Here is a 72089-nt window from a genome sequence, read left to right on the forward strand (position 1 = left end):
AATATGAGGAATTTTTATGGCCCACCAGAGTGCAGCCACCATACCAACCTCCTGGCTCTGATAATGACTCCAGACGCCCCTGGTGCCTCAGAGTGAAGTTATAATGCTGGGCAAAATACTTGACCCTTATTGCATAGTCATCCTTTGTATACATTGGTGGGGTTTGAACTGGAGGTGACTAACCACCAGGAAAGTGATCTCGGGGAAGTGGTTGGCAGCTCAATGGAAGCATCATATCAATCTGATCATTATGATGTTTCATATCGCTAGGCTGAGAGGAGACCCAGTACTACGACAGACCCTCCAACTGTCCCTATTTTCCAGGGACAGTCCCTCCCAGATTTAGGGAAGGTGTCCCGGTTTCTGAATTGATCCTGGGATGTCCTACTTTTCCTTAGGGCACCCCTATTTTCAAGAGAGAAACATTGGAGGCTATGGTAAGAAGTGCCTATTTTCACTGGAGAAATGTTGGAAGGTGTGGAGTTATGCGACCCCTGAGCCAAGGAGATAAGTAACTATACAACCTTTAGAAGACGTCTGAAGGCAGCCCTGTATAGGGAAGTTCTTTTAATGTTTAATGTTTTTATTATATTTTTATTTATGTTGAAAGCTGCCCAGAGTGGCTGGGGCAACTCAGTTAGATGGGTGGGGAATAATAATAATAATAATAATAATAATAATAATAATAATAATAGGCATTCCTGTGTTCATTGGAGAAATGTTGGAGGGTATGCCTTTAGTGGCATCAAGTTGAGGAGGTAAATAGGGTTTGCAGAGTCGCCCAAGATGGCTTCAAGGCTGCAGATTTTCCTCCCACCCTCAGTTTAAGCTTCAGAATTTATTGGCCTGGCCCCATTTGTCCTTTAAGAAAACACTGCATCAATAACGGACATGTGATTCCCAAGCAGACATATGACACTAGCCTTTTGTCACCAGATATCAATGAAGCAAGGCCGGATTTTCCCTTTTGTTGAATTTGTCCCAGCCACTCTTAGTTAACTGCAGGAGCCCCCGAGAAGCAAATACAGTGGAACCTCGGTTTATGAACACCTCGGTTTATGAATTTTCAGTTTATGAACACCGCGGACCCATCTGGAACGGATTAATCCACTTTCCATTACTTTCAATGGGAAAATTTGCTTCAGTTTATGAACGCTTCAGTTTAAGTACTCCGCGGACCGTCTGGAACAGATTAATCCACTTTCCATTACTTTCAATGGGAAAGTTCGCTTCAGTTTATGAACGCTTCAGTTTATGAACAGACTTCCGGAACCAATTGTGTTCATAAACCGAGGTACCACTGTATAGTTAAGATGAATGGCTCTTGACTGAACATGTTTCAGTCACACAAACTGGAGCCGACCCTATTATGGCATAAGGAGAAGCAAACAACTCAGGTGGCAGATGTACGGCATCATGAATGGAAACATAGTGGGAAGCAGATCTCAATGGTGGGACTGCACCAGCTCCATTGCAATGAATGGGAGCTACACAAGGGCAACACCAGTTCATTTCAATGAGGTTTGTGAAGGAGAACTTCACCACGGACCGTAATCCATATGAATTGGCAGGAGAGGGGCGTCCTTTAGATTCTCTACACTCAGACACCAAAACATATTGAACACGACATGCTCAAAGCAAAATATTTTAATTTGGCAAATCCAGGCCATACATTTATACCACTTTAACAATCATGGCTCCCCCACCAAAAAAAATAAAAATCAAATCATGGGAACTTTAGTTTGTTAAGGGTGCCAGGAATTGTAGCTCTGTGGGGAGTAACAGAGACACATACGGTAGGTGTGTGTATGAGGGAAAGAGATGTAAACACTCTGAAAGGACAGCACACTGCAGCAAATTGCACAATCTCTATTCCAGAATTAATTTTAGAAATCCAATTTCATAAATCAGAGCTAAGGGGGAGGAAAATGTAACAAGATTTTGGAATAATGCAAGTACAGGCTGGGGGCAGACCCACTTGCCCAAGACGGCTCGTAATATCCATGCAACTGAGCAGAGATCGCAACTCTCACCAACTTGTTGCCTGATTGCGGACTAGCCTGTACTAAATTATTATTATTACTGGACCTTGTCTGCTCCTTTTCTATGTGATTTGCTTGAACTAGGGTGGAAATGCGAAGACCTCTCCGCTACCTCACAACCGACATTATTATTTTCATTTCCAGTTGGAAGAGATTGCAGTTGTTTCTAAGCTGTTGCTTTAAAAGTACAGGATGTCATGAGAGAGAGAGAGAGAGAGAGAGAGAGAGAGAGAGAGAGAGAGAGAGAGAGAGAGAGAGAGAGAGAGAGAGAGAGAGAGAGAGAGAGAGTACACACAAATAAAATAAAATCCTTCATCTTGCCAATTGGTCCCCCTTGGCAGCACTGATGGAATGAGGACCAGCCAGGTTAACATGCTTACTTTTGCCAACAGCCCGAGGCTCATGTGGGTGATCGGAACAGTGCTCCATTTCCGAATGCAGAGATACAGTGGCACAGCCTGACGGGAAGTCTTCTCCCTCAGCTTCCCACCCCACAACCAACCCCAGGAACTGTGCTTTTTGCACGTTCTCAGGAGCTTTCTCTTCTTCCTGACAGTTACATTGAAAACAGATTCTAGCTAGGGGGTTAGGTCCTAGCTCAGAACCAGACCTCCTTTTGAACCTGGCACAACACCGCATGAGCCACATTCCTCTGTGGCTTTTCCTATCTGCTCTGTACATCCAAGATGCCTTCTTCTGAGAGGCAGGTGGGCAGTCTGACGTACAGAGATCTTGTGCGGTGTAGTGGTTATAATCTGGGAGCCCTGGCTATAAATCCCTACTTGGCTATGGAGAGTTCCCTGTAAAGAGGGACTGACTGTTAAACCACTCTGCAAATTGTAGCCCTGGGAGGGGAATCATAACAACTTTGGGCACCCTTAATAATAAACTACACGTCCCCGAATTTATTGGTGGAAGTCATGACTGCTTCAAGTGGTATCATAGTGCTTATTCTGTGAATGTGGCCTAAGTCCTACTCACTGGAGAATGTAGACTCGTTGAAATTAATGGATCTAAGCTACTCAGAGCAAACTTCTTCAAAACAATGGTCTTAAACTACTTGTGACTGTTAATTTCAGTGGGTTTACACTGAGTAGTATTTAGTTGAATGCAACCTGTTGGCTCACGTCAGACAGCTACCTATAGCACAGGCAGTCCTGATGAAGTAGGGGGAACAATGGTAAAACAATTTAAGACCCTCCAAGTGTCCCTATTGACCAGGGACAGTCCCTGATTTACATAAGCCATCCCAGTTTCTGATTTGATCCTGGAATGTTCTGCTTTTCCTTAAGATGTCCTTATTTTCATCGGAGAAATGTTGGAGGGTATGCTATTATGTGAACTCCAAGCCAAGGCGATAAGGAACTATACAATATACAACCTTTAGAAGACATCTGAAGGCAGCCCTGTATAGAGAAGTTTTAATGTTTATTATGATTTTATATATGTTGAAGCTGCTCAGAGTGGCTGGGACAACCCAGTCAGATGGATGGGGTTTAAATATTATTATTATTATTATTATTATTATTATTATTATTATTATTATTATCATCATCATCATCTTTGAATAGGATGTCCCTATTTTCACTGGAGAAATGTTGGAGGGTATGCAGTTTCTGTGGGTAGTGGAACTACTAAGTGGAACTGCCCTCTGCTGAACTTAACACTCAAGATGGTCTGCAGAGAAGGAGGTGTCTCTGAGATATTTGGGGACTCATCATTTAGGGTTTTAAATACTAGCATGAGTATCTTGAATCACAACTGGAAACAAGCTGGAAGCCAATGCAGCTGTTTTAGAGCAGGGTCAAAGTAGCTAATGAAGTCAAAAGAGAGAATAATCAAATACAATAGTTCCTAAACCAAACAAAATTAAAATAATGAAAAATAACACTAAGAACACAAAGACCAGGTGCTTTTTGCTTGTGGGGGAATGCCTTTCCACTACTACCCGGTACATGTGATATCTAGAAAACACCCAAAAGATCACCACCAGCTTGTAAATCCCATCATGTAATTTCGAAATGTCATATTTGAAACTGGTAGAACAACAACACAATTGTTCTAGCTTTAGTCTGAAGCTCCTGTTCTGGGATTCTCTTTCATTTCAAGTTCACTAGTACATAAGCTTGAACATCTTCTAGAATCAATGAAACATTTCCTCTATGGGAAAATGTCTCATTAACAGATTAAACATTTAATTTGATAGTGTGTTGCTAAGTGTCTGTTTTTCATAGGTACCTTTATCTTTTAAATCTATTGCCTTTTAGTAATCGATATTGTATTTGGTAGTAGTAGTATGTGTCAATGAAAGTTACTACCTGTGTTGTGTGCATTATGCAGTAAAAAAGAACAAAGGTCTGCACCAAGATAATTTAAATTCTATAAAAAAACCAGAGGTGGATTCTGCAACCTGCATACATCACAATCATTTATGATAAATTTTTTTTTGGGGGGGACTGTGGAAATTAGTGAAGCCTCATGCTCTAATCACTACTCTTTCCCCCAGGTGCTGAGATCCCTGATATTACCTCCCCCCCCCCTTCAAGATGGTCTTAATATTCTCGGGATGCGAACTTGTAACAACAATATCCATTTCTGGGCTTGATCTTGATCTTGCAAAAACGAAAACACACAACCTTGGTTACTATCCCCAGCTCCGATCCCCTGCAGATGCCTTTGCAAGAGGGACACAAGGTGACCTAGAGCAACGCTCTGAAAAAATGTGCAGAACAGCAGCGAGAGAGTTAATGGGACCCCGCATCTGTGTTAAAAGTCACTAGGTCAGATCGGAACAAGATTGCCAAACTGGCTCTACTGCTGTGTGCGTGTGCGTGTGCGTGTGTGACTGCAAGCCCCACCCCATGCTGCCTGTCAACACATAGCACACAGTGTTCTTAGCTCGAGCGACACAGTTCCCTCGCACACAGGAAAAGCCCAGCTGTGCTGCAGAGCACACAGCCTGGTTCCAGCCTTTGCAGGGGATTTCCCCTTGCCATAACACACCTCTCGGCTTCTTGTAAGCAGCCACACATGACTCTGACTCTTTGAGCCACTTACTGTTACTGCAATTAAGCCTGGTGGTAACTGAGACTGCATCACATAATTAAAGCTGCACCCGTAACTCCTCCTGTAAGCCGATCCCTAGCACCCGGCCTTCTCGGTGCTTGACATTTGCTCGGCACAGCCAAGGAGAGCTATATTTTTAAGTTGCACCTGTGCCACATCTGGAGCAGGGAACTCACACGAGGAGAACAAAGCGAGCCAGTGTGGGTTGCGTTAAAACAGAAGAGCCCAGCCAATACCTGGACGGTTGGTGGGAACTGTGTTCCATGATGCAAGAAAGGAAGGATGCAGGTGCAAGAAAATAAATCCAGACCAGCGTACTGTTTCCAACAGTGGTCAGCCAGATGCTGTTGGGAAGAGCACAAGGGGAGGCCTGAAGGCAACTGCCTTCACCTGGTGTTTTGTCTTAAGAATGCAAGATGAGCATGTTGGGTCAGGCCAATGAGCCATCCAGTCCGTTTTCCTTTCTCTCACAGACACCTGCCAGAAACCAGCAAGCAGGATTTGAGCAAAGAGAACTCTCCCTTCCTGTGGTTACCAGCAACTGGCATTCAGAATCACTGCGGTCCTTTCCTATTAAGCACCAGGTGGATAGGGAGGAATACTTCATCGGAACTGGGACGCGGGTGGCGCTGTGGGTTAAACCACTGAGCCTAGGGCTTGCTGGTCTGAAGGTCGGCGGTTTGAGTCCCTGCGACGGGGTGAGGTCCCGTTGCTTGGTCCCTGCTCCTGCCAACCTAGCAGTTCGAAAGCACGTCAAAGTGCAAGTAGATAAATAGGTACTGCTCCGGGGGGAAGGTAAACGGCGTTTCTGTGTGCTGATCTGGTTCGCCAGAAGCGGCTTAGTCATGCTGGCCACATGACCCAGAAGCTGTCTGCGGACAAACACAGCAATGAAAATTTTCCCTAATTTGGGGGTGTCAAAATTTGAAATTTTAACCCATTGTGGTTTAGGCGCTACTCTCTGGAGCAACAGAGAACACATTAGCTCCATACTATCTATGTGACTGTTCATCGCATTTTTGGAGATGGCTATCACATCGCTCATTTATAGCTTCTCTTGGCTGAGCATGCCCAACTCCTTACTTGGTCTCCAGGTCAAACATAGATTCCATGTGACTACCGTGCCTATAAAGCATCGCTAATCCTGCCCATCTTGGAGTTCTTCCCAAGCCTTCATGTGGCTGTGAATTGCATAAGATCATTAGGAAGCAGTTCTTTTTGTCTGGGCTTGATCTTGACTTTGGTTGCCTCCAGACTGCCGTGATTTTGCGGGCAAGATGCAATAGCATCCCTGGAACATTTACGTTTGCACAATTAAAGCGAATTAAAACACCCTGGCATGGCAAAGCCACTTAAAGAAAACAAACATGATGGCTCGGCTCTGCTTCCATGGTTGGAGGCAGTAATGCTTCTGAATACCAGCTGCTGGAAACCACAAGAGGAGAGAGGGCTTTTGTGCTCAGGTTCTGCCTGAGGGTTTCCCACAGGTGTTTGGGTGGCCACTGTGGGCCACTCGCCTGATCCATCAGAACTCTTCAAATGTTCTTATGGGCAAGAAATACACTAAAAAAAGTGTTATAAATGACTAACAGGACAGTGTATAACCACCATGCAAGGAAATCAGGATGAATCCTCTTTGTCACATATATGGTCATATAAACAATGGTAAAGGTAAAGTCCAGTCGCAGACGACTCTGGGGTTGCGGCGCTCATCTCGCTTTACAGGCCGAGGGAGCCCCGCAGACAGTTTTTCTGGGTCATGTGGCCAGCATGACTAAGCCGCTACTGGCGCAAAAGAACACCGAAACCAGAGCAGCGCACAGAAACACTGTTTACCTTCCCGTCAGAGCGGTACCTATTTATCTACTTGCACTTTTGGCATGCTTTCGAAATGCTAGGTTGGCAGGAGCTGGGACCAAGCAACGGGAGCTCACCCAGCCGCGGGGATTTGAACCGCCGACCTTCTGATTGGCAAGCCCAAGAGGCTCAGTGGTTTAGACCACAGCGCCACCCGCGAGGTCATATAAACTCCCCACAAATAAAACAGAACAATTGCACAATAAAGACAGGATATAGTCTAACCTCCGCATAAGCTTTGCAGGTGAATGTTGAAGAAACAGGCTATTTGGAGGAGCCCAGGGAGATGTGGGTTTGAGTCTCAACTCATCCAGGAAGCTTGCTAAATGACCTAGGGTCAGTCACAATGGGGGAGGGGGGTGCGTTTCACAAGATATACATATGGAGCCACTGCATGTAGGAGTCAGCAAATCCAGACATGTTCTTCCACCTCCAGTGCCCAGGCCTATGCCCAGATGCCACACATTCAGTGGAATGCTGGGGGTAGGGTGTTGGGGTGTGCGTCTCAGAGAATGTGCAAACATGCCCCACTGCCCTTTTCTGTGTATTTGATATACACATGGAGGGGGATCTTATTTGTGAACAGCCAGAATCGGGGAGCCTAACCTATTTCATGGTGTTGCCGTGAGGATAAACTTGGAGAACGCCCTCTCCTAAATCTCATCTGTATGTCACTACAAACTCCTTGGAGGAAAAGGGTGCATTCTCTTTTTGACTATCAAAAGTGAGAATTGAGAGCCTGAAAAAGGAAGATGCATTTCCAAGCTCAAAATCGAGGACAGCCATGCAGACCATAGCTGCCAAGTCTCCCGTATTCCCTGGGAAACCCCCGTTTTTCCAGCCATTTCCGCTGGCAGCCCAGATTTTAAAAAAAACCTGTAAATCCCCCGGATTCTTCCCGGCCCGGGGAGGCTCCTTCTGCGCATGTCTGGAGTCTCTGGACATGCGCAGAAGTGATTTCTGGCGCTGCGGCCAGTTTGGAAATGGGCAGAGCATGCGTAGAAGCGACTTCCGGTGCTGCTCTGCCCAGTTCCAAAATGGCCGCAGCTTGACTTCTGGTGCTGATCCCGGATTTTTCAATCTGGGAGTTGGCACCTATGATGCAGACAAATGCAGACAAAGCATTGATGAAACCCATCACGTTTGTGGATATTATTGATGTATTGAGTTCTTATCTCACCTTTATATATCCAAGGAGCTCGAGGTGGCACACAGGGTTCTCCCCACAGCAGCCCTGTGAGGTAGGCGAGCCTGAGAGGCAGGGACTGGCCCAAGGTCACCTCACACTTCATGGCCAAGTGGGGATTTGAATTCCAGTCTCCCATGTCCTAGTCTGGCACTCTAACCACTACACCACCCTGACTCTACATGAGATACAGTGGTACTAGCACAAAGCACGCTGCAAAAGTGTACAGTCCAGAGGACTGGATGTGTTCAAACAGCACATGCGATTTCACAACTTAGAAGCCACAGGGTATGAGACATCCCATATGTTCTTTAACTGGAGCTGTTATGTGATCAAAATGTTCAGTTCAATAAGCCAGTCCCATGGCTGCCCTGCACTGGTGGTGTCCGGAAACAAATATTGCTGGAAGGGGAAGTGAGCTGTTGTTTATTTGAAAAATTGCAATAGTTTATTGTACTCTATTGCTAGTACAGGGTCTAAGCAGAAAAGAAGATCTGGTTCAAAACAGACTTTATCCATCAATCTATCATTGCTGTTGCTATCGTCATGTGGTCAAGCTATCGGAGTCCCTTATTCGGCCTTTATCTAGGCAGCAAATCCAGATGAAATTAGGTTCCTGTCACACATATGCACAACCAAAATAGCCTTTTTCCTTCAGTGTGTGGATTTAAAAAAAACACATGGTTAGGATGAACCAATCCATTGAGGAGGAGGGCTCTGACTGGGTAAAAATACACATGAAACACCCCTTTCCAGCAGTGTGGGGTTGGCCCACAGAAATGTAGTTCCCATGCTGCATTCAGAAAGACAACTTACTTCTGAATACTGAATGAATCTGTCATTTGTGGTTCTCTTAAGTTTCTCATTTTTCTAGTCTTTAATTCAGCCCTCCACATTTCTGCAGCGATTTGCGGGCCTTAAAAAAAAAACAACGCATGAAAATTCAGCACCAGTTTAGTGCTAATTTCTCTCAATAAATACAGTTCCCCTAACAGAATGCTTATTTTCTGCATTTCTCCTTAAAATATGCATTTCTGTACATTTTGTTTGAATGGAGAACTGCAGCGCAAAATTCAGGTAAGTGCCAATTCTGAAGGATAGATGCATACAGTTTCGGAAAGTGAGCATTAGGTCAATTCTCATTCTTGTGAGAACAAAATCAAATTTCTCATTTGTCCCTTCTTTTGAGTAAATATGCTTAGGATTGTGCTACAATTTTCTGAAATACGCTTTGGAGTTCTGTGGATCTTGATAGGATCTCTACAGAGAGCTGAGGGTGTTGCTGCTAGAGTACTCGGCTGATGCAGCATAAGACCGCTCCGTACGCCGTGACATTTCTCAGGCCACCCAAAAGCTGGCATTGGCAGACCTAATGAACTCTAATAGCCACTGCTACACAGTCCATCTGCATGGTGCCTGGGGATATTCAAAGCCCGATCGCAAGCAAGATTTCTCCTTTTTGGTGAAATCTTAACCCTTCCATCTGTTTCGCTGTTGAGAACTGGAACTGAAACATGAGGTAAACGCTTTCACTATTGCTTGTGTTCATTTGCAAATTGGCTCCTGACACCAGGAGCCTGTCCCAGCCAATGCTGAGTCTTCCAAACCTCCCAAACCCCGAACAATGATAGTCCTAAGCCAGAGCACTCGTGCTTTGAGCTGCCTAAGCGCACTTTCGGCTGTGCTGCTGTTTCCCACTACCAACTCGTGACGTGCAAGAACCATTATTCGACTCCGCTTTGGGTAGAGTCTTCTCCAAGCCTCTTGCACAGCATCCTCTGAGCCAGCCAGCTCTGCTGTGCTCCTCAGAACTGCGGAACTGGAAAGTTCACAAGTGTCACAGAATATTTGTTGCACAGTTGTGAGGAATTGCTCTTTTAGTGTGGCAGCGCCTGTACTTAGTTCTGTGCTGCTAATGCAGAAGTTTGAATTCACTGTTGGAGACGCACTCTACTGTCTCTTGAGATAGATGGATACCTACAGCAAAAAATAAAAAGTTACTAACACTTGTATGATGCCTGAATCCAGTGGTCAAAGTTTCCACAGACAGAACGCCAGTCCTCTTTGCGATGGCATAATAGGCATCGATTGAATTGGAAGCAAACAGTGCTTTAAGCAATTCCCAGCATTCCCAGCACATAAATTCGGTGGCGTGAAATAACGAGTGATTGCCACCATGCAATGTTCAAAGTGTTGGCTTTCTGTGGCAAAGATTCCTTTTGACTGTGCCCTCACATGGTGAAAGCTGGTCATTGCCAGAGGAAATCCAAGGTCTTCAACATGTTACTCTGCAAATGTAAAGCAGAAAACATGACCAAGTAGGGGGAAGGGCTACAGCTCAGTAGCAGGGCATCTGCTTTGCACACAGGAAATCCCAGTCACAGTCCCTGGGATCTCCAGGGCTGGGAATGTTTCCTGCCTGCAATATCTCCAGCTCTCCCAGTCAGTGTAGACAATACCGAGTGGCATGGACCAATGGTCTGACTCAGTACACGGCAGCTTCCTTATGTTCTCTTTGCGCTAACATATACAAATGTAGCATGAGGATTGGCCCATGGCTTTCCTTGTTAGCTAATTGCTTGAGGTGAGAATGGGCAACAAATCAAATGTGACTCATTGTGTATCTTCTGAAATTTCACACCTTTAGCCTATCAAGCTATGACTGTAACTCTGCAGTGAATAATACGAGGTGTGAACTCCTGCTTAGTAAGAGCCATTTGGAAAATCACCACCCCTTCAACCTGACCTTCCTACTGTAAAGCGATGGCCTCCGAACGGGTGGTATTTTGGCTGCACCTGTTCAAGTCCAGCACCTTTCATCTGCAGATCAAAATGGGCTTTGAAAGCATTTATGATGCTTCGTAAGAAGCAAGAACAGTGTTATTATCCTCATTTTATAGTTGATGAAACTGAAGCTGGAGTTATGATTCCCGGCTCTGTGCTATAACCACTAGAGAGCACTTCCTCCTTGCATGTTGACACCTGCCAAGCAACTGCTTTCAAAGAGCTGGGCTTTCCAACTGGTTTCGTAATGGGAGGATGACACATTTGGCATACCGGTGTAGATCAAAGCACATACCTTCCCAGTTCAATATCTTGTCTATTGTAGTAAACCAGGGCCACTCCTTCCATAATGCAGCCCCAGAATTGTGCAACTCTTCACAAGGGGGGGGGGACACACAATCTCTAAGCTTAGCGCACAACTTCTTCTTACCCTAACAGATGAAATCACCAACATCTCATATTTTTCTGCCTGCTAGCATGGATGAAGCCCATGTACAGCTGGAAGGAAGTTTCCACTTCTATTCGTGAGAGACTTACTTCTGTTCTTACTCCTAGTAAATGTAGATAGGATTGCACACTCCGTGTACCAAAATTAAAGCCCAAAATTACATCTATATATCTGACTCAATGTCATGGGGGCCCTGCAGATACCCTTTTTTGTTGTTGTGAATTCATGATGCCTTTTCAGGGATGTTCTATACCATCCCGCTTTCAAAACTGTTTCCAATCAGTGCATGGCTAGCAACTTCCTACTGAAATCCTGCAACTTTTTTTTTATACCGCAAATGTTCTGACTTATTTTTGTCCTGCCCTTGTTGTGCAATATTGTGTGAGAACATTGGGGAGGCTTCACAGGACAGTTCATAAAGCAGGATGCTGTGTGGACAGTTAAGTATAAACCCACTACTAATGAACTATTAACGCATCAATAATGTGTTGCAGAATAGACCCACACACCCTGCAAAAGCACACCCATTCTGGAGGGGCTCATGGATCCCTCCCGGCAATTTATTTATTATAAGCCAAATTAGATGTGCCTTTTTATAACGCTGTTTGGCACTGAATAGCTATGTTTTCTTAACCTACAGTGGAGTGGGGGGCTAGGAATAGGACCTGAGCTTGATTGGGCTGAAATCGGGAGGGGGGGGACTTTAACCCTTCACTACCTGCTGTGGGAGCAAATGGGAGCTTTTACCACCCCCACCCCAATGCAAATAGCAAGTACTGGATCCTTGATCCAGACCAGGACCACAGCAGGGGACAATGGCTTAACCCTGCCTTTCCCTGCCCAACCTCCGCACCATGCATAGCTGCCAAGTCTCCCGTTTTTCACGGGAAACCCCCATATTTAAAGCCGTTTCCCACTGCTATCCCGAATAGAGAAAAATCCCATAAATCCCCCGGATTTCCTACCTGCCAGGGAGGCTCCTTCTGCTCATGTCTGGACATGCGCAGAACCGATTTCGGGTGTCAGCGCCGGCACCGGAAGTAGCTTCTATGCATGTCTGGACATGCGTAGAAGCGACTTCTGGTGCCGCGCCACTGCTGATCCCGGATTTTTCTTACCGGGAGTTGGAGGGTATGGCACCATGCTCTGACCTGGATCCTATCCTCCTGCCCGCTACTGGTTAAAGGAAAAATAGTCATGCAATGCCAATCTGTGCGATAAAAGCCACATCTGGTTTGGCCCACAGCTGCAGCAATAGGCAGCTGCTCTCTGTTCTCAGCATTGAGAACAGATCAGACCCCACACCGAAGTTGCAAAGGTCAACTCATACCTACCAAGTTCCTGTGGGAGAAATAAGGGACTGGACCGGAAGTAGCAGACCGGAAGTAGCGCTGCCGCCATTTTGGAACTGGGCGGAGCATGCTCAGAAGCGACTTTTGATGCTGCTTTGCCCAGTTCCAAAATGGCCACCGTGCCAGAAGTCGCACTGCAAACATTTTGGAACTGGGCAGAGCTGCATCAAAAGTCGCTTCTGAGCATGCTCCGCCCAGTTCCAAAATGGCCGCTGCGCCAGAATAAACCGGGGGGAAACAAAAAAATCTGTTTTTTCAGCTGAGAACAGCTAGAAAAACGGGGGTTTCCCGGGGAATACGGAAGACTTGGCAGCTATGGGTCAAGTCATCATGCCAATAATAAGACCACCGCTCAAGAGTTCACATTATGGAGAATCCCTCTGGCAGGCCCAGCCCACCCATGAGGTGAGGAGAGATGACCACCTCAGGCGGCAGGATTCACAGGGGCAGCGGATCCAGCCTCGAAGCTATGTTGCTTCTGCCACGGTAGCAGAAATGGCTCCTTGGAGGCTGACTCCGTCACCTGCTTGGCAGCTCCTCCTGCTACTTTTCCACCAGCCTCTCTACAAATGACAGAGGCTGCCCTCTGGGGTCTCCTGGGGTCTGCACAGGGCCAGCTCTAGGTAGACCCCCGGTGGCGCGGAAACCATGCTGTGTCCTGCGAGGGCGAGGGCGCCGGAGCGATCTCCGCCCCTCAGCACCAGGGCGGCTGACCTGCTCGAGACTGCCCTGGGTCTGCACAGACCTGGTGTGATTCAGAGTGGGCCTCTTTCCATCCTGTGATCACCCTTGATTCCCCCCACCCTGTTCCTGCTGTAGACCTTCACTGCACTCCCCTCTTCCAAAGATGGCAGACGGAGTGGAGGTTTGGCGACAGTGATATCAACCTCCCTCTCAGCCTCAACTACTCCTAATGTGGATCTTCACACACCCCTTGTTCCTTGGTGGGAGGGCTCCATTTTGTGGTTTGCCTCAGGTAACAAAATGTACTGGACTGCCTCGGCCTCTGGGTGACTCCAAGAACCCTTGCACAGAATGTTACTCAAGGACAGAGAACGTCCAAGATACCAGAGCTTGCACCTGTCATCTTGAAAAATCTGCCGTGTCACTCCAAAACCCACCACCGAAAGGCGAGAAAGTTCCTGTTAAAAACCCCTGTGATGGTGCCTATTGTTGGGCTAAGGATTATAGCTGCTTAGTTGCACAAATTCATGTGCAAAAAATAATGGTAATAATAAACTGCACACTCATCACGCACATCAGATAATTGCATGCCCTCCCATATGTATTTATACAGTCAGACTGAAGCAATTAGCAGAAATTAGTGTCAAAAGAAGCATCACATTTTGCATGCTCAGGGTTAGTAAAGCTTTGCAAGACTCTGCTCAGATTCTGGTAGTTGGGAACTGGCTGTGAATGTATTAAATATTTTGAGAACTTTTACTACCACCGCCCTTTCTTTTGCATAGCACTGCACCAGCCATGTAGCTAATCTGGTTGAAGCAGCTTCAGTTTTTGTCCTGCTAAGGCATTTTGTATTATCAGGAAGAAGGGAGCAAAACACTGTCCACCTGCTTTCCAGCTGCTTTGAATCTCTTCTGTAACCATAGCACTGTCGCCTCACCTGTATCCTCGAACATCCCCGAGTCCCAAAACTGGGACTCTGTGTGAGTCATGTGACCCATGCAAGATCACAGAGCCCAAAAGACACACTGGGGGGGGGGACGTGCTCTCGTGCAAGAAAACAGGATATCCCATGGGGGGGGGGGTGGACACACATTTGCAGGTTACGCTCATTTAAACCCCCATGTAGAGGTGGGGAATAATTTCATTTGGTCTGTGCAGCTTTAAGCAAGTTGAATTAATTCATACCTCCCAAACTAAATGCACAGATGGAGTTGTAATTATCCTTCAGATTTTGCACTTCTCCAGATTTCGTGCTATACTTTTCGGCTTTAAAAGTGTGCCAGTCTGCATTTTAAAAGTATGTACTTTAGGTTTTAAATGTGTTTAGAAATGCATGCATGGGGGTAAATTATATATTTAAATACCTAATATGGAACTAGATTTCTATTCCACACCATCACCTGCTGCTGCCAGGGAGACATGTAACCTTGGAAGTTCTGGGTTCACACAATACATGTTTAGGTGTACACTTAAACCATTGGTGTACATCTAAAAACATAACAGTGTGGAGCAGCACTTTTAATTTAAATTAGCGATGGAGAAACCTTTGCAGCCCAGGGGCCACATTCCACCGTGGAAAACTTTATGGGAGCCACATGCCAATAGTGGGTGGGATCTGAAGCAAAAGAGGCAGAGCCACAGGTGTGATGCTTACCTTTCTAAAAATAGGCTGCATTCCAGCTAAAGTTCACTGGGTTTTTTTGCACACAGGGGCACTGAAAAAAGGGTATGGCCAGTGAGGGATGCTCCCTGGAGTTGTATGATTACGTGAGAGTCCCAAAGGACAGACAAAGGGGCCCACAGGACTGCATTTTATTCCGTAGCCTGAAATTCCCCACCCCTGGTTTAGATGGCAGGACAAAGGCTACTTGTCTCTATCTCCAGGTAATGCTCTAAGGTCATGGCTCCCAACGCGGGGCACACACTCCACAGGGGGGCAATTTGAATTTTAAGGGGAGTTATTTGAGAATGAGTTATTAACAGTGAATGGCCTTTAGGCTTCCTCCACGTGAATAGGAGTTCACTTTTTGAATAATAATAATATGTCATTGGGTGGGGGACATCAGGATTTTAGAGATGCTTAGATGGGGCATGGCCAAAAAAAAGGTTGGGAGCCACTGACCTAAGCCATACCTTCCAACTCCCGGTTAGAAAAATCCGGGATCAGCAGCGCCGGCACCGGAAGTCGCTTCTACGCATGTCTGGAAGTGACTTCCGGTGCCGGCACTGCCCGATTTCTGGTGCCTGGACATGGGCAGAGCGGCACCAGAAGTCGCTTCTACGCATGTCCAGACATGCTCAGAAGCGACTTCCGGTGCAGCTCTGCCCGATTTCTGGTGCCCAAACATGGGCAGAGCACCCGAAATCGGTTCCGCACATGTCCAGGCATGCACAGAAGGAGCCTCCCTGGCAGGTACTGAAATCCGGGGGATTTACGGGATTTTTTTCAATTCCGGGCTGCCAGCGGGAAACGGTTTAAAATACGGGGGTTTCCCGCGAAAAAATGGGAGATTTAGCAGCTATGAATTCTATGCAAAAGAAGATGACGCTCCACCAAGGACGAAAAAATGGTTTTTCCAAAATGTCCCTAGGCATGTGTCACTGCCATTAGCCCATGGTGAAAAAGGCACTTGATCACTTTCACAGAGATGGGACCCATGCAACGCAATTAGGGGAAGGAGGTGGGCTGGGATGGTCGGGACACAGTCACCTCCTGTTTCCTGGAACCAAGGGGGCTCCACTTCTCCTTTCTATCTCCCATCACTGAGCTAACAGGAAGTCCGTTTCCACCCCAAGCCCGGACGCTGAACTCTTGACATAGGCACGCACCCAAGGCCTTGCACAAGATTTCAAGGGGTTCTCTCTACATACTCACCCTTCTGCCTTAATCCAGATCCCCTATCTGTTCTCAGGGTCTGGTCTTTTGCTTCCTCTTTGTCACCCTGCTGTTGCACAAGACGAAACCAAAATCTAACTGTACAAGTGGTGGCCGGGGGACTCCAAAGAGGGAAGGGATCTCATACGTCCTGCATCGCTGAGGGGGGTGGAAGTCATTTACGGGAGTTACAGTCAGGCAGTTTCTAAATGCAGCATCCTACAAACTCCATTCATATCCGCTTCCCCAAATAGCGTTGGGTAAGAACTTTCCTGGACGATGCAGGAGCTGGACTCAAACTGCTCATTCCCTCCTCGAAGCTAAAACTGAAAGTTCTAATTTACCAATATTAGAAGAGGAAGAACAGGCTTGTTATCAGAGGGTATTGTAGAGAATAGGTATGGAGGAGGGATTCGATTCGATTTGCATTTGCACTTTCCAAAAAATACGAGAATTGAAGCAAAGCCATTCTTCAAAATTCACACTTCTCTAAATTCTGCATGGGAATATTCCAGCCAAGTCTTGTGTACCAATATGCATATGCTAGAGTAAAGTGTGCAGAAAAATGCATATAATAGTGAACAATGCATACAAAAATGCATTATATTACAGGGAAATTGCTTTCCAAAAATGTGTATGTTTGGGGAAACTGCATTACAATGTGGTATGTTAGGAGATACACAAAAATGCTGGTGGTGTTTTTTTTAAAAAAATATACTGTATCACAAACTGAGGTGGAAATGTAGAGAACTGAAGACTGGAAAGTGAGAAACTGCAAATGACAGATTTGATCATTTTTCTTTTTTCCCCCTTAACTATTTTTTGAAAGCACATGAGTCCCAGGAATTATAGAATTGAAAGGAGTAAACTGCAGTTCATGGGATTCTTTGAGGGAAGATATGACTGGTACTGGTGTTTGTGTTTGTGAGTGTGTAATTTTCAAGAAAAAAGAATAAAAGCATAAACATAAACATTATCAAAACAATTAGTCCCCACCCCTTCCTTTCCCAGAACAGAAGTTTTATGTGTCAAATTTTCTGCCATCTTAAAGCAGAGGGACAAAACAAATTCAGAGCTGGAATTCACACACACACACCTGAGAAACAATACTATCAGATCAGCCTATTTGGAAAAAATCTGGTTGGCTGCAGGGCCCAAGAGTTATGTGAGCTGACCATGGTTGCCAGCTAGATAATCTTTTTCATCATAATAAAATGTTTCCTCTTGGCCCATTGGAGAACTAAAGCACCACGAAAAATTTCTTTCTTTCTTTTTTTGCTATGTCATAAGCGGTGCTCACATGCACACTGCCCATAGCCTCCCTGCAAAATAATCAAGACCAATGTCTTTTAGAAAACATCTGAAGACAGCCCTGTTTAGGGAAGCTTTTAATGTTAAACAGACCATTGTATTTCAATATTTTGTTGGAAGCCACCCAGAGTGGCTGGGGAAACCCAGCCAGATAGGCGGGGTATAATAATTATATATATATATATATATATATATATATATATATATATATATATATATATATATTGCATGTCCTTTGTACATGGAAACTGTTGCACCACATATGAAAGCCAACTGGTTATGCGACAGTCGTCGGTTGATTGGCATGTGACTAGGGTTATGCAACAGCTGGTCTTGGCACTACCACTGGACAAAATAAATGTTTTTAACATGTGTGGCATCTTCAACTTGATCATCTCACCACAAGCCCTGGTTGGCACTAGGAAGTTTCAAAACTTTAAATGTGTCAGCCAGGTAGAACAGGTATAATGTAGATTTAGTTGAGTTTGATTTAGATGAGTTTTTTTCCCCCCTTTTTAAGGGAGTGTGACTAATCTGTCAAAGCATCAGGCAGACAAGGAAGCATATCAGCAATGCAGCCCTACATCAAAAGCCCCTTCCTACCATTCATAACAAGTCTGCATTGGGTAAGACTCCACCTTTCAGGTGCCATAAAGCAATAGAGTGACTTTTCCCCTAGTAATGGCTTTGTTGTTGCCATTTTCAATTTTTTAGTGCGAAAAAACTTTGGAAAAATACATCAAACGTAGCTCTTAGTTTGATTATTATTATTAGGGTTATTTTTAAAGGAAGCTAGTAACCTATAAAACTGAATGGTGGGAGCACTGCAAATTCTAAAGAAAACGAAAACGAAAGAAAAACTCCCTGTTGTGGTGGTTTGACCAACGTTGTGAATTTCAAAGAAGTCATCTTACTTGGAAAACTGTCTGATGTTATTTCTCTTGCTTCACAAAAACAGCTTCCCCCAAACTGGTGCCTTCTCGATGTTGTGGGCTGTATCCAACTATGTCCTAGTTTGACCCAATGAAATTATGGACCCACAGTTGCAGACACTCCAAGAGTCCTGGCAACTTCCATATGATGAAAGGTTGAAGAGTTTGGACTCTTTAGGGAAGAGGTGAGTAAGAGGTAACACGTTGGAAGTTCATAAAATTATGCATGATTTGATGGAAGGAGGCATAGGAAAGCTACACAACTCACCCGCAGGAGACAAGTGATGGCCACTGTTATGTACTGAGCTAAATCCTAGAACAATAGGATTCAGAATCAGCGGGAGCTACCCAATCCAACTCCAGGTGGAAGTGAATCCGCAACCTGATTGGCCTGCTGGAGCAGCCAATCAGGCGGCTGGCAGAAGTGAATCTGCTACCTGATTGGCCTGTAGGAGCAGCCAATCAGGCTGCAGGCAGAAGTCAATCCACAATATAATTGGCCCACAGGTGTAGCCCTGAAGTAGCCAATCACGCAAGGCCCATTGTGTAAATAATGTATATAAGCAGATGGTTTTGGGAAAAGAGCCATTCTTCTTCTCCTCTTCTCCTTGATGACTATGAGCTGAATAAAGAGCATGAAATTCACTCTCGACTCAGAGTACATTTCACTGGCGACGAAGGTGGGATCCTGCTGAGCTGACCGCCACCACGCACTGCACCGCGGCACCGCCACCTGCTGCACCGCTGCATCGCACCGTGCATCCAGGCTTCAGCTCCAGGACCCAAGGAACCCAGAATGGCAACCGACAGCAGCTTCTCGCCATTCAAACCAGCATCAGGAGACTGGGAAGGGTACGCCGCCCGTTTCAACTTCCTCCTGCAAGCGAAAGAAGTCACCAACGATGCCATGAAGAGGGCGACATTCTTCAGCGTCTGTGGAGAGGACACGTTTGAAATCGCCCGGGCTCTCCTTGCACCTAGAGATGTCGCTACCATCTCTTACAAAACAATAATGGAACGGCTGAAGGAGCACTTCTCACCACAGCCCTCAGTGGTAGCTTGCCGAAATGCCTTCTACGCAAAGCGGCAAGCCCCGGGGGAAACCATAACTGGGTTTGTGACCTCCCTCCGCCAAGCCGCCCGGTTATGCAACTTCTCAGAGTTGGAGAACATGCTTCGTGACCGCCTCGTCGGTGGCCTGAGGGACGAGATGTTGCAACGACGCCTCTACGCCAAAAAAGACCTCACGTTCCAGATTGCTCTGGAGGAAGCCCTGGCAACCGAAGCCGCCGAGAGGTCAACGCAAGAGGCACGACCGGCCCCGCCATCCCAACCGAGGGTCTACCACGAAGACCTCACCGACGAATCCGAATCTGACAGGGAGGAAGTACACCGAGTACAGCGGCGCACTCAAGCAGCACACACACCACAGCAGCCTCGACGAGAAGGAGGGAACTGTGCAAGCTGCGGGGAGAACCACGAGAGGAGGACCTGTCGTTTCCGCAACGCAGAGTGTAGGCAGTGCAGAAAATTGGGACACATCGCCCGGGTGTGTCGGGCTCGACTCACCCGTCGACAAGCATCAGATGACCGACCCAGGAGCCCCAGGTCACACGGCACCATGCACCAAGGCAACTCGACGGAGATCACGGACTACCAGGTATTCCAGTTGCCCCATCCCAGCACAGAGAAAATTTATATAGAGGTACAGATAGAGGGAGCCCCATGCCGCATGGAGCTGGACACGGGTTCAACTCTATCCATAATCTCGGCCCGAACATTAAGGGAACTGTGCCCTAATGGGGGTCCCAAACTAAGGCCGGCCCCATTCACCCTCCGGGACTTCCAGAAACGTAAGGTCCCTACAATTGGGGTGGGGACCTTCAGGGTGCAATATCGAGGGCGAAAGCAACAATTGGACTTGCTGGTAGTTAAGGGCCCCTACGTTAGCTTACTGGGACTGGCATGGTTTGGACCTCTGGGGCTAGCCGTTACCGGGGTGAACCGCACTAGCTTACAAGTGGACGTGGACGCCATATGCAAAGAGTTTCCAGGGGTTTTCGATGGGGCATTGGGACGATATACAGGACCCCCCATTGCCCTACAGCTAGACCCCGCTGTACGACCCATCAGGCACAAGGCCCGCCGGGTCCCGTTCGCCCTGAAACCCCGCATAGACGAGGAATTGGACCGGCTCGTGGAGCAAGGAGTGCTGGAGCCGGTGCCCAACGCCCCCTGGGAAACTCCAATTGTCACACCCGTCAAGCCTAACGGTTCGGTCCGCATCTGTGCAGACTACAAATGCACCATAAACAAGGCTCTCACGGCCCATGCATACCCAGTGCCAGTGGTCAGCCATGTCCTCGCCACCCTGGCTGGGTCAAAAATCTTTGGCAAACTGGACTTGGCCCAAGCGTATCAACAGTTGCCTGTGGACGAAGCCACAGCAGAGGCTCAGACGATCGTGACGCACAGAGGGGCATTCAGAGTAAAGCGGCTGCAATTTGGCGTTAGCGTGGCACCAGGCATATTCCAGAATCTAATGGACTCTCTCCTTAAAGGGATTCCTGGCGTCACCCCCTTCTTCGATGATGTACTGATCGCCGGGCCCACACCAGAGGAATTTGAGGACCGCCTCCGCTCCGTCCTGCACCGTTTCCAGACGGCGGGCCTCAAGGTGAAGCGGGAAAAGTGTTTACTGGGAGTGCCGCAGGTGGACTTTCTGGGATTTAAGGTGGACGCAGAAGGGGTCCATCCAACCGGTGACAAGGTACGGGCCATTTGTGAGGCCCCAGCGCCCAAGAGCAAGCCCGAACTTCAGTCATTCTTGGGACTATTGAACTTTTACCATGCCTTCCTTCCCCATAAGGCAGCGGTAGCGGAGCCCCTACACAGACTCCTAGATAAAAGGGCCCCTTGGGTGTGGGGCCAGCGACAAAGGGCCGCATTCCAGGCAGTCAAGGACTTGCTCGTCTCGAACTCGGTCTTGGCACACTTCGACGAGAGGCTGCCAGTGGTGCTGGCATGCGACGCCTCTCCCTATGGCATCGGCGCTGTCCTGGGACACCAACTCCCGGATGGAAGAGAGGTGCCGGTGGCATACTTCTCCCAGACGCTTGCTGCAGCCGAACGAAACTACTCACAGATTGACAAGGAGGGTCTGGCAATCGTGAAGGGCGTAAAAAAATTCCATGATTTCTTGTACGGGCGGCCCTTTACCATAGTGACTGACCACAAGCCGTTGCTTGGCCTGTTTGCCCCCGAGAAGCAGACCCCCCAAGTGTTGTCTCCACGTGTCCTCAGGTGGTCAATTTTCCTTGCCGGCTACCAGTATGCACTAATCCACCGCCCTGGGAAGGCGATGGGCCACGCAGACGCCCTCAGCAGGCTACCACTACCAGAAACAGGCCCCGACCCAGCGCCTGCGCAAGAGGTTATGACCCTGGAGCTGCTTCCCGACCGACCCATTCAGGCACAAGAAGTTGCACACCATTCCACAAAAGATAGGGTCATCTCCCGGGTCCTGGACTGGGTGTGGCGAGGATGGCCCAGCAGCAGCCCCGGGCCAGAATTCGCTGGCTACACAAACCGCAAACATGAACTGTCGGCCCACAAGGGGTGCCTGTTATGGGGAAGCAGGGTTGTTGTTCCCCAGCCCCTCCGCAAAAGGGTCCTCACAGCCCTTCACGAGACACACCCAGGGGTAGTGAGGATGAAGGCCCTTGCCAGGAGTTATGTGTGGTGGCCGGGGATTGACAGAGAGATAGAGGCCTGGGTCCAACACTGCCAGACCTGCCAAGAATCCCGCCCGGATCCCCCAAGGGCCCCAGTCCAGCCCTGGGAGTCCGCCCGACATCCATGGTCACGCTTGCACGTGGACTTCGCTGGCCCCTTCCAGGGAAAAACATTCTTCATAGTGGTGGATTCCTACACCAAATGGCTGGAGGTCGCACTGGTACCGTCCACTTCTACGGCGGCAGCCATCCGGGTACTACGTAAGCTGTTTGCAACCCACGGGCTCCCTGACACCCTCGTCTCGGACAATGGAACCGCATTCACGTCAGAGGAGTTCCAGACCTTCACAGCGCAGAACGCCATCCGCCACATCCGCTCAGCACCATTCCACCCTGCCACCAATGGCCAAGCGGAGCGCATGGTGCGGACCACCAAGGACAGCCTCCGCCGCATGACACAAGGGGACTGGGAATACCGCCTTGCCGCATTTCTTCTAGCACAGCACAGCACCCCAAGCACAACGACGGGCCGGAGCCCAGCTGAACTACTAATGGGCCGGCGCCTTGCAACCAGACTGGACCGACTTCACCCCGACAGAGCTCAGGATGAGGTAGTGGTGGGGAAAGGCAGGAACCCCCGGACATTTGTGGCCCAGGACCCAGTGTATGCAAAGAATTTTGGGGCAGGCCCAGCATGGGTACCGGCCACAGTCACCAAGGTGACCGGTCCCGTGTCGTACGAGGTACTAACGGAAGGGGGGCAATGTTGGCGCCGCCACTGCGACCAGCTACGGCGACGGTTCCCAGGAGGAACCCGGGAGGAGAGCGGGACAGAGGGGTCCCAAGGGGACAGCAGGGCAGTGAGGCCTGTAGAGCAAGAGGGGTGGGCAGGGGAAGCAGAAGCAGTAGGCACAGAGGGGCGCCCCGAGGCTGGAAGGACACCGGAACTAGAGCCACAACCTACTGGTTCAGTGGCGCCAGACCAGACAGCCCCGGCACAGCCAGCAGCCTCGGAACACGAGCCAGAACCAGAACCCCTGACCAAGGAACACCCCAGGCCACAACGCACACGGAGGCGGCCAGCAGACCTTGGGGACTACGAATGCAACTTCCCGGGCAGGACTGGAACTTAGAGGGGAGGGGTGTTATGTACTGAGCTAAATCCTAGAACAATAGGATTCAGAATCAGCGGGAGCTACCCAATCCAACTCCAGGTGGAAGTGAATCCGCAACCTGATTGGCCTGCTGGAGCAGCCAATCAGGCGGCTGGCAGAAGTGAATCTGCTACCTGATTGGCCTGTAGGAGCAGCCAATCAGGCTGCAGGCAGAAGTCAATCCACAATATAATTGGCCCACAGGTGTAGCCCTGAAGTAGCCAATCACGCAAGGCCCATTGTGTAAATAATGTATATAAGCAGATGGTTTTGGGAAAAGAGCCATTCTTCTTCTCCTCTTCTCCTTGATGACTATGAGCTGAATAAAGAGCATGAAATTCACTCTCGACTCAGAGTACATTTCAGCCACCAACTTGCATTAAAAAAGGATTAGACAAGTTCTTGGAAGGCAAGGATATCAATGCCTCTCAGCCAAGATGGCAATGTTTTGCATCCACTATCAGCTGAATCATTTCTCTGAGTACCGGTCGCTGGGAATTGCAAGTGGGCTCTTAGCTTGCAAGGCTTCCCATAGGCCTCTAGTTGGCCACTGGGAGAACAGGATTTTGAACTAGTTGGGCCATAGGCCCAATTCAACAGATTTCTGTTAAATAAGCAAAACCCAGTAACTGTCAAAGCCTGCAAAAATTGTGGGTCTCCTTCACCATGAATCTTACCATCTTGTCTGGATGACGTTTCAGCTTATATGCCTTTAGCCAGTCTATCACTGCATTCAGACACCTGCTCAGAACTTAGTTCCCCCACCTCACCTGGCCCCTGTAACGCAGAGGAACGTTATCAGCATTTTGATGATATCCTGCTCCAAACCTGTCAATTTGCTATAAGATCGTGAGAACTAGCACACGATGAAATAATGAGGATAGAGGCAAGATGCTTGTGAAAGAACAACAGTATTCTAATCAGGGGTGCGGCATTTTATGTTGGAGCACTGAGACCAAACCTTGTCCTTGGCTGGATTGCCAAGGGTATAAATCAGCTGATTATGCCCTGGGGGCAGCTGTGTAGCCCTTTAAACTGATGCTCCATTGACCCTTCCATATGTGTTCCCCAGAACCAAAACGTAAGCCTGAGATGCCATTAACAACAAATATACAATATTTAATTTTTTCATCTGACACATACTGTATTCTTAATAACAAGCAACGCTCACAGCTTACTTGCTTCGGTTTTTTCAGGCTTCCTCATCTGGGGCGGGGTCCTTAGGCGGGCGTCCCGGGGCTGCTCCTCTCCACCGCGCTTCTCCGCTCGGTGCCGGAGCTTCCCCGACGCTGCTGCCGATCACGTTAGGTCTGGAAATCCTCCACGACCTTTACAAGGGGGGGCTTTGAAGCCCAATACCCCCCCTATCCGCCCTTTCCGAGTGCGCTAGCGAAGAGCGACTCGCTGGCGCGCCCGAAGCCGATCCGCGGGAACCGGAAGTGTCCACAATATTTAATTTTTTTTATCTTTCACATACTGTATTCTTAATAACAAGCAACGCTCACAGGTGGTTATTTTAGAGCTGGGTTTTTGGCAACATCAAAAGGGGTAAAGCACTTCATGGTTCTTGGAATCCTTACTTATTGAAAGATAATTTATCATGTTCATAATGTGCCATTGTGCCTATTGCAATGCTATGGCACTGTTGAAGCTAAGCAGGCATTAACATGATCTTTGCCTAGTCAGGAAAGCGCTGGGAAGTCACGAAAGCTGTTCTGAGGTTCTTCTTTAAAGAGAGAAGTGAACGATCAATATCAGCAGTATAGCATATATCAAATGGGAACTGCAACAAAATGTTGCAGTGCAGTATGCTATTCTTTGGGGTGTAAGCCAGCCAGCCATTCCATTACTCCTCCTGCTGGATCCTCCACTTCCACTCAACAGTCAGCTGGTACTGTATTTTTCACTCCATAAGACGCACTTTCCCCCTCCTAAAACCGAAGGGAAAAGATCTGTCCGTTTTATGGAGCGAAGGCACTGGACGGCAGCAGGATCCCTTGAGAGGAGGAATGCCTCTGCCGCCAGAGCCATGGGTCCCAGCGGTGATGGAGGGACGAGCAGCCAAAAATCGGGCTGCTTCCCCCTCCGCCGCCAGTGGCAGAGGGGAGGGGGAGGGGCGAGCAGCCTGAAAGCGGACTGCTCCTCCCTCCGCCACAGCTGCCAACAACCTCTCCCAAACTCTCCCAATAGTTTAGTACAACATTTGATTCAGAATTTTTTCCCCTTGTTTTCCTCCTCTAAAAGCTAAGTGCATCTTATGATCAGGTGTGTCTTATAGAGCGAAAAATATGGTATTGTGTGCCCACTAAGCAGGATCAATCCTCATTAGCTTGCAGTTTTCTTTTTATATGGGGATGTTCCCCAACATAGAATCACAGAATGGTAGAGTTGTAAGGGACCACGAGGGTCATCTAGTCTAGGCATCCCAAACTGTGGCCCTCCAGATGTTTTGGCCTACAACTCCCATGATCCCTAGCTAACAGGACCAGTGGTCGGGGAGGAAAGGAATTGTAGTCCAAAACATCTGGAGGGCCGAAGTTTGGGGATGCCTGATCAAGCCCAACCCCCTGCAATGCAGGAATCTTTTGCCCAGTGTGGGGCTTGAACCCATGACCCTGAGATTAAGAGTCTCAGGCTCTACCAACTGAGCTATCCCTTGGATCCCTAAAGATTTTTCTCCCGAATTATTATTTTTTGTACTTTGCAAACTGATGCTTTCCCCCAAGCCTGCAGATATTTCCTATTTAGGGATAGGTACTTGACTACAGAAGAACAAGCACTTGGAAAATGAGTTAAGGGTTAGTATATAGAAGGGGTAGTCAATGTGATGCCCTCAAGATATTGTGGAATTTCCATCATTCCTAGCCACCATGTGAATTGGAATCCAATATCTGGAGGATTGGCTACCCATGGTATGTAGGGAGAAATAGAAAGTAGTAGTGGAGGTGACTCAAAAGGCCTATTTACTAATACCTTCTGCATGCAAAGCAGATGCCCTGCCACTAAGCTACAGCCCCGTCCCACCCCTGTTGCACGTAGGGGGTAATAAGTCAATGCTGCTCAAGGACCCTTCGAAAGCTTGATACAGCCCCATTGGTATTGATGGGTTGGGTAGGATACTCTTTCGTTATGGATGGAAATACCAGTTTTGTTCTTCAGATCATAGAACACCCAATAAGCACTTTATTTTATTTTATTTTAGTTGAGATAGGGAAGCAGCAAAATAAAAATAAGCAAGGGCAACCTCAGCAGAGGGCTTGAGAAGACTAGAGCTGAATGTCTGTCCGCTGCATTCCTGCATTTTATCTGCCTTTTAAAGACACTGAAAGAGGTGGAAGACTAGAAGTTCAGCTCTTACACAAGCCAGGATATTCTTTGCCGCAAACAGAAAGCATTAGCCGTGCCAGAGTGAAATGTACTCGGAGTCGAGAGTGAATTTCATGCTCTTTATTCAGCTCATAGTCATCAAGGAGAAGAGGAGAAGAAGAATGGCTCTTTTCCCAAAACCATCTGCTTATATACATTATTTACACAATGGGCCTTGCGTGATTGGCTACTTCAGGGCTACACCTGTGGGCCAATTATATTGTGGATTGACTTCTGCCTGCAGCCTGATTGGCTGCTCCTACAGGCCAATCAGGTAGCAGATTCGCTTCTGCCAGCCGCCTGATTGGCTGCTCCAGCAGGCCAATCAGGTTGCGGATTCACTTCCACCTGGAGTTGGATTGGGTAGCTCCCGCTGATTCTGAATCCTATTGTTCTAGGATTCAGCTCAGTACATAACACCCCTCCCCTCTAAGTTCCAGTCCTGCCCGGGAAGTTGCATTCGTAGTCCCCAAGGTCTGCTGGCCGCCTCCGTGTGCGTTGTGGCCTGGGGTGTTCCTTGGTCAGGGGTTCTGGTTCTGGCTCGTGTTCCGAGGCTGCTGGCTGTGCCGGGGCTGTCTGGTCTGGCACCACTGAACCACTAGGTTGTGGCTCTGGTTCCGGTGTCCTTCCAGCCTCGGGGCGCCCCTCTGTGCCTACTGCTTCTGCTTCCCCTGCCCACCCCTCTGTCCCGCTCTCCTCCCGGGTTCCTCCTGGGAATCGTCGCCGTAGCTGGTCGCAGTGGCGGCGCCAACATTGCCCCCCTTCCGTTAGTACCTCGTACGACACGGGACCGGTCACCTTGGTGACTGTGGCGGGTACCCATGCTGGGCCTGCCCCAAAATTCTTTGCGTACACTGCGTCCTGGGCCACAAATGTCCGGGGGTTCCTGCCTTTCCCCACCACTACCTCATCCTGAGCTCTGTCGGGGTGAAGTCGGTCCAGTCTAGTTGCAAGGCGCCGGCCCATTAGTAGTTCAGCTGGGCTCCGGCCCGTCGTTGTGCTTGGGGTGCTGTGCTGTGCTAGAAGAAATGCGGCAAGGCGGTATTCCCAGTCCCCTTGTGTCATGCGGCGGAGGCTGTCCTTGGTGGTCCGCACCATGCGCTCCGCTTGGCCATTGGTGGCAGGGTGGAATGGTGCTGAGCGGATGTGGCGGATGGCGTTCTGCGCTGTGAAGGTCTGGAACTCCTCTGACGTGAATGCGGTTCCATTGTCCGAGACGAGGGTGTCAGGGAGCCCGTGGGTTGCAAAAAGCTTACGTAGTACCCGGATGGCTGCCGCCGTAGAAGTGGACGGTACCAGTGCGACCTCCAGCCATTTGGTGTAGGAATCCACCACTATGAAGAATGTTTTTCCCTGGAAGGGGCCAGCGAAGTCCACGTGCAAGCGTGACCATGGATGTCGGGCGGACTCCCAGGGCTGGACTGGGGCCCTTGGGGGATCCGGGCGGGATTCTTGGCAGGTCTTGCAGTGTTGGACCCAGGCCTCTATCTCTCTGTCAATCCCCGGCCACCACACATAACTCCTGGCAAGGGCCTTCATCCTCACTACCCCTGGGTGTGTCTCGTGAAGGGCTGTAAGGACCCTTTTGCGGAGGGGCTGGGGAACAACAACCCTGCTTCCCCATAACAGGCACCCCTTGTGGGCCGACAGTTCATGTTTGCGGTTTGTGTAGCCGGCGAATTCTGGCCCGGGGCTGCTGCTGGGCCATCCTCGCCACACCCAGTCCAGGACCCGGGAGATGACCCTATCTTTTGTGGAATGGTGCGCAACTTCTTGTGCCTGAATGGGTCGGTCGGGAAGCAGCTCCAGGGTCATAACCTCTTGCGCAGGCGCTGGGTCGGGGCCTGTTTCTGGTAGTGGTAGCCTGCTGAGGGCGTCTGCGTGGCCCATCGCCTTCCCAGGGCGGTGGATTAGTGCATACTGGTAGCCGGCAAGGAAAATTGACCACCTGAGGACACGTGGAGACAACACTTGGGGGGTCTGCTTCTCGGGGGCAAACAGGCCCAGCAACGGCTTGTGGTCAGTCACTATGGTAAAGGGCCGCCCGTACAAGAAATCATGGAATTTTTTTACGCCCTTCACGATTGCCAGACCCTCCTTGTCAATCTGTGAGTAGTTTCGTTCGGCTGCAGCAAGAGTCTGGGAGAAGTATGCCACCGGCACCTCTCTTCCATCCGGGAGTTGGTGTCCCAGGACAGCGCCGATGCCATAGGGAGAGGCGTCGCATGCCAGCACCACTGGCAGCCTCTCGTCGAAGTGTGCCAAGACCGAGTTCGAGACGAGCAAGTCCTTGACTGCCTGGAATGCGGCCCTTTGTCGCTGGCCCCACACCCAAGGGGCCCTTTTATCTAGGAGTCTGTGTAGGGGCTCCGCTACCGCTGCCTTATGGGGAAGGAAGGCATGGTAAAAGTTCAATAGTCCCAAGAATGACTGAAGTTCGGGCTTGCTCTTGGGCGCTGGGGCCTCACAAATGGCCCGTACCTTGTCACCGGTTGGATGGACCCCTTCTGCGTCCACCTTAAATCCCAGAAAGTCCACCTGCGGCACTCCCAGTAAACACTTTTCCCGCTTCACCTTGAGGCCCGCCGTCTGGAAACGGTGCAGGACGGAGCGGAGGCGGTCCTCAAATTCCTCTGGTGTGGGCCCGGCGATCAGTACATCATCGAAGAAAGGGGTGACGCCAGGAATCCCTTTAAGGAGAGAGTCCATTAAATTCTGGAATATGCCTGGTGCCACGCTAACGCCAAATTGCAGCCGCTTTACTCTGAATGCCCCTCTGTGCGTCACAATCGTCTGAGCCTCTGCTGTGGCTTCGTCCACAGGCAACTGTTGATACGCTTGGGCCAAGTCCAGTTTGCCAAAGATTTTTGACCCAGCCAGGGTGGCGAGGACATGGCTGACCACTGGCACTGGGTATGCATGGGCCGTGAGAGCCTTGTTTATGGTGCATTTGTAGTCTGCACAGATGCGGACCGAACCGTTAGGCTTGACGGGTGTGACAATTGGAGTTTCCCAGGGGGCGTTGGGCACCGGCTCCAGCACTCCTTGCTCCACGAGCCGGTCCAATTCCTCGTCTATGCGGGGTTTCAGGGCGAACGGGACCCGGCGGGCCTTGTGCCTGATGGGTCGTACAGCGGGGTCTAGCTGTAGGGCAATGGGGGGTCCTGTATATCGTCCCAATGCCCCATCGAAAACCCCTGGAAACTCTTTGCATATGGCGTCCACGTCCACTTGTAAGCTAGTGCGGTTCACCCCGGTAACGGCTAGCCCCAGAGGTCCAAACCATGCCAGTCCCAGTAAGCTAACGTAGGGGCCCTTAACTACCAGCAAGTCCAATTGTTGCTTTCGCCCTCGATATTGCACCCTGAAGGTCCCCACCCCCATTGTAGGGACCTTACGTTTCTGGAAGTCCCGGAGGGTGAATGGGGCCGGCCTTAGTTTGGGACCCCCATTAGGGCACAGTTTCCTTAATGTTCGGGCCGAGATTATGGATAGAGTTGAACCCGTGTCCAGTTCCATGCGGCATGGGGCTCCCTCTATCTGTACCTCTATATAAATTTTCTCTGTGCTGGGATGGGGCAACTGGAATACCTGGTAGTCCGTGATCTCCGTCGAGTTGCCTTGGTGCATGGTGCCGTGTGACCTGGGGCTCCTGGGTCGGTCATCTGATGCTTGTCGACGGGTGAGTCGAGCCCGACACACCCGGGCGATGTGTCCCAATTTTCTGCACTGCCTACACTCTGCGTTGCGGAAACGACAGGTCCTCCTCTCGTGGTTCTCCCCGCAGCTTGCACAGTTCCCTCCTTCTCGTCGAGGCTGCTGTGGTGTGTGTGCTGCTTGAGTGCGCCGCTGTACTCGGTGTACTTCCTCCCTGTCAGATTCGGATTCGTCGGTGAGGTCTTCGTGGTAGACCCTCGGTTGGGATGGCGGGGCCGGTCGTGCCTCTTGCGTTGACCTCTCGGCGGCTTCGGTTGCCAGGGCTTCCTCCAGAGCAATCTGGAACGTGAGGTCTTTTTTGGCGTAGAGGCGTCGTTGCAACATCTCGTCCCTCAGGCCACCGACGAGGCGGTCACGAAGCATGTTCTCCAACTCTGAGAAGTTGCATAGCCGGGCGGCTTGGCGGAGGGAGGTCACAAACCCAGTTATGGTTTCCCCCGGGGCTTGCCGCTTTGCGTAGAAGGCATTTCGGCAAGCTACCACCGAGGGCTGTGGTGAGAAGTGCTCCTTCAGCCGTTCCATTATTGTTTTGTAAGAGACGGTAGCAACATCTCTAGGTGCAAGGAGAGCCCGGGCGATTTCAAACGTCTCCTCTCCACAGACGCTGAAGAATGTCGCCCTCTTCATGGCATCGTTGGTGACTTCTTTCGCTTGCAGGAGGAAGTTGAAACGGGCGGCGTACCCTTCCCAGTCTCCTGATGCTGGTTTGAATGGCGAGAAGCTGCTGTCGGTTGCCATTCTGGGTTCCTTGGGTCCTGGAGCTGAAGCCTGGATGCACAGTGCGATGCAGCGGTGCAGCAGGTGGCGGTGCTGCGGTGCAGTGCGTGGTGGCGGTCAGCTCAGCAGGATCCCACCTTCGTCGCCAGTGAAATGTACTCGGAGTCGAGAGTGAATTTCATGCTCTTTATTCAGCTCATAGTCATCAAGGAGAAGAGGAGAAGAAGAATGGCTCTTTTCCCAAAACCATCTGCTTATATACATTATTTACACAATGGGCCTTGCGTGATTGGCTACTTCAGGGCTACACCTGTGGGCCAATTATATTGTGGATTGACTTCTGCCTGCAGCCTGATTGGCTGCTCCTACAGGCCAATCAGGTAGCAGATTCGCTTCTGCCAGCCGCCTGATTGGCTGCTCCAGCAGGCCAATCAGGTTGCGGATTCACTTCCACCTGGAGTTGGATTGGGTAGCTCCCGCTGATTCTGAATCCTATTGTTCTAGGATTCAGCTCAGTACATAACACAGAGGAACATCCCTTGATCTTTGGGTGGGGTGACACAAACTGACAAATGCAATGCAAATATAAAGCATTTGTGTTTAATTTGCATTTCATATTCCAAAGGGGGTCTCTTCTTTTGGCTTTTTGTTTCAGCAAGGCCCAGAACACACCCAGCCTTGAGCGTTCTTGCAAGCACATAGCGCTTTCTGCGCGGCTGTGTAATAATGGAGCCTTTATTGCTATTGTCTCAACAAGTGCAGATTGTTTATACCTATTTTTGGCTCACATGGCTGCCCTCATTACTCTGATTTATAAAATCTACTTTTGGCAACCAATCCACCTGCACAAGGTGTAATAAGCCAACCTGCCCTCCCTGTTTCCCTGTGGTAGCGATAAGCCCTGTGGGTATATGGAACGTGGTGAACATTGCAAAGAGTAACAATGGAGGTACTGTGGTGCCTGGGAGTCGAATGGGTAGAACATAGAACAATGGAGTCCATTATTGTCAGCTCCAACAACACATGAAGTGTTAAGGAGGATATCTAAATGGAGTTTATATTACAGGTCAAAGTATACACGCCACCTGTGTGAAGAGGAAAAAACAACAACATCCGGACTCCAGTGTACTCATAAGGAAGTCCATTTGGCACCATTCTCAACTTTGCTCTGTATTCCCGAGGCAACTGTATTAGAATTTGTCTAATAATTACCTTTTAAAGCCATCTATACTGGTGGCCATCTTGTCTTGTGGTTGCAAACTCCACGGAAGGTATTCGACTAAGTTTTACTTTAATACAGCCCACCCATTAAAACCAGGGGGTCTGTTCTGAGTAAAACCTAGCTGAATCCCACCCTGGAATCCCACCCTACCGTTTCAACCAGGGCTAGTCCAAAGCATTTTGCTGCCTGAGGTGAAGCTCAAAATGGTGGACACTCACATGCCTCCATTCTTTATACAGAAGCTGACTGGACTGACAGGTGAATCTTACTTCAACACTGGTGATATTAGAGAGCACCTTCCATGTACCTGAGGACAGTGGGCTAGCTTGGGAGGCCCAGGGCAGGCCACAGGGCAACTTTATCCTCCAAATTAATAATCCTCCTTATTATTGAGGGGGAGTGTGTGGAACAGGTCTCGGTGTTTCAATTTCTGGGAACGGAGTTGAGAGACGACCTATCCTGGGGAGAAAACAGCAGAAACTTGATGAAGAGAGCACAGCAGAGGTTATACTTTCTGAGAATTCTCTGGAAAAATAATCTCTCAAAGGACCTGTTGACGGCATTTTACCATTGTACTGTTGAGAGTGTATTAACTTACGGTCTGTGTATGTGGTTCAGGAGCTGCACGGCCAGGGGAAAAAACAATGCTGTCAGGGGTTGTAAAGACTGCGGAGAGAATAACTGGGTGCACTCTTCCCACCTTGGATCAAATATAGGCTTCCAGGTGCCATAAGGAAGCTGCAGAGATAGCGCAGGACAGTGCACACCCCGGAAATGATCTCTTTTAGCTTCTGCCTTCTGGAAGAAGCTTCTGCCGGAGAATCGGTTTCTATCCAAATGTGATTATGGTTTTAAATGCAGTGTGAGGTAGTCTTTATGGGAGTATATTTAATTATGGGGTATCAGAGTCTGTTGTTGTTTAGTCGTTTAGTCGTGTCCGACTCTTCGTGACCCCATGGACCATAGCACGCCAGGCACTCCTGTCTTGCACTGCCTCCCGCAGTTTGGTCAAACTCATGTTCGTAGCTTCGAGAACACTGTCCAACCATCTTGTCCTCTGTCGTCCCCTTCTCCTAGTGCCCTCCATCTTTCCCAACATCAGGGTCCTTTCCAAGGATTCTTCTCTTCTCATGAGGTGGTCAAAGTATTGGAGCCTCAGCTTCACGATCTGTCCTTCCAGGGAGCACTCAGGGCTGATTTCCTTAAGAATGGATAGGTTTGATCTTCTTGCAGTCCATGGGACTCTCAACAGTCTCCTCCAGCACCATAATTCAAAAGCATCAATTCTTCGGCAATCAGCCTTCTTGATGGTCCAGCTCTCACTTCCATACATCACTACTGGGAAAACCATAGCTTTAACTATACGGACCTTTGTCGGCAAGGTGATGTCTCTGCTTTTTAAGATGCTGTCTAGGTTTGTCATTGCTTTTCTCCCAAGAAGCAGGCGTCTTTTAATTTCGTGACTGCTGTCACCATCAGCAGTGATCAAGGAGCCCAAGAAAGTAACATCTCTCACTGCCTCCATTTCTTCCCCTTCTATTTGGCAGGAGGTGATGGGACTAGTGGCCATGATCTTGGTTTTTTTGATGTTGAGCTTCAGACCATATTTTGCGCTCTGCTCTTTCACCCTCATTAAAAGGTTCTTTAATTCCTCCTCGCTTTCTGCCATCAAGGTTGTGTCATCTGCATATCTGAGGTTGTTGATATTTCTTCCAGCAATCTTAATTCCGGCTTGGGATTCATCTAGTCCAGCCTTTCGCATGATGAATTCTGCATATAAGTTAAATAAGCAGGGAGACAGAGTCTGTAGGGGGCTAATCAGGATGGGATAGCAGGCTTGTTGGTTTTGAATGTCTGATGTAGAGTTTTTTTCAATTTCGTTGTTCTGTATGGGACAATGACAATAAAGATTATCTATCTATCTATCTATCTAAGGCTTGCTGCTGCTCCCTGTACGATGGTGACTACTGTGTGAGGCAGCCACCTGACTATGCCTAATGGTGTGGTAAGTTCTATCTGTTTCTTTCTCTGTGCCATCTTCTCTTTGCCAACCTCCATAGTGTCCCCTACTGGTCCTGTTGAAGCAGAACAGCAGAAAGTAAGGAGAAAGGCAGAAAAAAACCATACTGGTTTATTCTGTCTTTCCCCCCTGCTATTGCTCAATCATGTGGCACCACTGAAGTTGTCTCTGCCTTCATTCGGACAGAAGAAGAGTCCTGCTCAATCAGGGCAAAGGTCCATCTAGTCTAGCATACTTTTCTCACAGTGGACAACCAGATGCGGATGAGAAGTCCACAAGCAGGGCCTGACCACAACAGCACTCTCCCCTCTTGCAGTCTCCAGCAGCTGATATTCAGAGGTTTGCTGTGCCCAACACTGGAGGTAGAACATAACAGCTCTCGGCACCCTTCACAAGCCACAATTCCCAGGGCATCTGTGAAAACCTTGGGTGCTTAAAATCATATTATGCTGCTTTAAGTGCACATTGCAGCCAGTCTCAGCTGTCCTCCCAGATCAGGTCCCTTTCAACTTCAGTTCAAAGAGCGGCATAATTAAGTTCAGTGGTGGGTGGTGTTCATCAGAGCTGGTGGGGATGAAGGGGGAAAGGCCGATGGTAGGGAAACCCAGAGCCAATGAGAGCTGGAATGAATTTATTCAAGTCTGACCTGCTTCCACCTCCCTGCTGAGCATAGCTGCCAAGTCTCCTGTTTTCCCCGGGAAACCCCCATTTTTAAAGCCATTTCCCACTGTCATCCTGAATGGTGAAATATCCCGTAATTCCCCCGGATTTCTTCCGGTGCCGCTCTGCCCATGTCTGGACACCGGAAATCAGGCAGCGCCAGCACCAGAAGTTGCTTTGACATGCGTAGAAGTGACTTCCGGTGCCGGTGCTGCTGAGTTCAACAATTATTCAAGAGGAGGAAGCTGACAGTCAGTGCCACCCCTTGGACTTGATGAAAGCAGAGGGGCAGGTAAATGGGGCAGACTGCATTTGGTGCAGACAGTGCCCCATTCCTCCTAATAAACCAGCCTTCACTGTTAATATCTACCGTATATTAGACTCGAGTCTAATGTGCCATCGAATCTAATACACACCTTAATTTTCGCAAGGGTAATTTGACCAAAAAAGGTGAGCATTAGATTTGAGAAAATACGGTGATTTAATTAAACCTAATAGACAACAACTGGGAAAAGGTTTAAAACCAACTCATCAAGGAAAAGAAGAAAGTGTTGTGATTCCTGAGAGACATTGGGTGCAGCCTCCTCCCATACATAACTCCTTGGGTCCTGAGATCATCTTCACAGGCCCTTCTCCAGGTGCTCCTGCAAAGTGAGGGGCAGGCCTTTTCGGTGGTGGCACCCTGACTGTGGGACACTCTCCCCAGAGAGGCTCACCTGCTGCCTGCTTTGTGGTATTTTTGACTTCAGGTAAAAGCTTATTTCCCACAAATTTAAAACCTAAAGTCCATTTACCGGTACTTCTTGGTTATCTTTTATGTTTTTTAATAGTCCTCTCTCTCCACCCCTCTTCCTTCCCCACCACCCCACCACCATCTGTTTCCTCTTTCTTCCTTCTTCCTCCTCCCTTTCCCTCTTGTTCTGGGAAAACATAAAGAAGAAGAAGAAGGTGGCAGCCGTATTCCTGGCATGACCCACCTCTGGTTGCCTTGCACACAACCCACGGGTCGAGTACCCAGTCATAGACTAAAGAGGTGGAGAAAAGTATAGAAAATGCTAGAAATGGGGCAGCTGAAGTGCAGGAAAGAAGAAAACCGTGTGCATTTGGGCCCTAGGGGGAAGGAGATTGCACCATCGTTTTGCAAGGGAACTTAGCATTCTCCGCTCCGAGGGAGGGAGAGCGATCGAGCGAGAGGAGAAAGGGAGGGCCCTGGGTTTGTCATGCCTTCAGCAGGCAGAGCATTCAGCCCCTGGGTAGGGAGCAACCAGCATTGTTCTGTTAGGAGAGGCTCCCTGCTCTGCACCAGGCAGGGCAGCTTGGCTCAAAGACTCCCCTAGCTCAGCTCTGGAAGAAAGATCCTTTTGCATTGTTAACATACGGAAGCTGCTGGTTGGACTCTCAAACTCCCCTTCAGCCCCAGCCAGCAGAGATGGTGGGCCTTGCAGTTCAACAACAGTCAGGGTACCATAGGTCCCCCTAGCCCTGTTATACAGCAAGGGGGACAAATCCCTGGCCCCCTTGGCTTTGAATCAACTTCCTCCAAAGAGGTGGGCAGGTGCACGTACAGGGACAAAGTGTAGTGGTCATTTTAGACCACAGGCTTCATGGGAAACCTCAGTCGGTAGAGCACGAGGCTGTTAATCTGTGTTTCTATGCTCTTACAGAATGGACCTCTTTAGGTGGCAGTCTGCATTACTTGTGCATGTCAGTGGCATCCAGGTTTCTGCCATGGCTGCCATTGGCTGCCATGAAAGCAACTGGACGAGAGTTGACCTATGATTGCAGTTGGGATTCATCTAAGGAAGGCAGATAAATCTAATTTAACCCACATTTTAACATGAACTTAGCTAATTTGCAGTTCCCAAAACAATACGGCATGTGCATTTCCTCGAATTTTGCAGTGCAGTTCTTCAATGAAAGGAATACGGAAATACATATTTTATGAGAAAGTATGCATTACGTTAGTGAAAATTAACATACAAAATGCATTATATTAGGGGAAATGGTCAGCAAAAATGTGTGTATCAGAGGAAATTGCATACAAAAGCTGTATATTAGGAGAAATGGGTGCAAAATGCTGGTAAACTTTCATTAATTTTAGTGGATTTTATTGTTGTATTACCCACCTTGAATGTTTTGTTGCTATTGATTTCCGTCATTTGTAATATGCTTTGATGTTTTATCATTGTTTTACATTTTTATGTGGTTGTAAGAATATTTTCTGACGAATGAGTCAGAAATTCATTCATTCTGCCATTCACTGCTTATGAATATCTGCTAGTCTGGATCACAGTTTGTAACTTGCGTTTTAGCCTAAGGGCCCAGGGCAGTTTACAATTATTAAAGCACAACGTTTAATGTTGAAACACAGTATTGCACAGTTTAAAACAATTTAAAATTATGGAAATAATCTGACCCCCAAAGATTATGCTAAGAGGTTTAGGCTTTAATCCTTAACTGAGAACCAAGACAAGGCAGTCCTATACAGTATCATTTTGTTGGATAGATGAGATTTTAGCAGATGTGACTTGCAGGTCGTCACCCTCCTGGTGATGCCAGCCTTCCTACCATTTGTGATTCCATCCCCAGGTTTTGAAGACATGATTTGGCTAACAAGGGTGAAGGTTAAGGGCTTAGATTTCAGCTGCACACACACACCATGCATTATTTTAAAGCACATTTAAAGCAAGAATCCTGCGAACGGTGGTTTACCCATCACAGAGCTACAATTCCTGGCACCCTTCCCAGGATTCATTGCGAGTGTGCGCTATCAATGTACGGTATGTGTGCCGCCTTCGTTAGGAGCTCTCTTGCCGCTTCATTGCAAAATCTGCCTTGTGGAGAGAGCTCTGTTCCAAACGGCTTGGAAGAGCATCTCCAAAGAACTCCCTCTAAGAGGTGAAGTGGGAGGCAACACCACCTCTTCCTCCCCCGCTGGCAGCATTGGCAGTAGACATTCCATCACACACACCTTCCCGATTCCTTGCGTCACATTCTGGGAGAGCCAAAGGGGAAAGCATGACCCCAAAGGACCTCTTTCTAGGAAAGACCCCATGCTCTTTCGCCCTGCCTCTCTGTGAAGAGTGAGGGAACTGACTCAATCTGTGAGGCAGAGAGCCACTGTGTTCTTAGATTCTAGAGCCAAGAAATACTAATAGGATCCATAAAGTTTGGAGCCAGTTCTGGGAGGTTTCCGAACCTTCTTTGCTTACCCCCGCAGAGTTTTGATGCATATTCCAGTAAACTCATTCATTATCTATACCAGCTTTTATTCTTTGGTGCAACTAGAGATGTTTCAAATAAAATTCAGAAAGTCAAAACAAAATAAAAAAAATCCTTCCAGTAGCACCTTAGAGACCAACTAAGTTTGTCATAGGTATGAGCTTTCGTGTGCATGCACACTTCTTCAGATACACTGAAACAGAAGTCACCAGACCCTTATGTATAGTCAGAGGGTGGGGGTGATGGGAATGGGTGATGGGCTGGTAGGAGTGGTAAACCTGTTGATGACTGTTAACAACTGCAATTGGTCTTGCAGGAAAAAGCAAGGGGTGAAGTTCAGAAAGCTTGATCATATATAATGAGATAAGAATCCAGTGTCCTTATTCAGACCAGGTCTCTCCATGGTTTTAAGCTTGGTAAGGTAAAGGTAAAGGGGCCCCTGACCATTAGGTCCAGTCGTGACCGACTCTGGGGTTGCGCGCTCAACTCGTGTTATTGGCCGAGGGAGCCGACGTATAGCTTCCAGGTCATGTGGCCAGCATGACAAAGCCGCTTCTGGCAAACCAGAGCAGCACATGGAAACGCCGTTTACCTTCCCGCTGTAGCGGTTCCTATTTATCTACTTGCATTTTTGGATGTGCTTTCGAACTGCTAGGTTGGCAGGAGCTGGGACCAAGCAACGGGAGCTCACCCCGTCACAGGGATTCGAACCACCGACCTTCTGATCAGCAAGCCCTAGGCTCAGTGGTTTAACCACAGCGCCACCTGGGTCCCTTTTAAGCTTGGTAATGAGTTGCAATTCAGCAACTTCTCTTTCCAGTCTGTTTCTGAAATTTTTCTGTAATAAAACAGCTACTTTGAGATCTTGTATATGTCCTGGGAGATTGAAGTGTTCTCCTACTGGTTTCTCTGTCTTGTGATTCCTGATGTCATATTTATGTCCATTTATCCTTTGGCGTGAGGGACCCAGGTGGCGCTGTGGTTAAACCACTGAGCCTAGGGCTTGCTGATCAGAAGGTCGGTGGTTCGAATCCCTGTGACGGGGTGAGCTCCCGTTGCTTGGTCCCAGCTCCTGCCAACCTAGCAGTTCAAAAGCACATCAAAATGCAAGTAGATAAATAGGAACCGCTACAGCGGGAAGGTAAACGGCGTTTCCGTGTGCTGCTCTGGTTTTCCAGAAGCGGCTTTGTCATGCTGGCCACATGACCTGGAAGCTATACGCCGGCTCCCTCGGCCAATAATGCGAGATGAGCGCGCAACCCCAGAGTCGGTCATGACTGGACCTAATGGTCAGGGGTCCCTTTACCTTTTTATCCTTTGGCGTAGGGTTTGATCAAGGTTTCTTTAGCACCTCAGCCCTTGCTTTTTCCTGCAAGACCAATTGCAGTCGTTAACAGTCATCAACAGGTTTACCAGTCCTATCAGCCAATCACCCATTCCCACCACGCTTCTGAGTAATACCCCTCCCCACCCTCTGACTATACATAAGGGTCTGGTGACTTCTGTTTCAGTGTATCTGAAGAAGTGTGCATGCACACGAAAGCTCATACCAATGACAAACTTAGTTGGTCTCTAAGGTGCTACTGGAAGGACATAAGAAGAGCCAGCTGGATCAATCAAGCCAGTGGCCCATCTAGTCTAGCATCCTTTTCTCACAGTGACCAGCCAGATGCCTTTAGGAAACCCACTAGCAGGACTTAAGCGCAGGAGTACTTTCCACTCCTGCAATCTCCAGGAACTAGTATTCGGAAGGATACTGCCTCCAACCATGGAACATAGAGCATGGTTAGCAGTCATTGATAGCGTGGTCCTCCATGGATCTTTCCATTCTGAAGCCATCTAATTTGGTGCCCATCCCTGCCTTCTGTGGGAGTGAGTTCCATAGTTTAACTATGTGCTGCATGAAGAAGTTTGTTTTGTCCTTCCTGTATCTTCCAACATTCAACTTCATTGGGCGTCCACAAATTCTAGTGTTGTGAGAGTTTTTTTCAGCCCACGTTCTCCATGTCACACACAATTATATAAACTTCTACCGTCTTGCCTCTCGCTTGCCTTGTCTCTAAACTAAAAAGCCCCAAATGCCTTCGACTGAGTCCATCTAGCTCTGTATTATCTACAGCAGGCATAGGTCAACATGATGCCCTCCATATGTATTTGAACTCTTAATTCCCATCACCCCTGAATGTTGGCCATGTTGGCTGGGGCTGATGGGAATTGGAGTCAAACAATGTCTGGAGGGCTGCAGATTCCCCACCCCTTGTCTAGAAGTGATTAGAAGCAGGTCTCCAAGGTTTTATACCTGTTTCCTCCCCTTCCAGTCCTACTTGGAGGTGCTGGTGTCAGATCCCGGGACTTCCTACATGTAAATGACGTGCTGCACAGGTGAGCTACAGCCCTTCCCCCAGAACTAGCCATGCTACAGGAATTCAGTTTCGAGTGCCACTCAGGTATGTTTGTTCTTTCCCCCACTCCAGGAAGCACCCTGACAAATCATTTGGAGGAGGAGGAGAAGCAGGCTGTGCGTGTGTTCAGGGTGGGCAAGAGAAAATTATCCCTGATGTTTCCAAGTTCATACAGATAAGTGAGGAAGGAAGCTCCATTTGCGTGGAGGGATATTTGCAAGGTTTCGGCAATTTAGTTTTGCAGCGGAAGACCAGCACAGGATGGGGATGAGGCATGTTAAAAGAGAAGGAGTTTTCACTAGGCAGAACGCCAAAAGAACTTGACAAGAAATGGAGACAATCCCAGAGAAGCTAATTCATTTCCCCTTATCTGCATTTGGCAGAGCTGCTCAGCGTGAAGACCACTCGCTGTGCATATGTTCTGCAGCCTGCCGTCCCTCCAGCTCCCTGCCTGCGAACAGCCTCCCAGGAAACACATTCTTTCTAAGAAATGCTTAAGAAATTGGATTAAGAAATGCTTGTTAGCTGACTCAGTAGTTCTGAATCCCCTCTCCTCCATACTGTTAGGTGCTCACTATTTCATTTATTTAGAACATTTTTTTAATCCCACCTTTCTCGTTGTGTATATGTGCCACTCGGGACAGCTCACACAAAACTTAAAATGCTATTGCGAAAAAAGAAAGGGTCAAGAGTTTTTATTAAAAGAAAAAAAGATCGATCCCATCCTGATATTTCCCAAAATCTCTGTGACAAGGGTGGGTGCCCTCTAAATGTTTTGGGCTTCAACTCCCATCAGTGCCAGGCAGCATGGTCAATGGTCAGGGGTGATGGGAGTTGTAGTGCAAAACATCTGGAGAGCACCAGGTTGGGGAAGGCTACACTAGATCAACATGGCACAGTTATGTAACATGTTATTCTATTGATTCCTTCAGCTTACTACCAACTGTGTCCAGTTTTGCTCAGCCTCCTTGCTTATATTTTTGTGCTTACATCCCTGTTTGCTTATCGCATTCTGTTCTGAGGGTGCTTGTTCCCAAATACGGGCAGCATGTACCACCCAGCACAGGACAATGTGCTTCTCTTTGGATATGTGTACCCAGAACTGGAAAGGTTTATTAGAACATTCTTCTTGGTTCTGTCAGATGTCCTGGTGCAATCTTGTGACCGCTTGTAATACTAGCTGGCTGGCATGCAATGTGCCAAGTTCACGGCAGGACACCCATCCCATTTTCTTGGTCAAGGCTTTACAGCAGCCCCAGGAAGAACTCCTGAACTTTGAAGAATCCATTTCAGGTTTTATACAGAATCAATTGCATGCTGTTTCTGATGTTGGCTTCCCCACACCCCTACTTTTTCTGGTCAACACTGGATTGTAACTATCACCACCGTAGTTAATTGACTGCTCATTCAAACATGGTAGGACATGCGTAGAAATAAAACGTAAGATGATCTTTTCCATATAAGATCAATGGTCTAATTGGAGAAAGGGATGGGTGAATCTGTCAATTTTGGTATCTCTTCGTTCCTCACTTTTGCCATCTAAAGTTTAATTCCCCACATTTCCACAGCTATTTGCAATTTTTCAAAAAAAAGAGGCATCATGCGAATTTATCTGTATTTTCCTAATATGCACATTGCCGTATGCAATTTTGCCTGATACACACATTTTTGCAAAACATCTCCCCTGATTTAAGGCATTCTGCATGCGATTTTCACCAATACGTGCAATTTTATGCACAGTTTACTCCCATCAATGCTTTCCTGAACACATTACTTGGTTGGAGAACTTGCACTATACATGAAGTACCAGTATCAAAGAATGGCTGCGATTTGGCCTGCATAATGGTTTGGAAAGTACGAATTACGAAGGTTCTCCTTTCAATGCAAACTGAATCGAATATTGTGGTTGGCATGAATGTTTATTGAATATTTTATTGTAATGTTCTACATTTTTATTATTGCAATGTTGACTGTTCTGAATGGCTTTGGTATTCCCTGGATGAAAAGTGGCCTAAAATGATCTCACTAAAGAAAGACATAATACAGTGGTACCTCGGTTTAAGTACACAATTGGTTCCGGAAGTCTGTACTTAACCTGAAGCGTACTTAACCTGAAGCGAACTTTCCCATTGAAAGGAAGGGAAAGTGGATTAATCCATTCCAGACGGTCCGCGGCGGACTTAAACAGAAAATACTCAAACCGAGGCATACTTAAACCGAGGTATGACTGTATTATGAACACACATGTCAGGCCATGCACTCGTTGAACATATTTCAACCGCTGGTCTCAACCAAAAGCATGCAGGTAACAATCGTCATGTCCAAGTAGAGCACACATTTTGCAATTCTCTCAAAGAGCCAGCTTTTTTTTAAAAAAAACAACAACCACATTTCTTTCCAAACCTTCCACCCTGAAGCTAGCTTCATAGACCTTGTTCTAATTCTCATGCATTAACTGCATTGCCACATATATGCAAATGCACATTCAGCATGTTTTTTTTTAAAAAAAAATCTGGAGAAAAATATATAATTATATACAGTATGCTAACTTTCCTTCTTTGGTGGAACTTATGATGAGCCAGAATTTCTCAGGAAATAATTTTCTGACAATTTGTTTGTTTATTTCAAGGGCCTCTTCGGTTGGAGAAGTACACAGACCCCCCTGCAGAATATTCAGCAATGCACACATGCGTGAATTCTTAATATTGTTTCATATTATTTTAATATTGTTGAAGGGAGCAAAGGGCTGGGCCGTGCTCCAACCTTGCCATCATTCTCTCTTAACTCAGAGTTTCCTTCATCTGCCAACTAGCAAGAGAATTTTTGCTGCGCCTTGAGTGAGTTGAATTTTCTCTCATAGTGATTTTCCCCTTCTGACAAATAATATTCAGCAATCAACCACCCCTTTTGCACCACAAGTAGACTGGAGAATTTAAGGAGGCCATTTTCTCTCAGCTCTAGATGAAACATAATTGAACATATAAAATGCAACTGTATTATTCCCCCGCCCTCCATTTAGTTTTAACAGGAGAAAAACTCATACTCCCAAGTGTTTGCGAATGTCACACTTTACACCAGTCTTTCGTTTTCCACATTTCCACATTAGTTTTCAATTTCTTTTTAAATATATGTAAAAAGAAAAAAATCCTTGCGGAAATTCATTAATATTTTAGCGCAAATTTCTCCTAATATACATATCTTTGTATGCAATTTTGCCTAGTGTGAGCTGCCTTGAATCCCAATCTGGATATTAATACATTAAAATATATGGTACTTGCAAAGCCAATTCCCCATATATAATGCATTTTGTGCCCATTTCACTGCAGTACTGCATATGCATTTTGTACAAACTGGAGAGCTGCGCTGCAAAATTTGAAAAAGCACGGACTTCCAAGGATGGCTACATGCCATTCTATGTACCGTTTCAGAAAGCACTGATTAGGGAGGCTTGCCTTTCCGTGCGAACTGAATCAGATTTCTCCTGCATTCCTAGCACTGTTCACTTCTGATCTGCTTGCGATCATTCCACTAGGGACACTGACTTTTTGAACACTCCTCACCAGAGACATTCCTAGAAGCAGATTCTCTGTAAGGTGATGAATTGTGGAAAGCATGGAGCAAGTGACAACCCCCGAGAAACTTTCCTGGGCTTTGTCCTTTGCTAAAACAAAGAAAGGGAGAAGTCATCTGAGCAGCAGCGCCTTGTTTATATTTTGTGGCCATATGAGTCAAAGACGTTGGGGTGGGGGAGGGAGGGAGGGAGCAAAGCTGCCACAAAAACCGTTTCAATGAAATTAAACTAAACCAGCCCATGACTCATTACCAGGCAGTAAAAACAAAAACAAGATCTTCTAGGGCTAAATCATGACAGCGAAGTTACATGGAAAAATACAACAGGCTGGATAAATGCTTCTAGTGTAAATAATCGTTTGCCACTGATTATGATGGGAGAGCTGTAGGCGTACAACCTTTCTTCAGCGTAGAGCAGCTGGACCCCAAACATATAGCTGACACCCTGCCCACATGGCCCCCGTTTAATCTCTGCAGTGTGTGTTCGGTTTCATTGTTGGATTGTCTGTCCAGTCTTGCTGTTAGCCATTCGCCTGCTCGCCCAGGGCGAGTAAAAGTTCTTTGTAGGCGAGTAGTTGGCCTTGACGTTACGCGCATTATGACATGATGGTGGATATTTTGTACCCTGGTAATCCCTTCCCCTCGTACTTATCCACAAGGCTGCGAAAGGGCACGGAAACTGATCAGGCAGTAGTTGACGAGAAACAAGAAGAGATTGTGAAGAGCTCTGAAAGGGCATTTCCAAACTGAGTGAATGGGTGGTAAAATGGCAAATGCAACGAACATAAACTTATTCAGGTTAGGGCAAATATCTATCTATCTCTTAATTTCACATAGAAGCTTCTTTGCTGTTGTATGAGATGGCTCTGTGAAGATGTTGACCCAGTGTGCAACAGATGTGGAAAAAAGGGCAAATTTCATGCTAGGGATCACCAGGAAAGGAATTGAAAATAATGCTGTTATACAAATTTATGGTGTGACCACATTTGTAATCATAGGTGCCAAGACTCCAGGGGGCCAAGACTCTTTGGGGCCCCTCAATCCTTTTTTTTTTTTAAGAAGGCTGGGCCCCTCCATTCATTTTTCAGGCTGAACACAGAGCCGAGCACAGAGCAGCGTCAGGAGGTTGAGTGACATTGTGGGTGCAGGGGCGTAGCAACAGGGGGGGCAATGGGGGCGGTCCACCCCGGGTTCCACTCTGAGGAGGTGCCACTTGGCGCCCTCAACCCTGCGACTCTCCCAAGCCGAGCCTCCAGCCTCCCGGTAAAAAGTCCACTCGCGGTGCGCCGAGCGGACTTTTTACCGGGAGGCTGGAGGCTCGGCCTGGGAGTCGCAGGGGTGGGGGTGCCAAGTGGCACACACACACACCGCCGCACCGAGCAGGCTTTCTACCTGGAGCTGGAGGCGTGCAGCTTTTTACCTGGAGTTTGGAGCTGGAGGCGTGCGGCTTTGGAGTCGCCAGGCGACGGCGATACCCCACTACCGTAACACGCTTGCACAGTGCAATGCTGCGCAGGCGTCGTTACGTGCGGGGTATCGCCTCCCCCCGCACGGCCAAAGCCGCGCACCTCCAGCTCCAAACTCCAGGTAGAAAGCCTGCTCGGGCGCACTGTGCTGAGCGGGCTTTCTACCTGGAGTTTGGAGCTGGAGGTGCGTGGCTTTGGCTGTGCGGAGGGCATAGCTGCCAAGTTATCCCTTTTTTTATGCTGAATATCCCGCTATGTAACACGCATGCAGAGCGTGATGCTGTGCATGCGTCATTACGTGCCGGGGTATCGCCGCCCCCCGCGCCTCCAAAGCCGCGTGCCTCCAGCTCCAAACTCCAGGTGAAAAGCCCGCTCGGTGTGGCAAACGCATGCGTGTTACGTAGTGACAACGCACCCCCCCCCCCGGGTGCATGGCAATTTGCTGCCCCGGGTGTCGGAGTGGCTCGCTACGCCACTGTGTGCGTGTGATGTCAGGACATCACTAGCATTTTCCCTTCCCTTTGATAATTTTTGAATGGAATTTCTTTCTCGTTGAAGCATAAAACCATCAGAAAAAGAACCCAGGATACATTTTTGACGCAGCATATGACTCAGCCCCCGTCAATCTCACTGCAGAAACTGACCCGAGTGCAGGGAAGTGCAGACTCAACAGGGCTCTGGAATTTCAGCTTATTTGGATCAGGCCTTGGGTAATTTTCCAGGCAATCCTCAGATGTGAACACAAGCCAACACACCCTTTGGAAGTGCTCTGGAATCTCTGCCAGGAAAACGCTGGCACTCAGATACCCAGGCTGCAAGTCAGGACTAAGGAACATTACCGCCAGTTGGAGAAAGATTTTCTAGTGCCTGTCAGTGGCCTAAATGATTGCACCTAAACACAACCACTCACTCCCATGCCAAAAAAGTAAAATAAATCCTCTCCTTTCCTCTCTCTCAACTATCTTCTTCCTGCAGTGAAATTGCCTTGTGGCAACTTTTCCCTTGGATTTGCTCACCTTGCCAATGGCAAATTTTAACTTCGAGTTCATGGAAATAAATTAGCAAGCATGTCATCATGCTTTCAGTGAACAGGAGATAGTGCCTGCCATGTAAACTCTATCTTGTTTTTAAAAAGGCTGGAAGGTCTATTGTTATCAATGCAGCTTTTAGGGACCGCCCCTGAAAAGAAAATTTTTTATTCCACCCCCAAGACCCACTGATTTTGGCAGTAGGTGGTAAAATGAAGAAGCATTAAGAATTAAGGTAAATGCAACACAGAGCCCTGGGCTGTAGCTCAGTGAGGGAGAATCAGCTTTGCTTTGCTATGGCATGAAAACTCTTCCAGGAACTCAGAGTGGTATACATGGATAGACTTATTCACCTTGCATTTATACTGCAAATACACACACACACACACACACACACACACACACACACACACACAGTGGAACCTTGGTTCTTGAACAGCTTAGTTGACGAACAAATCAGCTTCCAAATGTCGAAAACCAAGAAGTAAGTGTTCCGGTTTTCGAATGTTTTTTCTGAAGCTGAACATCCAATGCGGCTGTCAGCTATTGTTTCCAGGGCTCCTACACCAATTGGAAGCTGCGCCTTGGTATTCGAACATTTCAGGAGTCAAATGGACTCCCGGAACAGAATGCAAGCCACCCTAGAAAATGTTATGTTGTTATGTGGCATACAAATGGTGTACATAAATAAGCTGAGTTTTGGAAACTGCTGCAGTGGGAAGTGGGAACAGCCTCCCCTGAACGATGCGAGGACATAAAGCGATAGCCTAGATGACTCCTTCTCCAAGCGCTGGTGCCTGTCTCAAAGCTGATCTCTAGCTTGGGGTAATTCCACTCTAGTTATCTAAAATTCCCAGTGTAGTTTTGAAATAGCTTCACATGCCTTCACTTCCTCACCTAAAATCTGCTGGGTGGTTTTTTCCCCCTCCACCCCAACCCCCACTTCAACAAATATTTGCTGCTTCTCACAGTCACCAAAGATGTACCAGAACCTCACTGCTGGGGGTTGGGTGGAGTACAGGGGTACTAGTGCACAGAATATTTTGAAAAGCGTTTCTCAAACTCTTGACTAAAGGGTTGTATCATAGGCATTTTCCCTTTCTTGTGAACTTTGGGGCCCTTTCCAGCTTCAGGCAGTAGTAAAACACATTCGGTTCCTCGCATTTCAGATTAAAATCTGAGCCAGGTAAGATTTCCCAGTTTATCCCCAGCCCTCAACTCTGAAGAGGACTGCTTTGCCCAGCCAAGAAAACCCCTGTAGGGATTGCCATGGCCACACAAAGCTGTCAAAGGGAATTGGGGGAGCTCATAATCTCTGGATACCTTTGGCTACAGTCCCTGCAAAACGCTCTGGTGGGAGGGGCATCCTTCTCCACTGAGGACCCTCTTGCCTCGAAGCTAAGCACTCCCTTCCACCCACTGATTCATGCGCCTCCTTCACTTCTACATTAGTATTCCAAGAGAAACGTGAAGTTAGGAACCCCAGGCTGCTGTGTCTTAAGCAATGCGCAAATTGCGGGGGGTGGGGGAGAGATAAAAGGCACCTTAATGATATCCAAAAACCTCCTTCCCAATAACCAAATGAGGGCAATTCCATAAAGCCTACCTGCCCTGGGGGTCGGGTACCTCCGGACAACAAAGGGGGTTGTCCCTTTTGGGGTGGCACTTCAAGGGTGGGACGAGGGTGCTGGCCAACCCCCTTGTGTTAAAATTATTGTTTTAACAGGAATGGGGTTTTAACATGGGTGGGTGCTGCTTTATTTGGAGGGTGGGGTTGTTTTAAATGGTTAACTGCCTTACGTTAATTTGGATTCTTGTATATGTGGGTCGGGGTATTGTTTGGGGGCTTTTGTTGGGGAGCGTATTGCTCAGTAGTGTGCATATATTAGTATTGTTTTGATTGTTTTGATTATATTTATTTTTATGTATTTTGTGCTTTGTGTTGTAACCATGGGTATAGGGCATCATCATCATCATCATCATCATTATACCCAATAGCTATGAAGTCTAGACTGGCATCCCTTTTAAAAGTAGCCAACACTCCTTTTCAGCCGCTAGTTTCAGAAATTTGTTACGGCCCCTTGCAGGTGATGTTTCCAGGTGATGTATTCCTCCTGGTTTGTTTCCAGGGAGATGAGATTATGTTGGCTGTTGAATGGGCATTCGTTCCTCTTTGTTCACAGGGAGGTTAGACGAAGGTGTGTCAAAGCAACACATTGTATTGCATCCCACATGTTTTCTAGTGGATCACTTTCTTCATTACAGAAGAGGCTGCCCTTTGGGGAAGCAGGTTTGTTGCACAAGAGCGCCTAACCTTGAACCTACTGGAATGTGACTGCTTCTCAGCTGAAAATAGCAACAGCCCGGAAGCTCCTGAGGGATTTGAATGAAGGGCTAGGGCTGGGTCATGGGTGGAATCACTTACCGGTAGGAGATCTGGAAGGGAGTTGCATGGAGACCGGGGGGGGGCAAGGGAGGATGGGTGCAGCTATTGATGAGACTTTAACATTGGGGCTCTTATGGCCACTGGCAGGTAGCCGAATTGGGGGAGTGGAGGTCACAGAATAGGGTATAAGGCAAAGGTAGGGAACTTGTTTCAACCTGAGGGCTGCATTCTGTTCTGGGCAACCTTTTGAGGGTCACATGCCAATGTGAAGCAGGGCCTGAGGCAAAAGTGGTGATGAATGTTACCTGTGTAGAAGCTAGTTTCTTCATACACTCACATACTCCTCTTTGACCTGCATCTGGACAACCAAGAGATGTCCTCAGAGTTCATGGATGCTGTCCAGCCAGGCAGACCCTCCAAGTGTCCCTATTTTCCAGGGACAATTCCAGCTTTACAGAAGCTGTCCCAGTTTCTGATATCTCTTTTTTCCTTGGGGCATCCCTATGTTCACTGGAGAAATGTTGGAGGGTATGGAGTTATGAAGCCAAGGAAATAAGTAAATATACAACCTTCAGAAAACATCGGAAAGCAGCCATATATGGAGGTTTTTTTAAAAAAATGTTTTATGTTTTATTGTGGTTTTATATATGTTTAAAGCTGCTCAGAATGGCTGAGGAAGGCTAATAATAATAATAATAATAATAATAATAATAATAATAATAGGACACCCCTATTTTCATCAGAGAAATGTTGGAAAGTATAAGCCAGGAGAAAACACTAGGTGTGAAGCAGCGTAGTGAGAAGTGTGGCCTGGGGAGAGTTCTGAGGTCAAGGTAAAGGGTAAATGACCCCTGAACAGTTAAGTCCAGTCAAATTTGACTATGGGGTTGTGGCGCTCATCTCACTTTCAGGCCGAGGGAGCCAACATTTGTCCACAGACAGTTTTTCCAGGTCATGTGGCCAGCATGACTGAACTGCTTCTCGTGCAATGGAACACTGTTACGGAAGCCAGAGCGCACGGAAACGCCATTTGCCTTCCCGCTGCAGCGGTACCTATTCATCTACTCACACTGGGGTGTTTTGGAACTCCTGGGCTGGCAGGAGCTGAGACAGAGCAACGGGAGCTCACCCCATCACATGGATTCATTATTATCATTATGATCAGCAAGCCCGAGAGGCTCAGTGGTTTAGACCACAGCGCCACCTGCATCCCTGCAGAGTACTGAGTAGTAAACAGAGGGACCCCAGAAACCAAAGTTCCAAGGGGACATTCAGCTCAGTAGAGTTTGGATTGGATTTGATATCCCGCTTTATCGCTACCCTAAGGAGTCTCAAAGCGGCTAACAATCTCATTTCCCCTCCTCCCCCACAACAAACACCCTGTGAGGTGGGTGGGGCTGAGAGACTTCAGAGAAGTGTGACTCGCCCAAGGTCACCCAGCAGCTGCATGTGGAGGAGCAGAGACGCGAACCCGGTTCCTCAGATTACGAGTCTACCGCTCTTAACCACTACCCCACACTAGCTCTTTTTCAGGAAAATAGCCCTGAAAAAGTTGCTGTGAATACAAGTGTGGGGACTGGGGGAAGGTGCGTAACACTGAGTCGGACCACTGTTTTCTACACTGATTGGCAGCAACCCTCCAGGGTTTCAGATAGGGGGGGCGTTTTCCATCCATACCTGGAAATCTTGGGGATTGGGTTTGGGTCATTCTTCATGGAAAGTAGATGCAGCCCCACAGCCCTTCCAAACTACTAGATGTGTGCAGCTAGTGGCAGACCCTCCAAGTGTCCCTATTTTCCAGGGGCAGTCCTGGATTTACAGAAGCCGTCCTGGTTTCTCATTTGATCATGTAATGTCCCGCTTTTCCTTAGGGCGTCCCTGTTTTTATCGGAGAAATGTTGGTGGGTATGGAGTTGTCCAACCCCAGAGCCATCTGAAGGCAGCCCTGTATAGGGAAGCTTTTTGGGAAATGTTTAATGCTTTATTGTGTTTTTTGTTGTTGTTGTTTAGTCGTTTAGTCGTGTCCGACTCTTCGTGACCCCATGGACCATAGCACGCCAGGCACTCCTGTCTTGCACTGCCTCCCGCAGTTTGGTCAAACTCATGTTCGTAGCTTCGAGAACACTGTCCAACCATCTTGTCCTCTGTCGTCCCCTTCTCCTAGTGCCCTCAATCTTTCCCAACATCAGGGTCTTTTCCAAGGATTCTTCTCTTCTCATGAGGTGGCCAAAGTATTGGAGCCTCAGCTTCACGATCTGTCCTTCCAGGGAGCACTCAGGGCTGATTTCCTTAAGAATGGATAGGTTTGATCTTCTAGCAGTCCATGGGACTCTCAAGAGTCTCCTCCAGCACCATAATTCAAAAGCATCAATTCTTCGGCGATCAGCCTTCTTTATGGTCCAGCTCTCACTTCCATACATCACTACTGGGAAAACCATAGCTTTAACTATACGGACCTTTGTCGGCAAGGTGATGTCTCTGCTTTTTAAGATGCTGTCTAGGTTTGTCATTGCTTTTCTCCCAAGAAGCAGGCGTCTTTTAATTTCGTGACTGCTGTCACCATCTGCAGTGATCAAGGAGCCCAAGAAAGTAAAATCTCTCACTGCCTCCATTTCTTCCCCTTCTATTTGCCAGGAGGTGATGGGACCGGTGGATTGTGTTTTTATATATGCTAAAAGCCACCCAGAATGTCTGGGGGAACCCAGACAGAAGGGCAGGGACTATAAATAGTAAAACGATGCTGATGAAATAGGATGTCCCTCTTTTCATCGGAGAAATCGGTATGTAGTGATAGCCAATCAGAATCCGGAGAGCTGCCCGGATAGTGATACATATAAGGATGCATATGACATGAATTTTATTCCCCCTAAATTCCACTGGATTTTAACACGTGCAACAAGCTACAGTGCTGTGGCCAATGCTTACAGTACTTCTGCTCAGCAACTATGGATTCAGGGCAGGGCTGGTGTGACCATTAGTCTGGTGCTGAGGCAGGCTGGGGAGAGCTGGGAGGAGTGGCTGATCTGGAGAGGAAAGAGAGGGGTGTATTATGTGCCTTTGGCAGCGGATGCAGCGTTGTTGGGCACTTGCCTGGGTAGCGCTCTAAGCCCAGGAGCTCCCCAAGCTGCCTCAGATTGCCTCAGGCTGTGGCTTCCTCAAGAGGCCATGGGGTGACGGTGGAAGGGTATGTGGGCCCCAGTTGCTGCCCCATGGCCATGCCGGCCCCTGGCATTGTCCCAAGCCAGAGCTCCTGCTGCCGCTTGTTGCTGGTAGGGCTGCAGAAAAGACAGGAGGCAAACGTGGAGAGTGACACTACTCTGTGTTTTACATGCAAACGTACACACACACACACACACACACACACACACACACACACCGCCTTTAACAAACTACAGTTCCGGGGGGAGGGGTGTGTGGATTTTCTGATTTGCCTCTGGTGGCAAAATGTCAGGGTTGGACAAAGATAAATTATGCAACAAATCTGACCTTACTTGGCAGCGATTGCCTCCACTCTGGACAGAAAAGGAGGTGAAAAATAGCCTTTCTTGTTTGAGGATGTGTGCAAAGCTTTTAGTTTTGAAAACCCCTCTCTCTCTCTCTCACACACACACACATATATATCAGAGTTGGGGTGGGGGTGGGGCTGTTAACTTTTCTGCCATTTATATGTTCCCCTAGACAAAAGGGGTGAAATCAATTTCAAAACAAAACAAAAAATAGCCACACACAAAAATAAAATAAAAGCCCCAACCGTAAAGATCAGTAAATGGGAAACGTTTTGGTCTCTGTTCAAGTCCTAATAAAACCTGTTTACTGAACTGGTTGACCTCTTTCCTGGAATCTTCTCTGAGTTTCCCAGAACTTTGTATCATGTGGTTCTTTGGTCATTAATAACTAAGTATGACACAGCAGTTTAGACGCACAGCAGCCTTGCCTCCGCGTGGAGAGCAGGCGCCAGGACGGAGCGCGCAGAACATCTCAGCTGGAATCCAGGGCGGCGGAACTGTGCTGCCGTGATGCAGCAGTCAGAAACGAAAAGAAAGAAACGTGGAAAGAAAGAAAAAAAAAAGAAAAAAGGGCAGAGGCAGGAAGTGATTCATCAGTGTACTGTACAGCTTGCTGAAGGCGGACGGTCAGAGCGGTGGGGGGCTGGAGATGTGCCTCTAGCCAATCGCCACTATGAGAACTGAACTAGCAGCCCGGTCCGCTAGAGGCTCTGGCTTGGCTTTTTTTTTTTTTTTGTTGCTCAGATCACACTCTGATCAGGAAAACACGAACCTTGCAGGGACATTGGGTCAGAGAAGCAGAGGACTTGTGAACACAGGATTGCTCCCTGTCGAGCCACCCACTCCTTCGGCCTTTCCACCCGCCCTCCCCCCCTTCGCACACCACATGGTTGCTGCCTGGAAATGTTTGGCTTTGAGGCTGGCCACCCTCCAGCTCCTCTCTTCTTTCCTTTTGGCCCAAAATGCTGCTCCTTACGTCAAACTGGCTTCTGCCTTCGAAGCTCACTTCTCCCCCCCTCCAAAAAAGAAGGGATCAGGGTGAGATAACAGGGCGGGCTAAAACAAACCATATTCAGAGGGGAGGGGGGAGGGGTGCAGCTAAAACACGCACATGCACATTGTCCTGCGTTGAAAGGGGGCAGCCAGTATTTGGCAGGTAACTGTGGTGGGTAAACACAGGGTGAATACATTTGATGCAGATGAAGATGCAACACACACACCCTCCTGCCTGTGTGTGTGTTTCAGTGTATCTGAAGAAGTGTGCATGCACACGAAAGCTCATACCTATGACAAACTTAGTTGGTCTCTAAGGTGCTACTGAAAGGATTTTTTTATTTTGTTTTGCCTCCTGCCTGTGGTTAGGAGATCAGGAGGATCCTACAGGATCACACACTCCTTTTCAGAGTTGCCCCTGATGGAGCAGGGGAGACCTGGAGCAAATCATGCCAGCCACACCTGCTCTATACCTTCAAAGCAGTATCATACTACTTTAAACAGGTATGGCATCCTTCCAAAGTGGGAAGTATGGCATGTTGAGGGTGCTGAGAGCGGGTGGTGCTGTGGTCTAAACCACTGAGGCTTGCCAATCGGAAGGTCGCCGGTTCAAATCCCCGTGATGGGGTGAGTTTCCGTTGCTCTGTCCCAGCTCCTGCCAACTTAGCAGTTCGAAAGCATTCCAGTGCGAGTAGATAAATAGGTAAGCTGCTGTGGCGGGAAGGTAAATGGCGTTTCCTTGTGCTCTGGTTTCCGTCACTGTGTTCCGTTGCACCAGAAGCGGTTTAGTCCTGCTGGTCACATGACCTGGAAAGCTGTATGTGGACAAACACGAGCTCCCTCTGCCTGAAAGCGAGATGAGCGCCGCAACCCCATAGTCGCCTTTGATTGGACTTAACTATCCAGGGGTCATCCACAGGTTTACCACTCCTATCAGCCAATCACCCATTCCCACCACCCTTCTGAGTAATACCCCTCCCCACCCTCTGACTATACATAAGGGTCTGGTGACTTCTGTTTCAGTGTATCTGAAGAAGTATGCATGCACACGAAAGCTCATACCTATGACAAACTTAGTTGGTCTCTAAGGTGCTACTGGAAGGATTTTTTTATTTTGTTTTGACTGCATCAGACCAACACGGCTACCTACTTGTAACTATCCAGGGGTCCTTTACTCTTTTTTTATTTTCCCTGCAGAGCTACAATTCCCAGAGTGAGCTAGCAATCAGTCGCCCTCCCCACGAATAGGGGTTCTGCTAGGGGCAGCATGTTCGCTCTGGACTTCAGCAGGTTGGTCATTTGCCAAGGGGGCAAATGCGCAGCTGCTATGTATATGGTAAAATCCTTCTCACTTCTTGACAAGGCGGCACAATTTCCATATGATGAATATGGAACCTACGGCCCTCCAGGTGTTGGACTACATTTCCCATCATCATAGGAACATAGGAAGCTGCCTTATACCAAGTCAGACCGTTGCTCCATCTAGCCCAGTATTGTCTACACTGACTGGCAGCAGCTTTCCAGGATTTCAGGCAGGAGGCATTCCCAGTCCTCTCTGGAGAAGCTGGGGATTGAACATGGGGCCTTCTGCGTGAAAGGCAGTTGCCCTACCACTAAGCAACAGCTCTTCCTCAAAGCCTGACCATTGGCTATGCTGTCTATGGATCCCAAGAGTTGGAGTGCAGCAACATCTGGAAGGCCACAGGCTCCACATCCCTCTGCTACATGGTAACAATATTCATCTGCAGATGACTATTTAGCAAGAAATAATTTACAAGGAAACAAGAAAATGATTAACAGATGTATCACGCTTTTAAGTTTAGTGGACACAGAAAATTGTTTACAGTTGGGCTTTAAGCAGCTGAGATGCAAAGGTACGATTTGTGACGTTTCCATGCAAAATGCAGTTGGGTCAGCAATGTTGGCCATTCCCAAGAGCAGCGATTGGTGACAACGTGCTCTTCCTTGCTGTGCTTTGTTAACTCTTGGCACCATTTGTGGGTGAGAAAAACCATTCTCAACTTGGTTCTAACCAGAGATGATGATGATGATGATTATGATTATTATTACATTAATTCCCCCGCCAATCAAGGCTCATCCACACTTAACTTTGCTCCACATTTCTAGGCATGGGTCCAGGCTTTCTAAATATGTGTCCAAGTGCTTTCCCCCCACCCCTCATGAAAACCCAGTCTTCACCTCTGAATCAGAAAGAACAACAATCAGTAAAAAACATGAATTGTCATTTGCTAAAATTCAGTGGTAAAGATTGGGGGGGGGAGTGCTCTGACTGGGACTGGGAAATGCATGAAAGTGGCAAGAGAGAGGACTGCAGATTTCTCTGTTTGTCAGGAGGTTAAATACAATCGACTTACCACATGGTGTTGCCATGGGGTGAGCTCCCATTGCATGGTCCCTGCTCCTGCCAACCTAGCAGTTCGAAAGCATGTCAAAGTGCAAGCAGATAAATAGGTACCGCTCCGGCGGGAAGGTAAAGGACGTTTCCGTGACAAAGAAGCGGCTTTGTCATGCTGGCCACATGACCTGGAAGCTGTACGCCGGCTCCCTCGGCCAATAACGTGAGATGAGCGCCGCAACCCCAGAGTCGTCTGTGACTGGACCTAATGGTCAGGGGTCCCTTTACCTTTATAAATCATTATTATTTATTAAATTTGTTCACTGCCTTTCATTTGTAGCTCTCAGGGTGGTTCACAACAAAAATGGTTGTTTGTGGCGGTGGCTGGTGTTCAGTGAAACAGGTGGGGTGGAAGGTCAGGAGACCAACCGCAGGTGGAGTCAGTGCCAGTAACAGGCAGAGCCAACAGAGTCAACCCCTGACAAGTTGCATGTAAGACGTCAGGCAAATGGAGGCTGAAGTTGATGGGACAGTGTCCCATTTGGCCCGATGGACCAACTTCCACTGGTGTATCCACCCCTAGTGACTGTAATGACCACAAAGAGGGCTGGAAGCAGGAGACTCCACCACAAACAACAGGAATCTTTGGGTCTCTAGCAAAAGAGCCTCCAATCTGACTTATTAAAGGATTGCTGACATGTTTCAGATTCAGCATGCAGTGGGATTCCTAGGAAGACCTACTGTTATGGATATGAGTCATCATCAGCTAGGGTAGCAAAGGGCAAATAAATGTCCTGAATTGTGAAAGAGGGTGAATCAAATGAAAGGGCAACTGTGGTGCTCTTGTGCTCTGTGGGTTGATGGAGCATGTGATGTTTGCCTCCACCTGCCTTGGAGTCTCACCTTGCAGAGGAAATTAACACAAAGAGGCTACATGGGGGGGGGAGATAAAACTGCAATGAAATCCAACAATCTAATCATAAGCATTCAGTGGACTCCCAAGATGGGGGATCAAAACAAATTCCAGATGATCTTTCAACTTCCAGTAGATACAGTGATACCTCTACTTGCAAATAACTCTACTTACGAATGTTTCTACTTACGAATGGAGCTCCGTCCGCCATCTTGGATGTGGTTTGGATAGGATTTTTTCTACTTATGAATTTTTAGATAGGGTTGCTTCTACTTGCGAATTTTTTCTCCCAATGCATTCCTATGGGATTCAACTTACAATTTTTTTCGACTTACAAATGTGCGTTCAGAATGCATTAAATTCGTAAGTAGAGGTACCACTGTAGTTCCTGAAAGAAGGAAGACAGGTCCTTGAAATACTCCATCAAATCTTGTGGATCTCATAAATGCAGGTGGATTGTCTTGGCTTCTGTTATTGTTAGCCTTTATGCATGCAAGCCTCCACCAAAGCCAGCATCATCCGAGTCCTTTCTTTTCACCCTCTGGCAGTTGTCCAAAGGGTTGGGATGAGGGAATGGGGCCTATTCAATAGTGTCCATGTCCCCTTCCCTCATGTAGGAAATGCTCTCCCAAAGAGGCTTGCCTGACACTGGCATTAACTTCGCCAGGCAAATCTGTTTCTCATATCACAGGCATTGCTGCCTGCCAGTAAATATGTGGCACCCAGCAAGCCCCAGCAAGTGGCTGGTGGGCTTAGCTTGAATCAGAGGGTTCAAGTGGCATTTGGGTGTTCATTTTTTTTCTGTCCAAGAGTTGGCGGCAGCTTTTTTCTCCTTGGCAGTTGTCTGTGGTGGTTAGAAATATGTTAGGGAACAGAAGTGTTGCTTTTATAGTTACCACATATTGTGCTTTGCTTTTTGTAATGTTGTTTTTCCATGTTGTATTATATTATTCTTATTTCTAAATCACTTTGCCTATTTTGTGAATCAACTGAAATGCCTTTTTATTAATATATTACTTCCCCCAGTTGTTAATTTGCAATTGTAACAGAAAAGAAGGAAAGAAATATGATTGTTATTATTTAAAACTCCAGCAAAAATCCATGGACAGCTGACAATGACAGTCATAGAATTGTAGAGTTGGAAGGGACTCTGAGTATCATCTAGTCCAACTCCCTGCAATGATGGAAAAAGCAGCTGTCCTATACGTGATCGAACCTGCAACTTTGGTGTTATCAGCACCAAATCAGTAGTCCACGTGTCCAAACAGATCTCTAAATGACATTGATTTATTATTAGCCATCCATTTAAATGTAGAAAGGGCAGTGAGATCTGCATACCACTGGGTGATGGATGGTAGAAATATATTACTATTACAATAATTAAGCTTTTGACTGCTTTCCACAAGCATCTGAAAATAATCAATCAATCAATAATGCAGGGTGTTCCAAAAGCAAAGGCAACTCCGCCAGAGGATTTTGCAAGATCCAGTGTAGGAATGATACAACCAGGAAAAGTTGAGTTGCGACAGGAGTCTCAGTGAAACTGTTCGTGAAACACCCATCAACACTCTGTACTTCCTTGGGGTGAGAATTCATACCAGAAAATGATATATGGATTTCTCCCTTGAAAAATAAAAGCGTGTAAACTTTCTGGAGTTGGACTCACGTGATCCATTTGATATGGTGGTGGCTGTTACCGTAACCAAAGAGGCAGAATTAGTACACCATTTTCAATATGCATCTTTGCTTTCCCAATTCCTGGGAAAGAGGCATAATACACAAAGAAGAACAATATTAACACAACACATGCACATTTTTCTAAAACAAGTTTGAGGTCCACCTCCTCCTTTGCTTCTGAAGGTATCTTGAAGAGCCATCGCAAATTGCCTGTGTTTGTATTTGTTGCCGGTCTTGAGAATCTGCTCCAACACAGGCCAAGACGGCAACTGTATACCTGAAGGAGCGTCTCCACCCCCATCGTTCAGCCCGGACACTGAGATCTAGCACCGAGGGCCTTCTGGCGGTTCCCTCATTGCGAGAAGTGAGGTTACAGGGAACCAGGCAGAGGGCCTTCTCGGTAGTGGCACCCGCCCTGTGGAACGCCCTCCCAGAAGATGTCAAGGCAATAAGCAACTATTTTACTTTTAAAAGACATCTGAAGGCGGCCCTGTTTAGGGAAGTTTTTAATGTTTGATGCTGTATTGTTTTTAACATTCGGTTGGAAGCTGCCCCGAGTGGCTGGGGAAACCCAGCCAGATGGGCGGGGTATAAATAATAATATATTATTATTATTATTATTATTATTATTATTATTATTATTCACCATATCATGGCTCAATCTACATTTTCTAAGCCCATCTGTCAGGTGTATATGAAGAGGTGGAGTTATGCAGATTAAGCAGGAGGAGTTTCCCAAAAGGAAAGTGGTTCTCATTATTTGCCACTAGGTGGCATTTCCAGGAGGACTACATACATGAAGTAGTGAACTAAGACTTTGGCACATCAGCATACAGTGGTGCCTCGCTAGACAAATTTAATTCGTTCCACGGTTCAATTCGTATAACGAAAAATTTGTCTAGCAAATCCCATAGTAATGCATTGGGGGGGGATTTTCCCGCATAGGAACGCATTAATTGAATTTCAATGCATTCCTATGGGAAACCGTGATTCGCTAGATGAATTTTTCGTAAAACGAATTCGTCTAGCGAGGCAACCTTCGCTAGAAAAATCTCTTCATTAAGCGAAAAAAATTGTCTTACAGGGTTTTCGTCTAGTGAGGCACCACTGTATTCACAAAAGACCAATAGCATTAGTTAATTTTATCCTTGACCCTGTTACCCCCTTTACCTTATGATGTGAACCATCACAAACGTCGACACAGAAACATATAGATTGTATTTGTGTTTCTTCATCACATGCAGCAGATGCAATTTTTAAATGCTGCTCTTTGGGGCTTGTGCATATGCATATATTTTAGCAAGCAAACAGAGTCCTGTGTAGGATCCATGCTGTGCGTATCCACAAATATCCCGCCTGCAAGACAAATATTCTAATAATATCAGATGTAGGCTACTATAGGAACTTCAAAATGCATCATTTTTTCCTTTGCTGTCAGCACAAACAAACAGGGTGGCACCAGGATGAGCTGCAAAAATTGATTCCCCATAGCTCAGCTAATTTCCTTTTTCTTTCTGGTGGGTCATCTAGTTTTCTTTTCCTGAGGCTGCACACTTTCTTTTTACCGAGCCTTTTCGTTTTCCAGGCTCTTTTGCTGAAATACGTAGAGGGAGCCTGGGTAGCTTAAGCAATAAAGGGGCTATTCTCCAAAAAGATTAATGAATGTGGGGGTGAGTGCCCAAGGAATGCAGTTCTTGTGAATGCTGATAACAAACTGACCTAATAACACCTCTGGGATTAATGTGTGGATCAGAATTTACTTGCTTTTCCCATGGCCCAAATATTCCAGTGCAGTTAGAAAAACCACCAACCCACCAAAATATTTTCAAATGTGCATTTTAAGAGAAAAAATATTTTTGGAATGCACATTTAAATACGACTTCAGGTGCAAGCTTTCATGAGGACTAAAAATGTGGGAATGGGATGCAACAGGCTTATCAGCAAATACATGCAGAAGCATCATGCATGGGGATGTGTGGAGTGGCAGAGATGCCCTCCCACCAGCAAAAGGGCTTCACTTGCCAGGGTGGGGATGGAACAGAGACAATGGGGCTGTTCCCCCTTTCCTCATATTGTGTGCCCCCTGCTCTCCCCCCCCCCCCAAAAACACAAAAATTACTTGGGGTCAGGGTCAGGAGAACCTTCAGAACAGCACATGGGGAGAAGAGGGGACGTTGGCCAGCTGAAATGCTTGCTCTGACAGAATGATGGTCATAACAGAATGCTGAATTGCTCCCCAAGTATTGAGAAGGCCTGAGTGTGATATTAGGTACAACATGACTTGCACATATGCTGTACCCAGGTGCCTACAGCAAAGTTGCATGTGTGCTGCACATAGCTGTCAAGTTATCCCTTTTTTCAGGGATTTTCCCTTATGCTGAATAGGCTTCCTCGCGAGAAAAGCGAAAACTTGGCAGCTATGCTGCAATGCACAGATGAAACTCTAGAAAATGCACCTGCCTTCACTTTCTTGGCCAGTGAAGGCAGTTCCATTGAACTGAATGGAGAAGCCCTCTTCCCTTCCTCTCCCATTCCCCTTGTGTTAACAAAGGAAGTGGAACATACAGAGTCAGACCATTGGCCCATCTAATATTTCCCAAGCTGACTGGCCGTTGCTCTCAGCCAAAAGACTTTCCCTGGAGATACTGGAGATTGAACTTGGGATCTCTCGCCTGCAGGCCCTGCGTTCTGTCTCTGGCCCTCTCCCAAAGTCATAAAGCAGCAAAGTCCAAAAGCATCAGTGTATCATTGTACCTCTCCGAAACTACTTCCAGGAAGCCCACTCAAACAGCTTTTCCCTCACTCTGGTCAAGTTCAAAGTAGTTGCCTTTCCTCCAACCCCTTGCAGAATCTTCTCCCCACCCCCATCGAATGAACGGGAACTCTTATAAGTCCACAAGGCAGTGATCCTCATATCAGAGCAAGTTCTCATTTTAAAAAAGAAAAGAGCAACGGATTCACACAAGCAGAATAAACTGATAGTGTGGGAAGCAACCCGAATCCACCAGCTAAAGGAACCACTTTGCATAACAGAAGAAGTAACAGGTCTGCCATAATGCTATGCTTTTGCAATTGGGACATTATGAGACAATGAGGCAGAGACATTTTCAATGAAATCACCCTGGCAGCTCCATGTATCTGTGCTAAGGATAATACGGCTTGGCTGCACCACCTTGTACTGTATATGTGATGTACAGCCAACCCACAGCATTAATATGTCATTCTTATATAACAACCAACCTAAGGATCTGTGCTAGTACAAAAGTAGCCCAAAGGGTTTCTCAGAATGATGTGCCTGGGAATGGGAAGAACCTGGCAAGGGAGGAATATACACCTCATCGTAGTGAGAAATACTATGACCACCAGCTGTCCTGTGTGCTTGCTCAGTCCACTGTCCACAGCCCAGAGTTGCCCCCCAGATTGAGGGGCCCTGATGCACATCACATGCATGCGGCGTCGAGTCACCTGGAGGAGGCTGAGCACTATGGAGGAGCTGGTCAGTGAAGCTGTGCCACGCTTGGCTCCATGTCCAGCCTCCTCCGCCACCTCAACATTGTAGGGGAACGGCCTCCTTCCAACAAATATTGAGGGGGCCAAAGACACCTCAGATTCCTAGAGTTGGTGTGCCTGCCTCAGCCACAGCAAGCATGGCCAATGGTCAGAGATGATGGAAATTGTGGCCTGACAAACATTTGGAGAGCCATAGGTTCCCCATCTCTGAACTAGATTATCAATCCTCTCCCTTACTGAGATCTTCAAGGTAGGCCCATGCTCAGTGTACCTTCAATATTAGGGGCAGCATTTATGGCTCCATGGAGTAGGCAATTTTCAGTAGATGTTCCTTATCCTTGGCTCTCCCATCCTAGAGAGGTCTGCTTAGTTGGTTCAGTCATTTTTCATTCTTAGGAAGAGGGCAAAGGCCTTTTTGTTCTGCTAAGCTTTAACAGGCCCTGTGCTTTTCCTTGCGATTAAGATAATTGCTGTTTTTGTGCTCACATCTCGGTTTTATTGTTGATATTGTGTATATATTGTTAATTGCTGGGTTTTAAGTTGCCTTGAGTGCCTACTGGCAGAGAGGCAGGGTATAAATAGAATGACAAACAAACAAATCGGTCATGAGCCAGCCAAAGTTGTGCACTTTTACCGTAAGATTCGCTGAACTATGGGGGGGGGATTTAAGAACATGTTCAAAGCTTGGGCTGGATCATGTTTACCATTGGGGAAATCATCTTTAATTGCCTGGATCATTTTGCTAAGGGTTTCTGCAGCAAGCCAGAGCAATGTACAGTATGATCCACTGATTCAAGCTAAGTCCACCAGCCACTCATTGGGGCTTGCTGGGTGCCACATACTTACTGGCAGGCAGCAAACATGTGGAATTTGAGGCAACTGTGTCCATTTTGGTACATCACCAACAAGTTGTACAAGCATGGTTTACAGCAGGGGTCGGCAACCTAAGGCCCAGGCGAGGTAAACCTTGCCAACCCCTGGTTTACAGCAATGCCTATTTTTAACCATACTTCAACTCTGTGTGTAATGCATTGCTTAACTTCAAAAGTTATTCTTTGAATGCTGTCACACACTAAGTAAGAGCAACTCTTCATTGGGCTGCTCTATAACCCAGATCTTTGCTCTGGCTGTGCATTATGTCATGTGCTGACCATTGAATGAATTTTGCCTAATATGGACATTTTTGAAAGTTATTTCCCTTAATACAATGCATTTTCGCAAGGGTGTGTGTGTTTTTTATTTTTGTTTAGTAATTGTTATGCTCACTTTGCCCTAATATATGCATATTTGTACACAGTCTTGGTTGAATCAATGTTTTGCCTAATGTGCACTTCTTAATATTAAGACTTGCTTTCAAATGACTACATGAGATAGCTCAGTCGGTAGAGTGTGAGACCCTTAATCTCAGGGTCGTGGGTTTGAGCCTCACGTTGGGCAAAAGAGTATTGCATTGTAGGGGGTTGGACTAGATGACCCTTGGGTACCCTTCCAACTTTACAATTATATGAAATATGTGCATATTGGATTATAAAGTTCAATGAAGAGATAAGTCAGCTGCATTTTTGTTCACAATTTTGCTCTGGCAACTGCCTCCTCCCCCCAGAGTTGCTTTAAGTTTAAAAGGGAGTTATGAGTAGCATTTGCATACCTAAACTTGTCTTCTTCCTCGAGATCCTCACTTCCCTTGTGTCTTCTGCAACTTTGGTGCACACTATTTGAAACAAAGAACTGAAGGCAAATGACCAATAGGCTTGAATTAGCAGGGCAAGTGGAGGCACAGAGCAGCACTCATTCTGCTCACTGCAAGTTAATAGAACAAATTTTCCCTCACTGCATCAAACTGTCTACATTACTGCTGGTCACTTGCAGCAAATAGGAAAGACATCTGGAAAATTATTGCATTCCAATGTGGACTCATAAACTTTCCTATATTTTACTGTATTTTTTAAACAGTTATCTTCAGGAAGGAGGGTTTTGTCTTCAGCCATGAAGACACCCCCCCCCTATTCACAGATGGAACTTGACTCTCTCTCTCTCTCTCTCTCTCTCTCTCTCTCTCTCTCTCTCTCTCTCTCTCTCTCTCTCTCTCTCTCTCTCTCTCTCTCTCTAATTGCAGTGTTCTCCACTGACAAAGACTAGCTACTTTTAGAACTGAGAAGGCTTGCCTCTTCAGCGACTGTTACTTCTGCAACAAGAACAGCGAAGACTGCAGGGGTGATTTGGGGGGAAAGACATTTACAAATGCTATGCAAGCAGGACATCACTGACAGGGTTATAGTATTCATAGCCGTGTCATCAGAAAGAGCAGAAATCAACCCACTCCCCACCCCACCCCAAAAAAGTGGCAGCATTTGACATGATACGCAACACCTGATACACAAAGAACACAGACTGCAGAGCATAAATTGAATTGGTCAGAGATCTCTTGTGCTTGAATCCTGAACATTCCTCATCCACCAAATTAGTACCTGCAAGGGCATCAACTGCTGTCTGCACGTGGCAGCTTCTCAAAATACGACGCTGCGCTGGATTTGCAGAAACGGATAAACTGCGTGCAAGCAAATAGATGGACGTTTGCAACAGTTAAAGTGTCTTGCAGATGTTCCTCTGGGTTTCTCCTCTGAAAAGCGTGGCTTAAGAAACCATGGGCTAAATCCTCAACGATAGGATGGGCCTGGGCCATTGCTGCAGGGAGGAAAAATGCAGGCAGACGCCAGATGTCATTTGCGACGTGTTTTGTTTTTAATTGTGCAAGCTGGAATGAGTTATTGGAATTATGAAGGGAAAGGAGGCGATCTGCAAAGTGACAGGGAATGGGGTCAGGAGCTAATGAGGATGTGAGTGATGCTAATAGAAAGGGGGGGGGGAAATCCCCCTGAACGAGAAGCTGTTCATATTTATTGCTGGGGTGACACATCCAGGCCGTAAGAGGGTTTCTGGCTCTGTCTTTTGATCAGGCCCTTGTTGACGTTAATGGTTCTGTTCTTCCAGCAGCTGCGGCTTCCTTCAGACCTCATCAAGACGGCAGCAGAAGGGGACCCATTCCTTCTCCGGGTATACTTTAGGGGGAAACATTTTTATACAGTTGAATAAAAACATAAATATATAAAATGAGCCCTGCTGGATCAGATGAAAAAGTCCAAATATCCTAGCATCTTGTTTGCCACAGCAACTACTAGCCAGCTGCTGTTGCCTGAAGCCCAATCACAAGCAGGGCCTGAAATGCAACATCCATGAATCTGTAGACTCCATGGCTAGAAGCCATAAATGCACATCTCTGTGAATCTGTCTAATCCCTTTTTAAAGCCGCAGTGCCTAAGGCCGGCCACCACATCTCGTGGCAGCAAACCGACTAAATTAAGCATATGCTGCATGTTAAAAATGACTTATATCATGAGTGTTGGGGGGGAGGCTCAGTTAATTTCATTGTTCACAGGTTGTACATTGACATTAAATGTATTATTATTATTAAACCCTCCAACATATCCAGGCCCCAAACCAGGCTGCACGTCATCCAGGCTGCGCTCCCGGGTGAGTCACATGATCTGGGTGAGATTGTGGACCCCCAAAAATGCCTGTCATGAAAAAACGACATGTCCTGGTTTTCCTGGGACAGTTGAGGGGTGGTCTTCTTCTTCTTCTTCTTCTTCTTCTTCTTCTTCTTCTTCTTCTTCTTCTTCTTCTTCTTCGATCACTCGTAGCCGAGTGATTGTCTTCCATAAACACGATTTTAACAATGGGTCCGTAAGTGACTGTGGAGGCCAATTCTGGATCCACACGTCCTTCCACAGTGGGGACATTGGTTTCCAGGCGGGAGTTGATCACGGCGTGGATTTGCCAAGTGTGCCTTCCCTCTTAGCACGTTTCTCCCTTGCGTCCTGAGATCGAGTTTCTTCAATCTTCATCTGTCCCAAAGCTATTATTATTTCATTGAGTGGTCACATCTTCAAATGTTATGAGAGACACTAGCATGGAGTCTTTTTCCTTGGTTTCTCCGATTATCCAAGATCAGCAGTGGGACCAAAAATATGTCTGGGGTCTAGCACATACAATGTCTATTCGGCCCCTCCTACTCCTTTGTTCTTTTCCAGATCTACAGTACTGCCCTTCTCAGCTGTCGCCAGTCTGCCGCCTAAGGTGAATGCCTCAGCAAACCAAATGGGTGGGCCGGCCCTGGAGGGAACCTAAGAGCCCAGAAGGGCAGTCATGTCAGGAAGGGAATAGAAGTATTTCCCTTTCATTACACCTCCTCTAGACAAAGCTAATGCATCGTACGTACATACATATATCATAGCTGCCAAGTTTTCCCTTTTCTCGTGAGGAAGCCTATTCAGCATAAGGGAAAATCCCTTAAAAAAAGGGATAACTTGGCAGCTATGACATATATGGATGACTTTTTTGATGCATGTATGTAAAAAATGTACCTCTGTAAGAAAAATGAAAAATCCACAAGGCATTCTGAACTATGCTTTTTTCTAAATCCTGAGAAAACGCAAGAAGCAACTTTATCCTGAGTTAGACCATTGGTCAATACAGGGGTGGCTAGTGTGGTTGTGGGTAGCCAGATTTTGTGGGACTACAGTGCCTATCAGCCAGTGTGACCAACGGCCAGGGACAATGGGAGTTGGAGTACAGGGGACGGCCATTTCACGCAGGGGTTCTGAGAGCCAGTGTGGTGTAGTGGTTAAGAGCGGTAGACTTCTAATCTGGGGAACCGGGTTCGCGTCTCCGCTCCTCCACATGCAGCTGCTGGGTGACCTTGGGCTAGTCACACTTCTCTGAAGTCTCTCAGCCCCACCCACCTCACAGGGTGTCTGTTGTGGGGGAGGAGGGGAAAGGAGATTGTTAGCCGCTTTGAGACTCCTTAGGGTAGTGATAAAGCGGGATATCAAATCCAAACCCTTCTGGCCCCCAGGTGCACTGGTGAACCTCACATAAGCGTGCCCCACCCCCATTCTACTCCACCCCCATTCTACCCCTTTTCTGCCCCCGTTCTTCCCTCTTCCGGGTCCAAAAGGATCTTCGCATTGGCGATCACCCATCATTTGGACACACCTAAAATGGTCACCACCTGTAGTCCAATGAGATCTGGAATATTCAGTACATTGGCTACCGAAGGACACATACAAGACAAGTACCAAAGACAGCGGCTCTCCAAGGTTTCAAAGTCTTTCAGTCTATACTGTCCCCACATGGAGATGCTAGGGATCGAATCTGGAACCTTCCATGTGGAAAGCACATGGTCTCTGACTGAGCTACAGCCTTTCCCCTTTCTGATGCACTCATGCCTCTGTTTACTATTTATATATATTGAAACAAGCTTCAGTAGTCCAATATTCTGGCTATTTCACAATATTAATAAGCAACACAACGTTTTGCAAAAACGGAGGAAAATAATTATTTCCTTATTCAATCTGATACAACGTCAGCTTCTGGTGTGTAGCAACCAGCCTTTCACACCCACAAGCATTATTTCTAGGAAATGTTTAAGGGGAAACGGTTCGCAAAAACCACATTTTGTGCCCAGCTCATTCATTAATAGCAGGCAACATAAATGGTAGCCATCAGTGGCATATGTAAATAATGTACCCACATTGCAACATGGCATGGGGAAACAGGGTGGGCGAAGTCCCATTGCACAAGCAGACCTTGTTCTGCTTGCAGACAACCCCACTGAATGCTATGTTGAATTCCACCTTATATGTATAGATGACTCTGGGCTGGGGGCCTTACTAGCCCTGCATTTTGCAGTTCACCCAGCTGTCTTCTTGTTGTGGCCTATTTCAACCCAATACTAATGGCTCCACACACTTCCTGCGCCTGGGCCCACAATGACTGTGATCAGAAGTGGTTGAGCAGCTTGGAGTGAAGATGCTAGCTTCCTGGCATTTGAGTTGCTGTTGGTGGGGGACAGTGGAGGCAGTGAGGAGGCTGGTGCAGAGTAGGAGCAAATCTGGTGCTCTTGATGGTGTGTTTGCACCGCACTGACTTGCCCGTCACCTCACCCCTACTGCTTTCCCTTCTGCTAAGCAACAGCAACCCACCTGCCAGGAAGCTGGCTCCCAGTGAGCTGCTTCTGCACCTGATGAAAAGCCCATCAAGATATATGCAAAATACAAGGAATTCCTAACAACAAGCAAACCAATAATAATAATAATAAAACCAAATATCAACAACACTGGCACAGTCACAGACAGCAGCGTTGCAAGCCCCCCTAGTACCGGGGGCAGCACCCCGCCCCTTGGCGCGCAGCGTTCCCTCTGTAGTGACGTGCTGCGTAGTGATGTAGTGACACAGTACTGTACGTCCCTACGTCACTACAGAGGGACGCTGTGCACATGCGCAGTACACAGCGGGTTTGGCTGCAGTGGTGCTGGAGCTCCGCCGCTATCAAACTGCAAGCAAGCCGTGGTGCGGAGCGAGTTTTACAGGGCAGCCAAACCCACTCTGTAGGTTGCCCTTTATCACCGTTATTGTTCATCATGGTCCTGGAAATATTATTGATCAGATTAAGAGACCTATCTACAATTAGAGGTATTAAGGTAGGTGCAAAGCAATTTAAAGTGAAAGCCTTCGCAGATGATTTAGTTTTAACATTGGAAAATCCAAAGGAAAGTGTTGCAGAAGCTATAGAAGTAATGGAGAAATTTGGTCAATTGGCAGGATTCAAATTAAATAGACAAAAAACCAAGGTTATGGCAATGAATATGACGAAAGAAGAAAAACAGGAATTACAGTTAAAACATGGACTCGACGTGGCTAAAAAGGTAAAATATTTGGGAATATGGATGACAGCAAAGAATATTAATCTTTACAGTGATAATTACGAACAAGTATGGAAGGAAATAAAGAAAGACCTGGAAAGATGGACTAATATGAAAATGTCATTCTTAGGAAGAATTGCAACAATAAAGATGAATGTATTACCTAAGATGTTATTCCTATTTCAAACTATACCTGTGGTTAAAGGTACGAGGCAATTCCAAGAGTGGCAAAAGATTTTATCAAGATTTGTCTGGCAGGGGAGAAAACCTAGAATAAAACATAAGATTTTGGTAGATAAGAAAGAAAGAGGTGGATTCGCCCTGCCAGACTTGAGACTTTATTATGAAGCGTCCTGTATCTGTTGGATAAAAGAATGGATAACTCTAGAGAATACGGACTTGTTAGATTTGGAAGGTTTTAACAATAGATTTGGATGGCATGCATATTTATGTTATGACAAAAAGAAATCACATACCGGGTTTACGAATCATGTGATAAGAAGATCTCTGTACGAGGTGTGGGAAAGAAATAAAAGGCTGTTAGAGACTAAAACACCCTGGTGGGTTTCACCAGCAGAGGTATTAACAGTTAAGAAAGTAAATATGGAAAAGAGGCGGGCCACGTATGAGGAAATCTTGTCGAAAACTGAAAAAGGATGGAGTTTAAAACCTTTTGAGGACATTAAAGGAGTGTTAACAGGATGGATAGAATACCATCAAATAAATGATGTGCTTAAAGAAGATAGAAAAATAGGTTTTGAGGATAAAAGATCCAAATTTCAAATAGAAGTGCTAGAAGGCAAAACAAAGCTTTTGGCAAAGATGTATGATCTGTTGTTGGAGTGGTATACAAAAGATGAGTTGACAAAAGAAGTGATGATTAAATGGGCAAAAGATTTGGGGCATAATATTGAATATGATGCGTGGTTGAAACTATGGAATCAAACTTTAAGATTTACAGCATGTACTGCCTTGAAAGAAAATGTATATAAGATGATGTACAGATGGTATTTAACTCCAGTTAAGTTAGCTAAAATGTATAGAATGAGTGATAAAAGTTGCTGGAAATGTAAAGAGAAAGATGGTGAATTTTATCATATGTGGTGGACATGCGAAAAAGTTAAAAGATTTTGGGAAAGTTTATATAATGAATTGAAAAAGATGTTTAGATATACCTTTCCAAAAAAACCAGAAGCATTTTTGTTAGGAATAATAGGAGGAGAGATTAGAAAAGAAGATCAAACACTGTTTATGTATGCAACAACCGCGGCTAGGACTTTGTTAGCCCAAAAATGGAAATTACAGGAATTACCTACAATTGTGGAGTGGCAGATAAAAATGATGGACTATGCTGAACTTGCTAGATTGACATGCAAGATTCGTGACCAGGGGGAGACAAGGTTTCAAAAGGACTGGAGTAAATATGTGGACTATATGGAGAAAAACTGTAGATCATTAAAAACTCTCGCAGGATTAAAATAAACCTTACGAATTGACCAATATGTTAAAAAAGGAACTGCAAAAAAAGGAATTAACAAGAAACCCGCATGAAGGGAGGGGGGGAAGTCATAGCTCGGCGGAGCAAGGTAAAAGATGTGAATATAAGATTTTGTATAAAAGATTGGTTTTGTTAATTTGTTGAATTCGGAAAATTGGAATAAAATGTATTTAAAAAAAAAAAACAAACCCACTCTGTAGCATGCAGCGTCGCTCCGTAGTGATGTAGGGATGCATCCATACGTCACTACGGAGCGACGCTGAGCACTATGGAGCGGGTTTGGTGCTGGCGGCAGCGGTGCTGGAGCTCTGTAAAACTCGCTCCGTGCCACAGTTTGCTCGGCTTGCGCTTTGATACTTTCTGCTTGGGCGAGGCGAGGGGCAGGCCAGAGAGGGCGTCAGCAGCCCACCCCTCGCCTCGCCCAAGCAGAAAGAATCAAAGCGCAAGCCGAGCAAGCCGTTCTGTCTGCTCCGGCGAGGCGAGGGGCGGGCACATGCGGCGGCCGTTGGTGGAGGTGGCGAGGGGACGCCGCACTGCCCCCCGGAGAGTGGAGCCCGGGCGCCCCCCCATTGCAATGCCCCTGGTCAAAGAAACACTAGAAGACCTATGGGCAAGTTAAAACAAATTAATTGCCAGCAATTAAACAAAGCCTGAAATAGCATTTAGGTTGCAATCTTGAGGCGTTGGGCCAAAGGAAATAAATTATCATCCAACCTCTGTTGGTGTTAGACTGGGAGGGTAGAAAGGGAAAGAGATGGGAAAGATTTACATCAGCTCCTGAGCTGCTCTCATTCCCCTCCCCCTCCCGGTTTGAGGGTGTCAGGAGTATGGGCAGGAGTCAGGCTCTGGGGCCTGTAGTGCTCTGCAGGACTGGGGCCTGCCTCAGCTTGTGCTGGAGAAGCTAGGAGTGGCCACTCAGGTGAGGCCACTTGATAACTCACTGCACCTGGTGGCAAGAGCTGGGAGGAATAACGCTCAGCATTTCCCTTCAGCTCTTTGCCACAGCAACGCAATCCCTGCCTTGTTGCATCTGGCCTTCTGTTCCTTGATCCTTGGACCTTCACCTTGCTCCTTGACCCATGGACCTTCGCCTTGCCAATGCCTTGTTCCTCGACCTTTGGACCTTTGCCTTGCCGACGCCTTGCTCCTTGACTCCCAGACCTTCGCCCCCGCCTTGCTCCTTGACCCTGTGACTGCCTGCTGCTGGACCCTCATCCTTGCACCTGTTCCTGCTTCTACACCACCATCTTGCCTCTGGTCCTTGTCCTCAGGCAGGGCTTCAACCGCCCGCCGACCGGACCGTGACAGAGGGCATGCTGGGGAATCAGAAGGGCAATGGCTCCCTTGGATCAAAGCTGCCCAGCTGCCCATCACTGAAGTGCTCTCAAACTGGCCTCCTTTCTGGTTCTAGTTGCCAAGGCAATGGGAACGAGGAATCTGACTTTGGAGAGGGAGATCTGATGTATCCAATGGTCCCCGGGATGTTTTGCCAGGGGATATACTATTGCAGCCTTGAAATGTTAAAATATGTTAAGGAGATATAAAGAGGAGTGGGGAAGTAGTGTCAGGAAGGTCTTTGCTTGCTGCTGAAAAGGAATTAAGGAAGGTGCAAGACAAGGCTTTCTGGGGAGAATGATCCACAAATGGGGGCTACCACTGAATAGGCTC

The 72089-nt window shown here is 47.3% G+C and overlaps 2 protein-coding genes across 2 annotated transcripts; one reads left to right on the forward strand and one right to left on the reverse strand.

The window, feature by feature from the left end:
* The first annotated feature begins 18873 nt into the window (after window positions 1–18873).
* LOC132592489 (uncharacterized protein K02A2.6-like) lies at window positions 18874–24818 on the forward strand. The gene is made up of 2 exons (XM_060277490.1): window positions 18874–23078; window positions 24625–24818. Exons 1-2 carry the CDS (start codon window positions 19337–19339, stop codon window positions 24816–24818), a joined length of 3936 nt encoding a protein of 1311 aa, XP_060133473.1. The 5' UTR covers window positions 18874–19336.
* A 2106-nt stretch (window positions 24819–26924) lies between these two features.
* LOC132592459 (uncharacterized protein K02A2.6-like) lies at window positions 26925–31713 on the reverse strand. The gene has a single exon (XM_060277300.1). It carries the CDS (start codon window positions 31247–31249, stop codon window positions 27224–27226), a length of 4026 nt encoding a protein of 1341 aa, XP_060133283.1. The 5' UTR covers window positions 31250–31713; the 3' UTR covers window positions 26925–27223.
* Between the last annotated feature and the right edge of the window lie 40376 nt (window positions 31714–72089).

Source organism: Zootoca vivipara, chromosome 7, assembly GCF_963506605.1.
Source record: "Zootoca vivipara chromosome 7, rZooViv1.1, whole genome shotgun sequence".
Taxonomy (NCBI): Eukaryota; Metazoa; Chordata; class Lepidosauria; order Squamata; family Lacertidae; genus Zootoca; species Zootoca vivipara.

Bases quoted from the DNA above. Each gene is read 5' to 3' on its own strand.
- LOC132592489 (XM_060277490.1), top strand. From the start codon at position 19,337: ATGGCAACCGACAGCAGCTTCTCGCCATTCAAACCAGCATCAGGAGAC. The intron at 23,079-24,624 runs CAGGAGGAACCC...CGGTTTTTTCAG, and splicing joins CCAGCTACGGCGACGGTTCC to GCTTCCTCATCTGGGGCGGG.
- LOC132592459 (XM_060277300.1), bottom strand. From the start codon at position 31,249: ATGGCAACCGACAGCAGCTTCTCGCCATTCAAACCAGCATCAGGAGAC.